The sequence below is a fragment of the Cyclopterus lumpus genome, chromosome 8 (assembly GCF_009769545.1).
Source record: "Cyclopterus lumpus isolate fCycLum1 chromosome 8, fCycLum1.pri, whole genome shotgun sequence".
NCBI classification, from domain to species: Eukaryota; Metazoa; Chordata; class Actinopteri; order Perciformes; family Cyclopteridae; genus Cyclopterus; species Cyclopterus lumpus.
Genome location: NC_046973.1, coordinates 17,930,454 through 18,001,224, shown reverse-complemented (window position 1 = coordinate 18,001,224; position 70,771 = coordinate 17,930,454). Strand labels below are relative to the sequence as shown.

General features: G+C 44.0%; 4 protein-coding genes across 6 annotated transcripts; 1 reads left to right on the top strand and 3 right to left on the bottom strand.

Annotated features, from left to right (window-relative positions):
- Positions 1–1,552: 1,552 nt before the first annotated feature.
- Positions 1,553–22,962, top strand: camsap3 (calmodulin regulated spectrin-associated protein family, member 3). 3 transcript variants are annotated; one of them, XM_034539570.1, is made up of 17 exons: positions 1,553–1,818; positions 7,074–7,336; positions 13,770–13,910; positions 14,160–14,246; positions 15,433–15,571; positions 15,659–15,798; positions 15,882–15,966; positions 16,071–16,113; positions 16,213–16,268; positions 16,470–16,506; positions 16,590–18,630; positions 18,756–18,880; positions 19,244–19,524; positions 19,621–19,705; positions 20,051–20,169; positions 20,272–20,390; positions 20,509–22,962. In XM_034539570.1, exons 1-17 carry the CDS (start codon positions 1,686–1,688, stop codon positions 20,806–20,808), a joined length of 4,194 nt encoding a protein of 1,397 aa, XP_034395461.1. In that variant the 5' UTR covers positions 1,553–1,685; the 3' UTR covers positions 20,809–22,962. The 3 variants fall into 3 exon arrangements, with proteins under 3 accessions (XP_034395461.1, XP_034395460.1, XP_034395462.1); XM_034539569.1 differs by having other exon boundaries at positions 16,434–16,506; XM_034539571.1 differs by lacking the exons at positions 1,553–1,818; positions 7,074–7,336 and adding an exon at positions 8,285–10,345 and having other exon boundaries at positions 16,434–16,506.
- Positions 22,963–23,584: 622 nt separating this feature from the next.
- On the bottom strand, positions 23,585–26,763 carry nr5a5 (nuclear receptor subfamily 5, group A, member 5). Its single transcript, XM_034539583.1, has 7 exons — positions 26,670–26,763; positions 25,792–25,898; positions 25,488–25,629; positions 24,478–25,232; positions 24,239–24,358; positions 23,955–24,102; positions 23,585–23,832 (listed from the first exon to the last, which is right to left on the bottom strand). The coding sequence occupies exons 1-7, from the start codon at positions 26,761–26,763 to the stop codon at positions 23,585–23,587; spliced, it is 1,614 nt and encodes a 537-aa protein (XP_034395474.1).
- A 7,864-nt stretch (positions 26,764–34,627) lies between these two features.
- soul5 (heme-binding protein soul5) lies at positions 34,628–36,332 on the bottom strand. Its single transcript, XM_034539070.1, has 7 exons — positions 36,328–36,332; positions 36,194–36,253; positions 36,000–36,081; positions 35,792–35,897; positions 35,271–35,410; positions 34,996–35,159; positions 34,628–34,864 (listed from the first exon to the last, which is right to left on the bottom strand). The coding sequence occupies exons 1-7, from the start codon at positions 36,330–36,332 to the stop codon at positions 34,762–34,764; spliced, it is 660 nt and encodes a 219-aa protein (XP_034394961.1). The 3' UTR covers positions 34,628–34,761.
- Positions 36,333–41,917: 5,585 nt separating this feature from the next.
- notch3 (notch receptor 3) lies at positions 41,918–70,428 on the bottom strand. The gene is made up of 32 exons (XM_034539563.1): positions 70,175–70,428; positions 68,862–68,934; positions 58,170–58,312; positions 57,737–58,072; positions 56,928–57,050; positions 56,597–56,830; positions 56,317–56,472; positions 56,012–56,197; positions 54,874–54,987; positions 53,651–53,764; positions 52,358–52,591; positions 52,093–52,203; positions 51,788–51,980; positions 51,472–51,617; positions 50,937–51,170; positions 50,650–50,802; positions 50,309–50,537; positions 49,984–50,185; positions 49,712–49,868; positions 49,433–49,617; positions 49,181–49,313; positions 48,696–49,066; positions 48,067–48,590; positions 47,644–47,970; positions 47,400–47,548; positions 47,087–47,309; positions 46,911–47,001; positions 46,628–46,796; positions 46,205–46,509; positions 45,937–46,084; positions 45,748–45,845; positions 41,918–45,642 (listed from the first exon to the last, which is right to left on the bottom strand). Exons 1-32 carry the CDS (start codon positions 70,233–70,235, stop codon positions 44,134–44,136), a joined length of 7,431 nt encoding a protein of 2,476 aa, XP_034395454.1. The 5' UTR covers positions 70,236–70,428; the 3' UTR covers positions 41,918–44,133.
- Positions 70,429–70,771: the final 343 nt, after the last annotated feature.

Sequence of the window (70,771 nt, the reverse complement as noted above, 5' to 3'; positions counted from 1 at the left end):
TTTACTCTTCCTCTAATTCGGCCTTTCTGTTTATACTGCAGGCTGTTTTTAAATGTGCATCAAGGTATGTAAACAACTCAACCTATCTGCAGGATTTTGACGACATTTACTCATATGCCTAGCTTTTTATTTATTTGTTGAGATCTGGAGAAGAAATAAAGGACCAATTAACATGTTAAATTTACATTGCATGCTGACACATGACCTAATATTGTATTTTTTATTCAGGACAACCTTAAAAGCTGTCACAGTGGTTTCTAAATGTCTGCATCTCAGCAATAACTGGTCCAATTTATTTTATCAGAACACATTGTGATCAATGTCATATTTCTCTGGTTTGCACAAGCAAATCAAAGTCATTAAAATAGCTTTCCAAAGACCACAAATGTTGTGGTTCAGTGATCTTGGGTAAGAGTTTCTCTCTTTGTTTTCTTTCTGCAAGAGGTCAGGGTCATTTACAGCAGCACCCTTGAGGCCGATGGAGTTTGCCCAGGTCACTACAGCAAGGATGATGTGTTATGGTGTTTAACCAGGGCCCCCCATCAGTCATAATCAGAAAGGTAAAGACCTATATTTAAGTGTATGTTGACCCTGATTTTACTGCATTTCAAGTGTGATAAAATAAAACTTGAGATTGTGCTTTTTAAAAGCAAATACAGGCAGTAACGGGGACCACAATGTCGCCTTCAGGGCTGGAAAGTAGCAAAGTATATTCAGTCTAGTGCTGCACATATGTATACTTTTGAGGCACTTGAGTATTTCCAATGTACGCTTCTTTATACTTCAACTGCATTACATTGTACTCAATAACATTCATCTGACTGATATATTGTTGCTTTGGTTCGAAATCAACCTTTTCAAAAGATACATAATTAGATCTATAGAGGCCCTACATACCCGACAGGTGTTAGCAGTTGTGTTTACTCATATTTATTCGGAATCCAGGACTTTACTTGTGGAGTATTTTCACTTTGTCGTATAGATATTTGAACTTTAGAGATATTGTCTTGTGTATACAAATCTATTCAGAGCCGTCACTTACGTTAGTGTCAGTGATATTTGTAGTATTAGGTCACTTGAGGGTGTCCGGTCAGGCGCTCACCTGGTTGTTTGCCAGCATATGAACCTGCACTGCATCCACCTCCACCTGCTGCCTGTGTTCACACAGGGAGATCCCGCCCCTCCATTGCGCGAGCTCATTTCCCATTGGACGGAGAGATGAGTGAGTGATGCCGGTGTGGAGCACCTGGTAGTCAGTCATCGCCCCGGTTTTCAGTGGAGCTGCGCACGGCGAACGGAGTACACAGCAATGCGGACGATGAAGGGCAAAAACGAGGGGAATAGTCCGTTTTTCTCCAACATCCCGGCGGATCGGGGTCTCGCTCGGTCGTGAGGAATAATTTACCGGGGATTACGCCCACGAAACCGCACCGAAAAAAAGGGACATCAACTGGCTTGGAAGCAGCTCCGCGGCGGATATTTTCCCGACAAAAAAACCTTAAACGCACATTTGTATTCCCCCCACACCCCCCCACCCCCCCTCCCCCCCTGGTCGCGTGGAATAGTCAGCACAAAAATAATAATGATTGCGTGAATATTCTTGTATTAGTCGCGTTTTTTTTTTTGGGTGTGTGTGTGTGTTGCCAGCACCGCTTCACGTGTTTTTTTTGTTGCGCAGACTCGCTATGGTGGACTCTCCTACCGTGAGAAAGACTTTTGTGGTCCCAGACATAAAGCCATTGGATTTGTATGACTGCACTAAAGCAAAAATATGCGCAAGTGTCGGATGGCTGTTGGCGAAGTCCTACGGCAGTGCAGGTAGGTTTCAGTTCAGGCTGCGGGCCTGCTGAGTGTCAATACCATTCAGAGAAGTCATTAACGATCCCTATCCTTCTGTTGACTATCAATATTTATATTCTGGGCAGCAGTGTAGCGAAACGCACATGCGTGTAGGGAAACTAGTGTTTGTGTGTGTGTGTGTGTGTGTGTGTATAGATCAGCGTTTTTTCAGCACAAAGAGCAGCATATGAAAGGGGGACCATGCACGCTACACATTCTTGTGACTCTGACACATGTCATTTGTTCTCTCTTAGTGAGTGGTCACATTTTTTTAGTAGGTATAGCTGTGTGTGTGAGTCAGAGGAACGGGCCTCCTCCCTATAGGCCTTATCACGCTAACCCGTTTCTAGCCGCCGGGGCTCCAGTCACACATCGCAGGCTACTGGCTATGTTTTTAATCCGGTTACACTTGGCACATGATGGGTTTTTTTTTTAAAAATTTTTTTTTTTTTATAGTACGCTCGGTGTTGACAGCCCCCGTGTAGCCAATGTGAACACCAGCTTCTCGTGCAATTGGTATTCGGGATCAAATGGCTTATTTGTCACTTGGTGAAATACCGTAGCAGTTTGCCAGGTTTCTTATATTCTCAGTCAACAAACCTAAAAAATTAAAATAAAAAACACCCACTTAAATAATTGCGTTGCGTAGGTCACACGTATCATAAGACACGGATTTGCCTCCGGTTTCTGGAGACGAGCAGCGCCGGCTTTTGACCCTGAGGTGATAAGAAGCCTCTCTCTGTTTTAGAGCACTGTCTGTGTCTCTCAAAGAAGACACCAACACAGTCCTGTTTGGGAAAGGCACGGTGACATGCTCCTTTTTTGTTTAATCTGGAGTACACGCAGTAGTCTAATGAGGGTTTTCCTGAAAGACAGCATAAAAGCACATTGTAATTCCTGGGATGTGCATGTAAATAAATACTCCAGTTGGAGGTTAATAGTCAAGGTTTTCGGCTCGAAGGATGTGTGATGTTTCCCCTCTTTTACTTTGACAACATGACTTGTGTGTTCACACAATCCCAGGCCGGCCTTGTCCAGGACTACAGGCTGCTGCTGCCTCTGTGTGCTCTTGTTTAGCACCTTAACCACGCCCTCTGGTCAAAGTCACTCTCTGTGCTGAGATACAGGAACATGAGGAACATTTCTGCAAAGTCAAGATGACATCATCTAGTCCCCTCCCAAAAAAAAAATAACTCAGCTGGGTAGAACAACAGATCGCACAGCAGGTGCCAGACCGGGTCATCTGGTCCTCAGCTCTTCCAGGTCAATTAACCTCACGATAACAATAGGCGTCATTTTTTAATCTCTGGGTCTTTCACATGGACAGCACACTGTATGCATTGCATATCTTTATTTAGATTTATTTAGAAGGTTGGACAGTAGCTTTTAACAGGAACTTGTAAAGGCCAAATTATGTAATAAACTATTTAATACAAAACATTCTAGTCTTTATATAAGTTACCCTAAAATGAATCCATGTGCAATCACGATAATCTGAAAGCTGCTTATAGGCTTGGCTTTGACTGGAATACCTCTGCTAGCATGACCCCCCCCCCCCCCCACACACACACAGGAAAAATACTGCACAGAAAACCGTTTTTAACAAAGTCACTAGTAGATTGTGAGCCTCATCTCCACCACTATTAAACCCATGGTGTAAAGTTAACCATCTCTAAAGACTGTACAAATATCAATTTACAACAGTGCCCAAGATGAACAGTTTTCCTAAATGCTAAAGAAAAGAGCTGCTGAAATTATTTTCCTGTCTCCTTCAGCGAAGGAAACACAGAAGCATCCTTTAGGAGAGGAAAGGAGATCATCATCATGTTTGGACTTTGATAATAACATTAAGAACCAGCCTAAAATCTCTTTACTTGTAAATAGTTAGTGCTGGATGTTTGTAGATGTCAACCATACTATTTCCCTCTTGCACATAATAGTTTATTGCTTTTTGCATTTTAAGAGTTGCATCTTAGAAATGTGTCTGCTCCGTACACAGAGACAGTGTCTTATTTTTTAATAATGACTTGACAAGTCGTTTATGCATAATGTTTTTCTATCAAGGTGAAGGAAGTTTGGCACGGTTGTAGTTGTGACGGATTAATCATTTGAGGGTGACTCAAACTAGTTCATACCTTTTATACTTCGGAATGAGACCAGACACTCTTGATACACAAGTTTGTAGTCTTGATGTGTTTTTTATCAGGATGACGTATGCAAATTCAGTTTTCCTTCGTAGTCCATGCTTTTTTAAAAATTCAGTTGTTAACTCAATTTCCACTTATGAAACAACTGTTTTTGGTCATCAGTCTCTTTTGTTGTCCCCTGATTTTTCTTTTCTTTGGGGCCAGTGAAACCAAACCACCGTGTACCTGCATGTGTCAAAACGTGTGTTACTTTAAAACATGTTAGCTCCACCTAGATACAAAGCTGCTTGGCTCGCATATGAAGTATTACTCGCCCTCTCACAACCTTTTGTAACTATGGTGAGTCAACAAGGGACAAGGACCTGAGGAGGATGTTACCTTGCCATTAGTGTTTACTCAAGATGTTGGACGTCCTATTGGCTCACATTATAAAACTCTTCCACACTCTGGTTGATACAGTTACTGAATTGCAGTGCGTTTCAGCATAATATGATACTTTATTGAAAAAGAAGTCATTTACCACATCCCACAGGGAATACGCTACAGAACATTATACACAGATTTGGTTGGTAGTTGGTGTCCACCGTGAGGACACTTCCCAAAGGCAGACGCATCCTGCCCACTTTGTCACTCTGCCGCCCTATGTGGTCCTGTTAGTCTCTCAAGCACCCGTAATGTAATCAGGCTCTCCTTCTATAGGATGTGTGTCTGTGTAATCTGGCCCTTTTTTTAATGCAATTTAAAGCGGCTGTTTGTAATGCCGTAATAGAGCACTGCCAGTGATGTGGTACAGGATACACAGGGCGGTTGGGGACGGCCCGTCCGTGGCAAGTTGACCTGTGAATGTGCAGGGAGTCGAGAGACGCCTCGTGTCTAGTGCTTAATCTGTGCTTCTTCCTTCAAAGCACACACTGTCGGACGTTTGTTATTGATTCATTTATTATTCATTGAGTCCATGATTTGCGTGCATGCATATTTGTCCCTTTTCAGCGATTTGACCAAGGGAATGGAACAGCTGATGCATCAGCAATGCCATTAAAGTTTATTGATTATTTTAGATACTGATTTTAGATAGAGCCCAGAAGAGGATCCATAGGGGCGTTGGTATGGCTGATCTTAAAGTTCTTGTCTTTACCTTGCACACTTCTGCATATCTGAGCTCTTATTCATTATTTAATCTGTGTCAGGGTTCCAGTAAGTGGCCATGTTAGATTAGATTGTCAAATCCAGCAGGTTTTGCAAACTGATGCGTCATGTTATTAATAGAGAGGGTTACATAATGTTAACTGTTACTGTTGCAATCCAATGCGGATTGTTCCACTTAAATGTAAAGTGAGAAGGAATGCGTGGGGGAGGGGGGTATTGTCTAACCCTTTTACCCAAAGGATTCTTTTGATGCGTTTATGCTGCTCTGTGACACGACCAGCACACAAGCTCAGCCAGTCAGTAAAGCAGACACATGGCTCCTGTTATCAGCGGGCGATCAATCAATCAATCAATGCCGGTCAGGACAGAGAGGAAACACAGCTGAACTGTTGCTGCCCCCGTGGTCAGCCACAGTACAGAACACCTGCAGGTGGTTTGGATTAAGTCTCTTGGTGAAAAATCGTCTCAGTACGCTTCCTTAAACCTCTCCACGTTATGACTGGTCTCCCTGCTTACCCTCCATGCCAATGTGGTATTAACGTGTTATTAAACTTTGCCCACAATTTACTTCTGCCTCCTTACTTAGAATGGATGATAAGCACTGACCCCCGTGACCTGTGAAAGTGACTTTCACAGAGGCTGTCACAAACACACTTTTAATAGAAATATTTTCCTGGACTTCTATTGATGTCAACATTATGGAGGTATCGCAGTCCTTTTGGGTTGGGCTTGATGACGCTTAAGGCTGCCAACTGGTCAGTCTTTGTGTTACCTTCTATTCCTTTTTAGATGTGCGCTCTCTTATGATTGTTGCTATTATGGATGAGCAGTTTGGAAAAATGGTGTATGGATACACCACCTCACGTTTTGTTTCTGTGACACTAAGTCATTGTTCATGGCCGGACTGTCTCATAGGGAAATCAAGCTCATATTGATCTCTCTCATTTCACTCCAGTTGTGGCATTTGCATCCTGCTTTGCCTTCTGGGGAAGTTTTTGTTCTTTTACATGTATTATCTACATGGGGCCCAAGGCTAAAGGTATGTATTTTGCTGGGCGTGTCACAGTGAATACAGCAGTAAAGTGATCATTGTAGTTCTGGCAACCAGGAGCTTATTTACAACAAAATGGACCATGTGGCATGACTGACAATATTGTCCGACAACAATAGCCATCATTGACTGAGAGGGCGAACGGGGCATTGTCAAATCTTTGAAGCTGGGCGTTTTGTTTTGTTGGCTGATGTCTGGATCCATTACATTACTTATAATGATCTCCCTTGAAATAACCCCTCTGTGTTCGGTTCGGCACAGTCGTAGCCACTCATAAGTTTCTCCTTTCTCTTTTCAGATCAAACCACTTGTCAACTTTCCCTCTGCAGGCCCTTTAACAATTATTCCAGTATGTTTGCATAGCGATATACAGGTTGTTGAGTGTGATGCTCTGGATGCAGAGAAACCAGTTTCACAGAGGGTGCGTCTAGCGTATGTTTTAGACTTGTGTTTGTTATGTACAGAAAGGCCAGTTCGATAAGATTCTTTAAATATCTTCAGCTAGTTCCTAATAGTGAGTGCTACACTGACGCATTCAGTTTCCTTGAGTTGAGACAGAATTTGAGTTTTCTCATTCGCTGTTAGTTTTTGATCCTGTTGCTTATTTCTGCTTCTGAGATCCCTAAACAAGTGGCGGAGCATCTCATAATGTGCAGATGCCAACCTCTGAGCCCGTCATGCCCCACTGACCTTGATGCTTGCTCTGCTCTACTCACTCATATGATTACAGCTCAAGGGTATTTGGTCGTAATCTGCCGGCATCAACAAAAGAACAAAATACAGCTCCCTCCAACATAATGTTTTGTTAAAAAGGTTGCAATCGGTTCTCTACAAGCTCCACTGCTCAATGACCTGATCTAACTGTGTCTGTATGTTTTGTCCCTTGGTAGAGAGTGTCCCTGCAGAGCTGCGTGACCCCTTCTACTGTGACCAGTATGAGCAGGAGCACCTTAAACCGCCAGTCACGCGCCTCCTGCAGTCCTCGGAGCTCTACTGCCGGACGTACAGCCTATTACTGGGGGGCACCGGCGTCGAGGCACAGCCCAAAGACAACGTCGCCCTGCTGCAGCTCCTCACTCAGAGAGGCGTAGTCTCCAAAGACCGGGAGACACCGGTGACCGATGCTGACCTCCGACACAAACCCATCAAAATGGTAACGTTACGGTTTGATCATAGAAACAGTTAAAACACATATATATTTGATGACTCCACACAAGTCTGGCATGCGATGTTGTTGGTAGTGGTCGGAAGGGATTGAGTCAAAGAAATGTCACAACTGTTGTTTGGATAGCTTCATGTTTGTCTATCGCCCGAAGGAGCAAATGTCTCCTCCTGTGTAACCGGATACTCTGCTATCCAGGAGTCTGTAGAGGAGCAGAAGGGGTCGAGTGGGCTTGGTTGTTGATACAGGGGCTAGTTTATGCTTTGATTTGAGGGATTAAAGGACATCAAAAAGACCCCACTCATTCAATTCTGCCCCCATCCCCCCACCCCAATGCTGATCCCAGAGGATGAGTGGATCCAGCTGCTAGGACAAGGGGCAGTCATGGTGACACAAGGGAGGACTACTTTAATTCCAGCATGTGAGAAGGAGGGAGAGTCTAGCTTCAATGGATGTTCCAGATCCGGACAATGGTTAAATCGTTCTTGTGAAACTTAAGATTCTGTGTTGAGAGAGTACTCTGGGCTGGCCCAGTGAGTTAAATCAAGAGAAACTGGTTTGTCCTCATTGGCCTTGACAATGTATCTCTCTCTCTCTCTCTCTCTCTCTCTCTCTCTCTCTCTCTCTCTCTGTCTTTGTGTGTTGTACACATATATAATATAGTACTAGATTCTTTAGCCTGACAATCTAGAGATAGCTTAAGGTTATTTTCAAATGAGGAATCTTAACAGTCTGAAACAAGTGGGATGCTTTTAGATTTGTTCGAACATGTAATGCTGTTTTGCTTCAGCTGACGCAACAATGACTCATTGTAACTCAACCTTGAAGTATTGATACAAAACCTCTGTCTTTACAGATCTTCCTCCAAAGGTTGCATGCGACTGCCTTTCCCCCGGCCGTCTTGGTTCATTCATTTATAGGCCGCTTTATTCAAAATGTTATAGCCAAGGAGGGAGTCTCCAGGGATCTGTGGTTGGATGGTGTTGTTTTTAAGGGGGGAAAGCTGTTTGTGCCACTGCAGCAGGTGTGACACTGATGCTGATTAGCTTAATTATATGCTGGAAAAAGTGTGCATGCAATTGTGACATTTTCTAAACTAAATAACATACATTGTCTGACCATGAGCAGTGGAAGCCTGGTGATGTTAGTTAATGTAATATTGTGGTACCGCTACATCTAGTATGACAAAAAAAATGTATGTAAATACTTGCAAAGTTGTACTTTGGAACCAAGAGATGAAAGACACAGCACAGGAAGTGCGCTGTTCAGGAGTGTAGAAGGTTGCTTTAATGGGGGAGTTCCCTTTCTGTTTATTATTACCTAGTGTCCTATCCTTGCCCTATCCTGTACCTACCTCTATTTCCACAAGTCATTGTCTCACAATGTCTCAGTATCTGTTTCAAGTGTTTGCTATCCATTTCAGAAGTTTTCAGTGCCGCTATTGTACATTGGTTTAGTCTTTTGATATAATCTCATCAATCATTAGCCCAAAGCATGCCACATGTACCCGCCTTATGCTTTGAATATCATATAATCCACCGACTAGAGGTCTGCACAGGACTGCAGGCAGGATCACACACCTACTTGCCCTCTAAGGATTACTGACGATAACCACCTGCACTGACAGATGTGCCTTTTCATACATTTGGCACCAACAAGTCATTCAATGGGAACATTTTTTATTTTATTTTAATACTAGCATGACGATAAAATAAATGGTAGTTTGTAAACTTCATCATCATAAGTGAACCAGCAATAACGGGCTCACGACACAGTAGATCTCTTTCATGCATGATGTTTTTGTACTTTGTGTGTGTCTGTCTGCTTGCGTGCAGTTCTGGGTGATGCTTTCAGGCCGGGCCATGGACCATCTCCTAACCCATAAACTCGTTTTTTTTTTTGGCTGGTGCGATTAATGCTGCATTGTCTATTTGATGCTTTGGTGTATATGAGCCTTCCAGTCGCTGCTTGGCCCTGCGGTCCTCTCTGAGCTAGTCTGTCGCTGACTGGCACTGTAGCTACTGTGTGGCAGGCAAAGAAAGTGGGTCACGCTGCAGCAGCATTAGAAGGATGGCGCCTCAATGTGGGTCTTGGCCAGTACACGGCTTTGGAGCAGCAGCAGCAATCTGCTGCAACACTAATGTATATTACATCTTCAAACATCCATGTCAAAACAGAGGATAAGATATAGTGCATGTACAGAAAAAAAAGAAGAAAAGTTGACACTACTTGCCAGTGATGCCTGAAACGTTGATGACTTTTCACTTTGTTATTGATACATTACATATGTGTTGTTCATTGTCGGTAATTATGAAATTTGGCTCGTGTGTAAATCCAGGGATTGAGGCTTACTCTAACCATAGATGCTGGTACTGGATTGAGTTGCTAGACCAGCATCAGGGCAGAGCGCCAATGACCCACTCTATATAAAAACTACACAGTTGGTGCTCTGATCAAAGTAGGGCAAAAAAATAAAGAAGACATATCCAACTGTACGTTTCTGCAACGTGATTAAGAAGCTTTTTTGCTGTTTGATCCCTCTTCTAGGCCTTGAAATTATTATATACATTTCTGGATTCAGTTCATATTAAGTGGCGGTGTCTTGTAAACCGATGCCCGCTAGACATATCTGAGTGATATACAGTGTGTATATATACATATAATGTGATATATCATTGACATTATATTGTAATGGTAAAACAGCAAGTCAATGGCACTTCTCCTGCAACCCAAGCCAGCGTCAATGTCTTTACAGTTTGGGGTTATCATAACAGTGAAGCTTTGGAGATTGCACACCCTTGAGGCTAAGCAGAGGAAGCCCTGTGTGTGTGTGTGTGTGTGTGTGTGTGTGTGTGTGTGTTTTACTGGTAACTGTCCTTCTGGTGGTGGCCCAGCCCAGATTAGAGATAATCTCCCATGCAGACTGAACGTCATCATCCACGATTGGACGACACGCCAGAGATGACCACCATTGCACCTACCGTGTCTCACAACATCAAAGTAATTTGTTACATTTATTGTTTGTTGAGATGGTGGAATATAATCCTAATTATCCCATTCAAACCTACTGCTATTGATTCCACTCCAGATGGGGTGAAGCATTTGTTCCCACAGTGACGAAGTAAGTCATGTAGCTATAATGCAGCTAACCCTCTTCCCGTCCCCTGTTGGTTTTGGACAGGCACTGACACTTTGTCTTAAATCATACTGCTGTGTTGGCAGGTTTCTGGTCAAGTGAGCATCAGTCAGGCGCTTAGTTGAAAATAGAAGTGGCACACTATCATAAATCTATCTTTTCATCATTTTACACCATTTGTTCTGCTTTGGGCCTTCCCTGATTAGAAGCTAATGTGGAGTCGTAATAAAACGTATCTACCGTATGTTAAACAAGGTTGGTGTAAATCCAATCTAGACTGGTTTCCTTGCTTATGCTAACAGTTCTTTTACACATATAATTGTTCATATAATCATGTGCTTAGAGAACTTCTTGTCTTAAGATCCCCCAGCTGGGCCCCAGACCTGGTTGATCCCCCTTTTAGTCTCCCATCCAGCACCTGGCGGGGAAGGGGGATGGGGCTAAGTCATATTTCAGACACAATCAGATTTAGCTCTTATTATAATCTCACTTAATGATCCACAAGATCCCTTTGCCTGATTTGTACAACTGGTTGCTGACACGATTATGCAAGCGAATGTGCCACATGGAACCTGAAAGATTTTATGTCCATGGGGTTAATTAATGTGGTGTTGCTTTTCCTCTCTCTGATGGGTGCTAACTGTTTGCCGGGTGGATTTTTCAGAGCAGAGGGCCAGTGCTAAACCAGTGGCACGGAGCAATGCTGTGGTCAGGCTTGTGTCGAGATGCATTGTGGGTCAGCTGGTTGGTTGTCATGGTGATCTGGCAGGCTCTATGCTGGGTGTTCATGAGTTTCTCCTCTCTCCCCTCTAATTAGGGAGACTTGTGATGTAGCTTAGCGAGCTCTCCTGGGTCTGCAGCGGGGAATCCACGAGCAACCCCCTGCTTCCCGTTTTCATTCTGCACTTTTTTGTCATGAATTAAACTCCTCTGAAAAACTTTAGTACCGTATGACAACAGAGTTGGCCACTTCCACTAGGTCTGTCATGCTTCCTTGTTCATTTCCTTTTTTTTCTTCTCAGTCTCTTCCTGTCCCCCTTTCACACTGTGACAATAGCTCCAACCTATGATTACACTATGTGGCTCAATCCAAAAATATGTGACTACAAAAACTCAGCTACTGGAACAGTTTAGCAGCAGGCCGTTTCTCTTGTTCCAAGTCCTACCTCCACAGAGAAAATCATATTGAGTTTTGATTGACTGTCATAGTTTAGTAGTTAATCTATATGTTGTATTTTAATGAGGTTGTAGTTTGCAGTTGGGTTGAACTAGAACGCATTTATATTTAGAAGTATAATCTAATGTTTTACCCTTCCTGAAAATTAGAAAGCCATAAACACTGCAGATATTACATTACATTTATCCAGGCGACTTACAATCATAGACCGTAGACACAGCTGGGGAGCCATTCCGGGTTAAGTGTCTTGCTCAGGGACACGTAGACTAGGGCGGGCCGTGAGCAGGGATCGAACCGGCGCCCCTCTGATTTGAAAGACGGACCTGACTCACAATTACAACAGTGTGTTGTCTGTTTGCATCAGAAAGAACTCTCCATACATGCAAAACAGTATCTTACAATTGCTCAGGATTCATGTTTTGGGCTGAGGAGTTAAAAAAAAATTAACATGATAAACGATCTTATTGAATATGTGCCAATCCCCACCATGTTTTATTCATCCGTCAAATTGTGGCTAGCTCTGAAAAGCCCCATTCCCTGGAGCAAGGCATTCATCCCCTTCCGTACTCCAGACATTTCCTCTTTAAGTAGCCGCACAAGGAGCAGCCCTCATTGTGGCAACAGTGTTGTGAGGGCCAGTCAGCCGTGACTGACTGAAGCACATCCAGAGAGCCTGGACCAATGCTATCTGACAAGCCTTTGCTGGCATAGCCTGCCGTGCCTGCACAGTGTCTGCCCAGGTCAGCATGTTACATCAGGGTTGAGCAGGCAGACATGCAGACGGGGCAGAGGTACGCAGCTGGACTGCCACCAACCCCTATCTGGGGCAACGCAAGAGGTTAAAGGAAGAATGTCTGGCCTTTTTATAAGTATAGTAAAAGGGAACAGGCACTGATTTGCACCGATTAGGCTCAAAACTGAAGGTTGGAGATTGAAGGAGTGGTCCCATGACAGGAATGTGTTGTTTTCTGTCCTCTCGGTTGGCCAGAATTTATAATCATATCAAATTTGCTTGTTGCAATTAGCCGAAAGACAAAAATAGAAGTATCATGCATTAAATATGTTTACTTTATACGAAGGAGTTGTTAATAGGAAAAAACTCTAGTCCAGACTTCGTTAATGAGCTATGGTCCTATTGAGGCTTTTCTTAAACTATAAATAACTTTATTTACCAGCTGTTGTGATTACCATAGTAGTTGCACCAAAACAAATGAATAGAAAACTGGTTTAAATCAGATTTCTTTCCATCAATGTGGAGGTCAGACATATGAAGTGCTGTTGGTTGTTGATCCGTGGCTAAAACCCAGCACAACGTCTATAATGAGCTAATCGGTTTATAGAGTTAAGGCGCTCCGTCTAACTGAGCTGACAATGTTGATGGTGCATTTTAATGGGGCTCTAGCCATTAGAAAGGGCTCTTTAATGTTCTTATAATTTGTCCGTTGGATGCAAATGCTTGGCAACGTCATATGTTGGGTGACATTTTTATAGTTTGTATTCTTGTATTTGTGTTTTAAAAACAACAACAATATCTTGATTAGATTTTATTAATTATATATTATATATCATGTTGTCTGACTGCAAAAAAAAGACATTGAACACCTTTTTTTCTTCCCGAGAATGAATTGGTGTGATTCCTGTTAGTCTGGTTGAAGCTCCTCATCCTGTAGTCTGTTGCTCATGACTCGTACCGCAATATTTCACTGCAAAAGAGACGGGTGGTCCACTCAAGAGAAGGCAAATAAAGGTAAAGCTGCTGAGGAATGACACACGTGTTATCATAATACGAGTCTATTGCTTATTTAAGGACTTACTGATTGTACAAACATGGGTCCAAAGTTCACCCACAGCTACTGGTGTGTGCGTTTGCTTGCTGACAACTAGTTAGTGTTTCTGCTGACTCGCAGTTGGTTTCTTGTGACCTCTGGAGGATGCTGCTGGCAAATGATGATCGCGCCACAGCAGTTGGATGTGATCTCTGCTCTGCAATAAGGAGTGTGCCCTGCTGGAGCTGTAAACGTGTCGGGGGGGGGGGGGGGGGGCCCCCCCCCCAGCATTATTGTGTTAGCTGTAATTGATTGTATTTTCCTTCTCCCATGTGATTGGTGCAGAGTGCTCACCTGGCAGTGATGGATGCCTTGATGACCATGGGAGCCATGGAGACGGTGACTGCGGTGAAGACGCGTGGTTCTGTTGAGCTACTGGGTGGAGCCTCCAACTGGAAGGATGCTCTTCTTAATTGGGTTAATGGGGTAAGGAAGCAATGACAAACGATGCTCGTTTCATCTTTTATTGTATCCGGTCAGAAAATGACTTGTTCAGAATTAGAACTTTCCCCAAAAAACGCTGTTGTAGATGATCCAGTGTCTGTTTAGCTACATCAATAAAGACGCTGTGAATCTTTAACCCACTTGTGGCTTACCCGGGGCGACAAGGCACAGTGTACTGTAGATCTGTGACATATGCGCGTTAACCATTTTGTCGTCTTGGCATGCTCCCAGTTAAACCAGAAGTTGAGAGAATGTACTGAAGGAGCCCAGAATGACCCGTCTCAGGCCCTTGCAGAGCCCCAACCTGTTCAACCCTCTGTGAGTATTGCACTACACATTCAGCGTATTTCTGTCTCTTGCCACACATCATTATAACCAGACACGCATTATAATCTGTTGGGGATTATGCACTCGGTTGCTATAGAAAGGCTCCTAAAGTGCTGTGGATTAAGCTCACATTGTTGGTTCTGCATCACTTGAAGGCCTTTGACGATTCTGATTCTACAAGCACAACCTGTATTGGTTGACACCATAAAACTAAGAGTAGCGTCATTGCTTTGTCAACAAGGTTGTCTTGTCATTACAAGAAAGTACCGTCGTCACAACCCTTTTCTCTAGCTTTTCTCGTTCTTCCACTCTAGGGTTAATACCTCTCCTTGTGCTCCTGTTCTCCATTTTCTTGTCCTTCTCTATTTCCTGTCCCTCCTCCTCTCTTGACAGTGTCCTACTCGCTGGTACTGGAAACTTGTTCCTGTAAGTTCCTTCCTTTCCTCTGCTCCTTCCCCATGTCCCTCCATCCCTCCAGTGTCTTCATCAAATTTATCAGCAAATATCTGATGGTCAGGTGTGTTTTTTTTTTTTTTAGTTTTCTTTTCCTCCACATGCTGGTGTGAGAATACTAATGGGCATCACATCCTAATCCGTAATAGAGTGCACGTCACAGCGTAAATGTCAATAGGGCGTGTGGCCCTGTTTGTTGACGCACGAGTGGTGCATGTATCACAATTGGTACTCCAGCAGGCCTTGAAACTGCCATGTACAACTGGTTTCTCTGGTCTTCTGAGTAACGTGTGTGTGTGTGTGTGTGTGTGTGTGTGAATAGAGACCAGCTTCTAGTTAGCTGGTCCCTGCAGACAGTGAGCTGCACCTGAAACATTTCTTCTCCCTCTCTTGCCTTCTGAGATTCTCATTTGTCCCACTTTCTCCTGACGCAACCTTCCTCCTCTCTGCTCTGATTAAGTCACTCGCGTTGCATCCGTCATTTGTTCACAATCGCTCTCTCGTGAACACATTAGCATGCCCTGCATATGATTTCTTTTCTGACATGCATACTACAAATCTGTAACCATTTTCTGTTATGCATCAGTGTGGCTAGACTTCAGGGTATCCAACCATGTCTGGAAAACCCTGACTTTGATGATGGTTTAATATATTTTACATACAGACATTAACAAATGACAATATTTGATTGACTTGTTTGTGTTGTTGTTTTATTTATTTTTAGCTCCGCTACAGGAAGGATAAATTGCAGTCCAAACAAAAGCCCATCTTTCCAGTGGTGAAGGGCGTAAAAGACCTGTCCAGTGGTTGTGCTGTTGCTGCAGTCATACATTACTATTGCCCTGGCCTGCTAAGGCTTGAAGGTACCAACACACAGTGTAACCCTGAACAGCTTCTTTTTTTTTAGATTGCTTATGTCCGTTTCACACTGTTTTCCCCTCCTCTGTAAGATGTTTGCATGAAGGAGGCCATGTCTGTAGCAGACAGCCTGTACAACCTGCAGTTCATCCATGAATTCTGTGACAGCTGTCTGAAGAGCTGCTGTCACTTGGCACTGGAGGACATGCTATACACCCCACCGGAGCTTCAGGTATTTTTAACTCCTGATCATTAATCGACCAAGACACAAATTGTCTTCTGAATGCCTAATTTTATTCTGATTTTTTTATTTAGCTCAATTTGCTGAGCTTCCTAGCAGAACTACTTAGCTGGTTTGAAGTACGAAGGCCAGACTTTGTTCAACCAATAGACACGTTGGGTAAGTGTCTACAAATTGTGTAATAATGTGTAATCATATCAGTAAGATTATTAAAATCAGTATCTGTGACAACATCTTATTGACTGTTTTATTGTTGTTGTTAGATGGATCCACACCAGTAATGCCAAGTAGCTTGAGTGGTAGCAGGTACAGAAGCTGTCTGAATATGATTTTGCTTTTGTAGTAGTCTGGCATATTCTTTGGATGCATTTGTTTGAACTAAAAGATTATTTCTCTCCTTTACAGTACCTCCCCTTCTATCTTCAAGAAGCCTTTCCTACCCATCTCCTCTCCTGCATCAGGTACGATTGAGTGTTTTGTATATGTTTCTCGCATTTTACAATCTTTGTCTTTTAGTTGTTTTTGGTGTTGTATAATCTTGTTTTTATTATTTTTGTATTGCTTGATTTGTGCATCCCTGTGCGGTGTGCATGCCTTTACGTGTCTGTGTCCCCTATTGTACTCAGGATCTTTGATTCAGTCTACCTCAATGTCTCATATAGAAGGAGTTGGAAAGACATGGAGCAAAAAACCTCTCAGGTAGAACACATGTATTCATTACCGTTAAAACAGTCTTGTTTTACTTATTTTTATTGTACCAACATGCTTATTTTTCTTCTTAGCCGCCCCATGTCAGCGGTATCCTTCAGCATTCCTTTTGGCCTGGACAGTGATGTGGACGTCGTGATGGGCAACCCTGTGATAACCCGCTCCGTGAGCTCAGACCAACTCAACCCAGCAGGCCAAAATATGACCCGGGTGCCCTACACCCCTCCTGAAGACCTCAGCCATTTGCTCAGCAAAGCCCCCGGCTCCAACGGCCCACAAAGAGCTTCTTGGGCTACCCAGACTGCTAGTATTCCAAGGTTGGCAGAGGAGAACGGCCTTGTGGCGAGTGAAACGGGAGAGCTGCCTACCATTGAAGAGGCTCTCCAAATTATCCACAACGAAAGCAAGATGGAGCCTCGTTTACACCCCGATGGTGCTCCTGATGGCTTCTACCTCCACTCTCCTGATGACCCTGCTAGTTCCAGATATAGCAACTTAGCCCCCATCAGCTGCTCTGCTCCTACACGCTCAGGAATGATGTACCGGCCCACGGGACAGTCCAAGGAGCCCACTCGCATCAGAAACACCTCTGAATGTTCTCGAGATGATGACTCGGTCTTGAGAGACGGCAGTGTAGACTCTGATGCATCAGAAGACCTTCCCAAAGCCCAGTCCACTCCAACCACACCAGCTGCTGGTTCACACTCTGCCAGAGGCCATGGCAAAGAGGTCTCTGATAGTGGTGTGAAGATGACCAACTTTGCAGAACGCAAAAAGAAACAGATTATTGATTCTCCTAAAGCCAGCGACCCCTCTTCCTCTTCTTCATCCTCTCAGTCGACCACATGGGCGCAAAAGTCTGAGGAAAGCCCCAGCAAGAGCCCTCAACTCAACAATGAGATGTCTGAGCTGGGAACTCGGCTTGAAGAAAAGCGCAAGGCTATTGAAGCCCAGAAGAAACGCATTGAGGCCATTTTTGCAAAGCACCGACAAAGACTGGGGAAGAGTGCCTTTTTGCAGTTAAAGAAGGAGCAACGTGAGGGCGAAGGGGAAGGAGGGGATGGTCAGATAAGCACCTCATCCACAGAAGAAGACCTCTCTCGCTTGACACTTGAAGAACGGCTAACTCGAATGGAAGAGGAAGAGCGCACCTCAGTGGAGGATGACGGTAATGTCAAAGTAGGACAAACAGATAAGCAGGTCAGTCACTCCAAAGAAAAGGCAGGTACACCAGGAGAGAAGGGCTCTGGTACTCATGGTGAGAAAATGGTAGCGCCACTAGGGGACTATAACAATGCCGTGTCCAAGCTGACTGCGGCTCTTAGCTCTCTGCAAAGTGACATGCACCGGCTGACCGAGCAGCAGAACCACTTAGTCAAAAAGAAAGCTGTAAGTTCCAGCCCTAAAACCTCAACCCCGGCTGCTTCACGCCTATCGCGCGAATCCACCCGAGATTTTAATTCGGCCTCCTCCTCGCCATCCCACAGGCTCATAAACCACACCACTCCTCCTAAATCCCCTAAAGTCCACCGTAGAGCCCAATCTGTGCCCCCTAAAAGCCCCAAACACCAACATGGCCGTTCCTTGGACGTTAAGGTTCCAGCCATATCAAGGGTTATGACCGCGCCTCAAAACGTGGACCGAATCCCTCACCTTCGTCGTGTCAGTCCTTGGCAATCCAAAGACCAGACTTTGTCCTCGTTCTCCCTCGGTGACTCTGACGACCCGACTCCTGTCACCACGCCAACACTGACCCCGATACCAACTCCTACCACTACTCCCTGTCCTGATGACACGATGTCAGAGGTCGGCTCCAATGACGATCATAGTATATTTAGCATGGACCTGGAGGCCGGGCCCTCCCATGGCCTTTTGGGAAACAAGGAAAGGCTTGCAGATGGGGGCTGCAGCTCTGGTGCCCCATCAGAGTGCTCTTACGAGAGCGATGCCACTGCAGGGATGTCGAACGGCAAACACAGTAGCCTGATAGAGATCTCGCTGTCTGCTCTGCGAGGAGATGGGGAAGACGACGACCAGGCACCGGACGCTTTCTCCGACTCAATGAGTGAACGGCTGGAGCAAGAGGCGAAAGGAGGGGTCGGTTTCTTTTTCAAGGTAGGGCAATTGTTATTAATGTCTGCACTTAAAAAAAAAAAAAAATGTAATTTAAAAACAAAAGCTCTTTGGGAAGTCAGTGTAGTGTGTTCATGCCCTTTTTTTTTTATTGTCTTAATTGTTAGGATGAAAAGGAGCGACCAGAAGATGAAATGGCCCAGCGAAGAGCAGCTCTGCTGGAAAAACAGCAGAAGAGAGCAGAAGAGATGAAAAGACGTAAACTTGAGCAGGAAAAGGAAAAAGAAGCAAAGTGAGACCCTTTTTTGTTGAAGACTGTAACGTATAATATTTTTTGCTTTACGATTGGTAATGTTTGGTCATTGCTGGAGCTAGATTTCTGAAGCGTATAACTGATTGTTGCCATCATTTGTCTGACGCACCAGTTATGTGTTTATGCCTTCTCGCCAGCAAACGCCATGGCCAAAGGCATTACGTTTTTTGCACTGTCCGTCCATCTGCCTTAATTTAGTGAAGGTTGATGTCTCGCGTGCATTTCTTCAAATTTTCTTCAAAACGTCCACAAACGAGGAAGTAATTGTGGTTATCATTGTTTTAGCGATATCAGTGTTTCACACGGTATCTTCCCGTACTTTTTTACTTTTTTTTTTTTTAGCAAACCTCAGTGGATGATCATCGAAGGCTGGGGCAACAAGAGTGAGGACAGACCCCAGACTCCAGGCACCTCTCCGGCATCAGTCGAGGGCACTCCTCAGCGCAGAGGAGACTTCACTCGGCTGGAGTACGAGAGGAGACATCAGCTGAAAATCATGGAAGACTTGGACAAGGTGCTGAGGCAGAAGCCCACCACGGTTCGCGGCGTCAAGAAGCAGAGAACCAAGGCTGTGTTCAGAGATGACTCCGTCCTCTCTCGTAGCCCTGTGAGGGGTTTCATGGGTAAATAGATCTGATGTTCTTTACCCACCTTGTTCTCAGTTTTTGTTTGCCCGTCTTCCTCCACTCGCTGCTTCTTCTTCTTCTTCTTCCTTCTAGGCACGAAGGTGTACTCCCGCTCGACCATGAACCTGTCCTCCATGGCTAATGACTCTGGAGGCCTGTCTGTCAGGAAGTCTCCCAGGTAACCTGCACAGTGACGGTGGCTTGTGTTTTCTTAATAAATGCTTGTAAAGTTGCTTGTAAATATAGCCTACATTAGTGTTCACTGTGGTTTTACAACAAGATTATGTTTAAGTTTTATAGAAATAAATAAATGTCTTGCACCTTTTTTTTAAATAGATTTTTCACAATACAAAAAGCATGAGCTGGGCAATATATCATTATACAATTTACATTGATAACAATCTGTTTATTGGTGTTATCAGGGGCAAAGGTACATGTAACAAACAACATGTACACACACACAGCCTCAAGGTCTACACTTGATATTTTCTCACAAAAATCTTTTTTTCTTTAATCCCTCTAGCCGTTCACACTCTCCCTCCAGGCTAATGTCACCAAGACGAGCGAGTGCTCACAATGGAGAGAAGGACTGGGAGAACGGCTCCACTATTTCCTCCCCCGCCTCAATCCCAGAATACACAGGTCGGTGAAATGTTTTCGAATTAAACTTGATTTTATGAAAATGAATCCAGCAAAGCATTGTTTTGTTGGCTTAATAACATTACGACATGCTCTGTCCTGCAGGACCAAAGCTGTACAAGGAGCCGAGCTTCAAGTCCAATAAGTTCATCATCCATAATGCTATCACCCGCTGCTGCCTGGCCGGCAAGGTCAATGAACCACAGAAAAACAAGATTGTAGAGGTAAACCATCTGGCTGTGTCAGAGTCCAACAAAAAGGTCCACCGTATCTAGGCTCTAAGTGAATGTGATTTCTACTATACTACTAACTTTTTTTTTTTTCATCTCCGCCTCTTTTTAGGAGATGGAGGCAAGCCAGGGCAACCACTTCCTCATCCTCTTCAGAGATACCAGCTGCCAGTTCAGAGCCGTTTACACCATGAACCCTGAAACCGAGGAGATGGTGCGGCTCACTGGTATCGGCCCTCGGATTATTGCACCTGAGATGGTCGAGTCCATTTACAAGTACAGCTCTGACCGCAAGCAGTTCACTGCCATCCCGTCCAAAACTATGTCCATGAGTGTTGACGCCTTCACCATCCCGGGCCACTTTTGGCAAAAGCGCCCGGGAACTCCCAAGAAGCTTGGCACCCCTAAATAAAGTCCGAGAGCTGGGTGAAGATGGGTAGAGATGTTACCATTCAGGGAACCAGCTCCCAGCTTGACTAGCTCCTTTTGTCCTCTATTTTGGCCAATGAGGCACTTGCAGAATCCAGCGAACTAGCAGTGGACAGCATGACCGATGAGGCTTTTGGCCAGCTCTCGAACTTGGATTCCTGAGAGCAATTCAGTCAACTCTACATGCCATGAGAACGGGCCAATCACTTACTCATTCAGCCAATGTAGTTACAATAGTTTCTCTCTTGAGGGCTTCTGATTGGCTCCGCCTCGTCTACCTAGATTGTAAAATGTAATGCGACTCTGTTGGGATGAAGAATGCTTTCCCTTGCACCCTGCCTCCTCATGCCTTGCCTTACCCAGCCCCTGGAGTAATGTGTGCAACTCTTAGGTAAGAAAGAGGGGACAGCTACACTGCCTTTGCCCATACAGTATTTTGGGCCAGAGTAGTTCCCGTCCCTCTCGATTCTGATTGCTTTTTCTGCCTTTTCTTCTTCTTCTTCTTCTTCTTCCAGAGCTGAGCTTCTCTCTCTCTCTCCAGTCTAGTGAGGCGAGTGGCTTAGCTCTCTGTTCTCATAGGAGATCTTAGCTGAAAAATGACTGGCAGGTAATGCTGCTCTCATAAGATTGTAGGGTCACACACAAACCACTCATTCCATTCATGGGTGTTTTCACTGGATTGTCAGGGCCAGAAAAAAGAAGTGTGGTGGGTGGTTCCTCTGTGGGCTGCACTGGCGGTGGCTACTATGGTTGTCATTGGACTCACACGCATAGAAAACCGCCTGTGGCCCCCCGAGTTTGCGCATTCCGCTCCATTCCAACTCCTTCAGCTGTAGACATCTGGATGTTTTTTTTTTTATACTATTGTGACATGTTTTTGCTGGACAAATTTGCTACAGCCTTTTGAGCGCTGAAAGAATGAAATTCATGTGACTTTTTTTTTTTTCCCCTCTCAAATTGCTTTTCTCATTTTCACCACGTAATGAATTGAAATGTTAACTGAGCTGATCTTTGAAACGCAATACTGGAAACACGAAGGAGGGCTTTACCATGTTTATTATTTCTCGGATACAGCTGTGTGTGAAAAATGATAATCGATGCTGATTTAATATATTCTGAATGCTGATCACTTAGATTTTTTTGACAATGATTTGTAAAAAGTAAGTTGACCTTTTTGTAAGCTATGAATAAGCTAGCCTGCTGCTTAAGCATTAGTGAGATGTATGTTTGAGATGAGTGAGTGTAAGAGAATGAAAATACAAAAAAAATTGCTTAAACCTTTTTGTCTAGGGATTAATAAATCCTTTAGGTTACCAGGAGTCTGTTTCCTATTGTATGACTCCCTGTTTGTGTGCTCCTGCATATTAACAGTTGGTTTCTTATCGAAGGGTCGTTCATCTTCCCCACACAGTCTGGAGAGACTCTTTCATATATAACTGGGGGAATGTAAGACGACCATTTGTAAAACACCTCGTTCGGCAGTGTGTCCGTGCTGTTCGGGGAAAAAAAAACACTTGACCCTGCAGTTGCTTATGATCAGGTAAATATATCGACAAGAAAAAGATTGGGCTTGTTCCCCTGCTTTGCAGTCTCGAGGACGACAGCAGCTACCGCGGTGCAGCTGTCTTCTTTCAAATCACTGATTGCCTCCAAGAAATGTTTTATTTAATTTTTTTTTTTAAATGAAGTTCAAATGTGGAAAACAAATGTTAGGCGCCGCATTCAGGAAATGAGACTATTGATTAGAAGTGAGTGTGGAGGAGTGCATATGGAATTAGTGGATGTTTGTATTTATGCGTTTGTAAAGAGTAATATGTGGTAGTTAAACACTATATTTTGATTCTGTGCAATTCTCCCCTAGAAATCCCCACGTTACCCAGAGGTGTATTTATTTAGTTTGCCTTAGATGGTGCAATTGATGTTTTAGTTTCATGTTCTACCTCCTGTCTTTTTTTTTTAATTTTTTTTTTAGGTTAAGGTGGTAAGTCTCACATTCATTTCATAGAAGTTGTCATAACATTTATGTTGTATCCTTTTTCTCTTCTCGTATCAAACCTGTGCCAGCACATTATGTATGATCGTTCCATAAATTGACTATGGCTAGCAACCAGACGAATAAAATTCCTCTTAAAATCATCGTCATCTATGTTTTTGTCATTCCCATTTAAAAAAAAAAATAATGTTCTCCCCATCTGCCTTCTTTGTTATTAGAATCTTGAGTGGGTACAGTTGATTAGTTTGTGCTGCAGAAAAGAGCTTTACTGGTATATACTGAAAAAGCAACACCGATGTGTTTAATAGTAACATGCTTGAATCAATTCAGTTATGGGTTTTCAAAATGCATTTGTTTCTTTATTCAATTCTTTTGTTTTTACACAGTTGAGCACTTTCTGCCTATTAATAACATGGTAGTGCTTAGATCTCAAATCTGTCCAACAATAATGATGCCAACCGGGATTGACTGGGCTGTTTGGCTGCGGTAATACTGTTAATAATGGGCTCTTGGGCATAAGTACGACACATGTTTACTAAATATTCCCTCTCAAAGCTGATCCTGGATCAAATACTTTTGAAGCGGTAAGGGCTTTTTAAAGGGTGCATGCCCGATACTATTTCAAATAATCGACAACAAAAAGCACTGTTGGGTCTTAAACACCAAAAGAGAGGTACAAAAGTTCACAGCAGCAAACTGCGCCACTGTTGTGCCACCAGGGCTTGAAGCTCCACCTCCTCAGCTGTGCTTGGTGAGCAGCATCTCCTCAGCTGCGCTTGGTGTGCAGCATCTCGGTGAGCAGAGAGTTGCATGGCAAATCTCCCAGAAGATGGCGCTGGTACAAATACTCCTCAACCTGCAAGCTGATGCTGCGTACTTCAGGAAGTCGTAGCAACAGCTGGCCAAACTTGTCTGAGTGTCTTGGATGACTCTGTTGGGTGTGCTCCATCAGGGCCCTGTTCACCCTCTCTTGTGTCTGCTCCACCTGCTTGCGGCTCTGCACTGACTTCACATCTACAGCGGAAAGCAGATTAATGACACACCCTCAACGCCGACAGCAGCTACGTGCATGACTAACATTAACATAAAAGGTACATCTGTTGTATATCTTTAAAGTGTCTAACGAGAACGCCTACCAGGGTTGAAGAGCACTAAGTGTTTGAGACAGACAAACTCATGTCTGTCAAACTGGAAGGCCTTCAGTTTGGACACTAAGTCCTGGGTCCTCGATACCAGGCTGCTCAGTGTCACTCCGGCCTGAGAGATGATGGTCAACATCTCAATCTGCATCAGAATTAGAGAGAGAGTTGGTGAACGTGTAAAGTTTCTGTGCAAACCAAAACGAGACTTGTTCAAATCAAAAGACATCGTTTATGAACATAAGAATTCTGTGTGTTGCGACGTCATTGGTAAACTTTACCTGTTGTCCTGTGACCAGATATATGCAGCCCTCTTTGCTGTAGGTTACCTGTCTACAGAGATGATCCAGGACCAGCAGCTCACTCCAGCAGCTCTGCAGCAGCACCATCTGGTCCTCCACCTGTGGGAAGCATACAAAATAGATCTGATGTAGTTGTAAATTAAAGACCACGACCGTTGAGCTCAAGTAAGTACCAAATACTAAAAAGTTGCGTAACTTTATAATTCATGATTCATCACCTTGAGCTCCTTGAAGAGTGCACTATTCCTAGCCCACTCCACAAGCCCAAACAGCGTCTGGTCTGCCATTTTGCACATGATGCTAAATGTATTGAGGCGGTCGTGCTTGCCCCGGTTGGCCTGCTCTCTCTGCAGACTGGCGAGGACCTTAGCACACAGCTGGCTCTCATCCTGCTCCCCCTCCAGGAGTTGATTGAGGAAGTTGGGTTTAAGAGAGGCAGAGGAGGGGGTGTCTGGGATTTGGGTGGAAGCCTGTGAGAAACGGGTGGAGGAGCTTGGTGTTGAGCAGGGGGACGATGCTAGTGTGCTTCTCGGTGTGAAGGAATTGTCCAAAATGGGGTACACATAGTTTGTTGGTTCCGGGCTGTAGCTATAGGGCATTTCTCCTTTCTCCTGGAGGTATCCGGGGAAGGTGCGGTGGTACAGTCCAGAGTAGGGCAGCGAGAGAGGAGTAAGCCCCCTGTCTGTGTTCATATCGCAGTCCAGAGGCATGGGAGCACCCGGGTGCCCCACGCCAGAGGGATACATGTGGGAATGATGTAGAGCATCGAAAGACAACGGAGCAGTTGCGTGACTTCTCATTAGGTGAGGGTCATGTGGAGCTGTGGGCCGTTGCGTTTGAGTAGTTTCCATCTTTATCCTGTAGGGAGCATTGTGCGGGTGGTGATACACCTTTTGCTGTTTCATCTGCCTGTCACGCCGGTACAGAGGGCCAAATTTATTCCTGCCACCTCTCATACGATCTGCTCTCACTGCTGTTGAAAGATGGAGGAAAGCAAACGATCAGGATTTTACAACAATACTTCAGACATTGCCAGAGATGATTTAATTTACAACGCCGTTGTTCTTATAGGGTTTCAGATAGCACGTCGTCATTTATAATCTGCAGGCGTTGCAGCACTGCATGGTTTATGACTTTCTTGTATTAACGTATCGGGGAGAAGAGAACTCGCATGTCACAATGGAGAAGAATACACGTATACGAAGGTACGAGTGAGTATTTACTGTACCTTCTCTCTTCATGCCCACTGCCAAACACTTTTGGAAGCGGCAGTAAGGACAGCGTTTCCTCTGCGAAAGGTTCATGGGGCAGCTCTGTTGTTCGACACAGGTGTAATACTTGTTATTCTGCACTGAGCGTTTAAAGAAGCCCTAAAGATAGAGAGAGAGAGAGAGAGAGCTTCATGATAGTTCATATATCTCAATTATATAGTAGTTGACTGTGGCTATTTAATCTATACTACGACACCAAAGCACTTTATGGTGTTGTTAGAGAATAAATACTTGTTCTTGGACTCAAACTCTGTCCCTTACCTTGCAGCTTTCACAAGTGAGCAGTCCATAGTGGTATCCTGACACTTTGTCTCCGCAGATGGGACAGCTCTCCTCTGACTCTGGTCGGCCATTTGGTTCTGCCGGAGCTGGAGAGAACGACATATGTTAACAGGTGGCGCGTACATATATATATATATATATATATATATATATATATATATATATATATATATAGGACACAACAAATGTACACACGACACAATCCGCTGACGCTGAAGACCGCTAATGTGGCACAAGGTGAGAAAACAAGCGCTGGTTGTAAAATGGGGATCGTTATGGTGATGTGCCAAGAAAATCCTGCTTCAACCGTCTTTTCTCTTTTTTCTTTTTTTACTTTAAGAAACATACAGAGACGCCAAAGGCATGTGGACTTTTCACTGAGTTGTATCTTTTATTTGGAATGATTTTTTCTTGGTATTCTGGTCGTTCTAGAAACACCATTGCAGCTCCATATTCCAGTTTTATATCAGTGCAGGTAATATTTCAAGTCTGTCACAAAGAAGGTTCAGAGTTGATAATATGTTGAGAGAATAAAGAATAGTGAGGAGTACAGGACGATCTCTCTGTTGCAGACATGACCTTATCATTCAGCTTGAATTGCTTGACTGAACACAGATATGACTCTTATGTAATCTCCAGGCTACCAAAGAAAACTCTGTAGCACAACGGTGGACAACTTTATCCCTTTACTTCTGTAAATGGGGGTTTCAACATGGACATGATCAATATACTTCCCGTACCTCGTCATACTATACATGTCCACACACGGTTATACATTTGAATGATTGATTTAAAAACCGCATACATATTCAAACATTATTTTTTTTCTGAAACCTGTCTAAATGGCGTATACATACATGTTGATGGTCCTTCCAAACTTAACAGATCCTCTGGGTATTTGCCAGGGTTGTGGACAAGTGGCTGCTGTGGGTTATAATCAGGTAGGTCCATTATGGCTGATGGGACATGAGCTTCAAAGTCAGTCCAGCCTGATGGTCATCGTTTCAAAGATCAGGAGACCAGACAGACGCAGGAGAGCCACACAATGGCCCGCTGGCAGGCCCAACAGCCCCGGTGGACTGATGGCTGTTCGAGGCCCACAAATGGACTTAGTGGACTTTGATCTGCAGTCTGTGTCATAAAACCTCTCCTGACTGGCACTCCTACCCATCCAGCCAGCCAGCCCCTGTATTGGGTACAGTCAGATATCCACCTGCTGGAATGTAACTGGCGTGAAATCATTTGAGTATTATTGAGCCATCCTGGAGCTCCGCTGATAAGATAAGGAAGGGTCAACGGAAGAGTTCCGTTAATCAGTCAAAACTCATTCAGCTTTTTCGTTTTTAATTTCTGAATGATTATTTTGTGGAATGGCAATTTAAGCGGCGGAGTGAGAATACACATGGTTGTTTACTTAAGTCAAAGTGCTTGTGAAACAATGTAACAAATAATCTAATGCTTTATTTAGTAAAAGTGCTTCATTAAAAAAAATCTTACTTAGGTTAAAGCACAAAGGCGTTATACGCAAAAGAAAAAAACGTTCCTCTTTGAATGTGACATTATCAGAAAGTTAATTACATCAATGTGTAATTAGCATTTTACTGTTACACACACACACACACACACACACACACAGTATATACAGTCCAATTAGTCCTAGCCTCGGGGTCTGGGCCCTCAAAAGGTTCACGAGAGAGAAACGTGAGGCATTGCGAGACGATTAATGGGCAAAATAAAGTTTAGATACAGATATGTCGTCTTTTTTGTGTGCAAATGTTGATGATTCTTTCTCTTTGGGTAATTTAAATGAAACCATCTAAGAGTGAGATCTTCAGAGAGAAAGTTACTCTTTAGTATTGTTAGGTTGTAGTGGATTTTATATACACTTGCACATGTAGATAAGAGAGGTTATGTTTTAAATTAATACATAAAGAAAGATATGATCATTAATTTGAGGAATATTCTGAGGAATGTATTATGAAGCATAAGAGAGGATCACTGTTTTATTATTCTGTTTGTTAATAACAAATGTAATGATTCATTGTATGATGCATGGGAATGAATGGATGTTTTATTGTTTAGACAGTAGTTAAAGGGATGCCGATTGAAACCTGAGATGTTGCTTTTATTCTGTAGGCAGGATAATAGGGTTTTATTCTGAAGGGGAACTTCCTGTCCTTGACCGGAAGTGTGAGCTTTGACCCCCGCTAGTTTATCGATTTGAGGCATTCTTTGAAGTGGCCAATGGAACTAACCCTCAGGTGTGAACCTTATGTCTTATTCGCTGGTCAGCGTAGCATGCTGTGTCTCTGAAAGGTATTTGCATGAATACCTCCACTAACCAATGGGAGCTTAGCTCAGCGAATGGACTGCGAATAAAACTAATTGTGAGACGTGAATTTGGTCTCTTACGTGGTGACGCCAGACAGAAACTGTTGGCTAAGTCAGGAGACTGTGGAAGCGAAGCCATGTGAGCGCGTCCGGGCCTGGACCATGTATGTATACAGATGACTCTTGTTTGTTATGATTAAATAATGATTATTATATATCTCTGGCTTCGGAGCTTCTTCTTCCAAGCACAAGGTAGCTCGAGACTCTCTGAACTCTTACAATTTGGAGCCCAACGTGGGGCCTCTGAGTGAGCCTTGTGTTTTGAGGAGTGGCTCGAGTCTACAGAGTAGCATGATTTAGAGAAGGCTGAACTTTGTTTGGGCCTCTCGGACGGCCTCTCTGAACTTTCCCACACACAGCGCTGATTAATCACGGTCTGCAGAGCCCGTTTGACCGAAGTCTGTGTAGATTATACAGGAAACATTTAGGTGTGGGGATGTCAGAGCTGGTTGTGCGAGGTTTTAAATTTAGCGTGAAACACGACATAGATTCTAAACTATTACCTAAGAGGTGAAGGGGTCATCAGTATATTTGTTTGTTGAATGGATGAATATATGTTGACTGGAAGTTTTGTGCATGCCGGTTGTCCTCGCTGGGAAGCGAAAATATTCCATATGTTAGATACTGGTTTTCCATACACTTGTGCGTTTTGAGTTCCAACAGAACTGAAGTCTGATATGCCTGTAGGAGCTAAGATGTTAGCGGTCTGCAGTGGGAAACGGTTGGAAGTTCGCTGAGTTATACCGACGGGTGCTCTGTTGTGTCTATATACTAATTCTCAGGTTCTGTTTGGATGCACGGATAAATTATGGTCTGGAAAAGACGACGCATGAATTACTAGGCAAGGAATTCATGGCTAGAAACCGAAATTTAAATTGCTTATGACGACGCCTGCGGTTGAGGGCCCAAAGCTCCGGGCTAGACAACGAAATTTGCGGACAATTAAATATTGGATAACCAGTTGATATAACACAGTAAGAGCCAGATGGAGTCGCTGAACTGCCATTCTGTATTACTGCAAACGCGTTGTAAATAGAGTACAGTGTGCTAATGTCTTGTAAATACTACGTTAAAAATGTTTGTTAAAATAGAGGAAAATGAGTTTTCAGACAAAGGGTGCTGCAGCCATTAAAACTCACTCATTTGAATAGGGGTGGGGAGTGCTGAATAGCCACCAGGTGTGAAAATCCCCCAGCCAGAGTGCTGCAGCCTTTAACCAACTAACTCATTGACCTGCTGGAACATTTGGCCAGAGCATTACTGTTGTTGATGTATTCATTAGTATGTTGATGATAGTAATGACATAACCTTTTTTTTCCAGTTTTATTGTCAATATATTGATTTGTATGATAAATGCCAATGGAACTGCAGTGCAGTTACTGTCTGTGAAGTGTGTAACTTTTTCTGTTTTCCCCTAACTAACAATTTATTCCAATTGCACCACACTTGCACGTCTAGACACTTATTTTACTTTAAGGATTTTTTTCCTACATTTACATTTTCTTATATAGCGCCAGAGTCAGGACCTGATTCCTTTAACAATGTCAGAGCCTTCTCCAACCACGACCCCACTCACATGGGTTGAAGCAGCATGCCATGCCGCCATGGACATGATGAATCCAGAAAGGAGGGAGAAGACACACAGGAAGCTGATGGGAAATATCCAGAAATGGAATGCCGAGGGTTTACTGGATGTAACAACCCTGGAGGGGCCCACAGAAGACCAGAAGTTGCAGCTGATGACAGTGCTCAAGCTGAGGCATGACGTGGCAAGGGAGAAACAGAAGGGGAAAGGATGGTTCACGTCCCGCTCAGCGGACATCACCAGAACTGGTAAAGCCATTGTGTCGGCAAGACTGCTGCTATATGGAATTTCACAGAGTAAAGCCATCGATGCCCGGAAATGCATAGAGGTGAAGACCCTGCTGGAGGAAGAAACACCAACCGAAGAATGGGGGATGGGTGCATATAGACAGAGCCATAGCAGCCCCTCACCCCCACCTCCATCACCATGTGGTGGAGTCACACCACAGACCCAGCATCCTGTGTCACCTCCCGCTTTACCCGTAGCGGAACCCTTCCCCCGCCTTGACCTCACGCCAAGTACACTCAAGAGCCAAGTAAGATCCAACATTAACTACAGGACTACAGGTCCACGTAAACAAATGCTGTCAGTAGGAAGAGCTGCCCAAGATGACAGTGAAGAAGAGGGCTACCAGATTCAGGCCCCTATCATAACCTTGAGCAATGGCTTAACACAATACAAGCCATATAATCCCAGGGATGTGCAGTACCTCGTCGACCAGCTGCCTTCCCTGACGAGTGGAGGATCCCCCTGGATCAAGGCACTCAACACGGCCACCAGTGGGACTCCATTAGCAGTGGGTGACCTAAGAGCCATCCTGGCAAAGTGCTCCTGCCTGAGTGAACTGCAGGAGTTGGAGAGAACTGCTGGCTGTTCAGCCGCCTTGGACAGCCAGGACATAGACACTGTTAGCATTCATCTGTTTGGAGCCATCAGAACCAAGTGGCCCTATACTCCAGATATGGACAATCTGGCCAGCATCAGACTCAAGCCATGTGAAGAAGCCATGGTGTATCTGAAGCGAGCTGCTGACGCCTGGGAATCTGCTACAGGCACCAGACATGACAGGGATCAGACCTACCTGAACATGTGGAAGGCTGCAGTGGTGTCAGGTCTCCCTGCAAAGTTGAAGCGAGAGATGCAACGGACGGTGGGCATAAAAAATGCCACCTATGAGGTGTGGAAGGAACACATCACACACCACATCGCTCTGCACCATGAGGATGAGGAAGAAGACAGAGTGAACAAGGAGAAGTTGTCGCTAAGACTGCTGAAGCTACAGATAGCAAAAGAAGATGCGGAAGCTACTAGGAGAGGACTGAGAACACAGAACCAGATGACTGTTGTGAGTGACATAGCCACCCAGATCCAAGAAGCAGTGGCCAATGCTCTGGAGCAAGAGAAGAAAAGGGAACAAAATCACAGAGACCAGCCTTGTCAAGACGGACGAGGAAACAACAGAGTTGGCACAGATCGGCTAACCTGTCATAATTGTGGGAAGCTTGGACACTGGGTTAGGGACTGCCACAGTCGACCTTATGGAACAAGACGACGTGGAGAGGATGTCCCCAACTAGCATCACATGCCTGCAGGAGCCATGGAGAAATGTGGCACCAGCCAATGACGACGACACCGATCCCTTCCTTCAGATTTCTGAATCAATTGGATTTGCTTCAGAAAAGGAGGGAGGAAGGAGAATTGATACTGAGATATGGTGTTCTAAGGAGAATTAGGTCTGACAATGACACACACACACATTTTTGTGCAAACAAACACCGACAAGAAGTTAAGAAATATATATAGATGGAACACATTCACATAGAGCAGTCTATCACCTAGTCAAGAGAGCTAGTTAAACAATTAATTCTAAAATGGCTAAATATCTTCCAAAAGGAGGGAGAACATTTCTCTCGCCATGAGAGTTGTCAAGGAGACCCATGTGGACTCTACAGAGAGCTAGGAGAAAGTCCTAGCTTCACGAAAGAAGGTGGACAGGGCTGTTTGAAGTCGTTGATAAAACTTCACACGCCCTCCAGGTAAGAGGCCTCATGAAAACAAAATGGCACCATTATAACATATTGTGTATTTGCAGATCCGCAGGCCAAAGAATCACAACGAGCTGCTGAAGAGTTGCAGAATCAGGAGGGTAATTCTGAGTAGAATGGAAGACCCAGAGAGAAGTAGAACTAGGAGAAGATGTGAGGTTACTTCCACATTTCTGCCTAGGCGCAATAGTTTTGGAAATTATATTGGTATTACTTTTTATTTTTGTGGTAGGTGCAGCAGTGAAACATTGGCACAAGAGTTAGGACCGCAACACAGAAAGATGTTCACAAACGACACTGAATCGCACTGCTCACTACACTAGACTTGCCATTAACTGCACCCCCAGGGGCAAGAGTTTTGTTTCCCCCCAGAAATAGATCTAGGTGTTCGAGCAAGAGAGGAGAGCCGAACGAATACCAGCTCGCAATCAGATCCTAGCAGGATTTGAAATAGTTAAAAGAACATAGAGTTGATCAATTACATTTAATATAATCCGCAGAGATGAATAAATTAAGAGAGAAATAAATTTAAGAGAGATGGGATTGGACGAGTAATTAAGACTCCGTTGGACAACAGAAGCGCATTTAATAGTTGATTCCTCCCACGGGTGAGAAGCTGATCCTTGATAATTTAGTTTGAGATTGCTAGTCTGAACCTGGATAATTTAGTTCCTTAAGAAATATTTTTTGAGATTTTGAGAAGATTAAAAGAAAACATAGAATGACTACTTCTCAGACATGTTGGTGAATTGGTTCGGGAAATATGAAAATTATTTCCAAATATATTTCAGATATCCAACTTTAGTTAGAGCCGGCGCAGAAAGCCGCTCTGTGTGTTTTTAATTCTCTTCCACAGCTACACTTGTCTCCATCGTCGACCTTCATCGTGTACCTGACTGCCTGCTGTGATGGACCTCACCAACAGATGAGCTGCCCACAGAGGAGTATCGTGCACCTTTAACACATTGATTCAAATAACAAAACACAGAAGTCTGTTTGATGATCATCATAATAAAATAAATATAGTGTTTGAACTTGCTGTTTTCCTTTTACTCGAGGAAATCGAGGAATGGAGGAATGCAGAGGAGGAGACCATGGAGAAGATGAGCATGCAGAGAAAGGAGACCATGGAGGAGATGAGCATGCAGAGAAAGGAGACCATCAAGGAGATGAGAGTGCAGAGGAAGAAGATGCACATAGACATATGCACAGATAGACACATATCTGATCACAACACTCCTAGACTTTAGTTACTTTGCAGAGCAGGGTCAAAAGGAGGGAGTGATATTGTTTTTTCTTCCACAGGTATTGATGATAGAGATTGTATTACAGTGATGTTTACAGTGCGGTGAAATAAAATCCAATACAAGTTGTTTATACTATGGAATAGTATAAAAGGAGGGACTGTTAGGTTGTAGTGGATTTTATATACACTTGCACATGTAGATAAGAGAGGTTATGTTTTAAATTAATACATAAAGAAAGATATGATCATTAATTTGAGGAATATTCTGAGGAATGTATTATGAAGCATAAGAGAGGATCACTGTTTTATTATTCTGTTTGTTAATAACAAATGTAATGATTCATTGTATGATGCATGGGAATGAATGGATGTTTTATTGTTTAGACAGTAGTTAAAGGGATGCCGATTGAAACCTGAGATGTTGCTTTTATTCTGTAGGCAGGATAATAGGGTTTTATTCTGAAGGGGAACTTCCTGTCCTTGACCGGAAGTGTGAGCTTTGACCCCCGCTAGTTTATCGATTTGAGGCATTCTTTGAAGTGGCCAATGGAACTAACCCTCAGGTGTGAACCTTATGTCTTATTCGCTGGTCAGCGTAGCATGCTGTGTCTCTGAAAGGTATTTGCATGAATACCTCCACTAACCAATGGGAGCTTAGCTCAGCGAATGGACTGCGAATAAAACTAATTGTGAGACGTGAATTTGGTCTCTTACGTGGTGACGCCAGACAGAAACTGTTGGCTAAGTCAGGAGACTGTGGAAGCGAAGCCATGTGAGCGCGTCCGGGCCTGGACCATGTATGTATACAGATGACTCTTGTTTGTTATGATTAAATAATGATTATTATATATCTCTGGCTTCGGAGCTTCTTCTTCCAAGCACAAGGTAGCTCGAGACTCTCTGAACTCTTACAGTATAACTGGTCAAAACTGATCTGAAACATGAGACATGAGCTCCGAGCTCAATTACTTCTTTTTGGTGAGGCGTCACAGACCAAGATGTTTGAAAGTATAGTATAATTCAATATAGCCAATTGCTGAATCCAGTGACTGACTAATTTATTCCCCTTACCCAGCCATTGCTTGATAAGGGGCAGTGGCTGCTTTGATGAAGCTCACAGTGACGTCAAAAGCAAGAAAGCAGTTCAAGGGTAGATGGTTATGACTCCTGCTCATTAGCTTGTAAATGTATTACAACATCCATCAATAAAAATAGACCTCACACTAGTTTTACCAGTCTGGCTTTTGACACCTGACACGGAGTGAATATTCAAAAAATATTCAACAATTCTTGTCATAGGACAACGAAAAGCTTGAAATGTCAGGCAGCATGTGTTATTATATAATAAAGGTATTATTGAGGGTAGCGGTGCCATCTAGTGGTGTTGTACAATAACTTTGCTCTAAAGACATTGTCTTTTGTAGGCATCATCCAAAGAAGAGAACTGTTATTGGTTAAGAACCACCATAATGCAATGAAGTAATTTTATTGAACAAAAAAAGTTCACAAGCATGATGTATTCAATTAATTCAAACACATCATCTATCAGCATTTTTTAAAATCGGTGCTCTTGCTGGCAAGTTATCTATATGACATTTTAGGACTTGAGGCAAAGTCCAGCTAAAACATCTCTTCATATAGCATGTTAACTGTAAGCCGTCATTGCACACTGTTTATAATATTCAAGAGATATGAGACATATCCCTTTCCTCACTGCTGCCACACACCGGCTCATCCTGAACGACGTACCACACCTCATTGTGCCTTTTGAACAATGTCATCGGACTGCAAACAAAACAACAACAATTGCACACAGTGAATTATTGCACAATATAAAATGTATCAAGAAATGTTGAAGTTTCTTCTTTGAGCTCGTCTTTCTGATTATCGCTGAGAAAATAAACATATTTGTTTACCTGTTATATCCAACAGCGTAGTGGAAGCTACCGTTGTACTCTGCACCCACTGAATCTAGGGCAGAGGACAGAGTTTTGGCTTGGCTTCTGTCGGTCCAGCTCATCATCCATCCTCCGTAGCTCCGCACGTACACTTTCATATCTGGGACTTTGTTGATGTACACCTGCACATCAATAAAGTGTCATCATTTGCCAGAGTTGAGGGTAGACCTCACAGAATGAATTCAAACGTGGAGTTACAGAATTAAGATTGATGTGTTGTCAAAGAAGCATACCTTTTCATCAGTAGGTTGGATGGGACTTTGTTGATGTTCAACCGGCAGCAAGAAACTCATTGTGTAGATACCCGTTCGAAAGAAGGACGTTTTGTCAGAGAGTTTCAAAGTAACAGGAGCCGTCATTTTAATGTTATTTCCTGGAGGATTAAAAATAAGAAATGTTCTGGCTTGAATATTCACTAAAAACGCCAAACTATTTCTGCTCTTCTAAAACACAGTAATTATGATGTCAGGTCAAAAGGGCATTTTGATTTTTTTTTGCTGCACAAGGTATTCAAAAAAAAGAAGGCTGGGAAATCTGCTTTTTAAATACTATGTTGAGTAACAAAAAGTTTCAAACTTCATACTGATTTTGAACTGCTAATATGTTTTTATGTAATATTGCACGACTGTATTGTGAATGCAAATGGGGTGCTGTTGTCTCTCTGTGAAAAATACATAGATCTCAAAAAGACTTCAATAATAAACCAAATAAAACATTATTATATATATAAATAACCATATATATTCATTGGTACGTTTGATGTAGCCAAACAGTCGTCTGAATGCTTTTATTGATGCGTAGTCCATGCTCCAGCTTTTTTCGTCAGTTGAAACCCAATTGACTGAGTCGTAGTGACGGACCTGATGGACAAGAACAAACATTTTGGAGAACAGCTTTTACGGCTTTTTTGAAAGTTGCGCCTCAAATGTGAAAAGCGTTCTCTTCTGCGCAGACACACTCACTTCGTAATCATCAGTTTTACAAATCAGATCGAACAGCAGGCATTGTTCTGTCTCGGTGCAGACATTTAACTCCGACGAGTTTCTATATAATTAGAAAGGGCAAACATAAAAAAAAAAATTAAAAAAAATGCCACAAATGCCAATATTGGTAAAAATGCAACGATCTACTTAAAGTGGCCGTTTTCATTTCTCACCCGACTCTGGCCTCAGCTGTGAAGACTAGCAGGAAGCCAACAAGCCCTGAAAGGTAAATCCTGAAACACACATATGGTTCCCATTAAATCATTTTTTTGTGTATACTAAGACAAAAATAGCACCGCTTTCTCACAGCATGTAACCGTATGCTCATACACCAAGAAATCTATATTCATTGAACATCATCCAAGACAATATGAACCATATACAAATTGTACTTACATTGTTGTTACAGAGTTGGTTTCTGTGTTTCCAAAAAAAGTTATCTTTGCAATTCGGTCCAAAGCAACTATTTATTCCAAGTCTGGTTATGAAAGAAAAACTGGCCCCTCCCTGGACACATAACCCAAACCAGACATGAACCAATGGGAACCAAAAGCAGTATATGTACGAATTATATAACACAGAGACACGTGTCCTTTTCATATTTTGGAACTTCTGATATCTCTTTAATGTAGATGATTTAGTTTGGACTGCACAATGTCATGGAAACAAATACGCATAATTCAATGCTCAGTTCTGGTTGAGACAGCCAGAGATGTATTGATATATTTTCATTGACTTTTACCAACATCATCTACAGGCTGGCTGCAGTGTGATGCGTGATGTATTTTTATGTTTAAAATCTGATCTCTCAAGTCACAATAGGAAAATGTAAAAGAGACAATTCTTGTTATTGACAAATGTCATTTGTCTTGAACCTTAAATAATAATAGGACACATAAGGTTGTCAGTATTTTTGACACCTTTCCGACAGTGTCAGCATTATACACTTGTAAAAGTAGAATTTAAGACAAAGCGCATTCATTGAATTCCATTACATTTGACAGATGTACCGGATAAAGTGGCCTCTGAGAGTACGATACCAGATAGAAAAGAGAATCGCCAATCAATAAGCAAAAAATACTCCAAAGGTCCCCCATTTGTTTGACTTTTTGTCCCCCGGAAGTATAATTCCATGTGACCTGATGTATCTTCTATCGTGCCTCTATGATCTTATTATCAGAATAACCAAGTATTCACTCTTTAAAAGTCATATAACCATCAAACCATCGGACCATCTGAGTACAAAGCCATATCAGGTGGTATACATTTGGACAAAACATCATGTGAGGCTCAAGTTTCTTAGAACATAAAACTTATTTAGTTCCCACATGGTATTATTTACCTCGCGTTGTTCAGAAAGTTCTCTCCTAGCTCTGGCATGCAGAAACAAATAAAGTGGCTTGAACAGAAAATATGGCCTTGCAATGTGAGAATCATGTCACAAGAGAAGTTCTTACTTAGTGTCTTTTGTTAGCAAAGATCACATGATACCGGGTTTTGTCCGAGGGGAACAACACATCTGTGGAGATGGGTTCTAATTTCAAAAAAATGTATTCAACCACGAAACATGAGATCCAATTACACCCATATGAGAGCAGATTAGGTGCACAATCAATCAGGCTACGCGGGAAAAGCTTTTACCAGTTCAAATAAAATGTAATATTGAAATGTGACTGCATTTGAATTATACGCCTGAGTATAAATGTTTTTAAAAAAAATGATTGCCATAACTGAAATAAGGTTTAAAAAAAAGAGAAATATTGTCATATTGAAAAGTAAGAAAATACTTTTTTGTTACATTTTCTTGTAAATTATATGATTATTTTTTATCTAGTCAAGATGAGTTACTTTGGAAAAGTCCTTTAATGTATGTGCTTTACCTCTTAAAAAAGCAAATGTTGACCCTGATGATTATTTTAAGGTGTGTAAATTAGTATGAAGACCATTTTTTGTTGTTCTATATTAGATGAAATTCGTAACGGTAGATTCACGCGAATGCCTCAATGTCTAATATTTGACCTCCTGTCGACCGTAACTCACTGAAGAAAGTGTCACTATTAGTTCTGTTAAATTTCATTTGAAAGATAACTTACTTTTATTAATATTTCATGAATATGTTTTAGACGAGAATGAATAGTATGAATATATATATATATAAAGAAACAGAAACCAATAAGTCCCTTATTGTTGTGATGCCATTTTAATGGCATATACTGTCACTTTTAACTTTTTAATAACTTTTCTAACTATTCTATACTATGACCGTTTTATGACACACTATACTATTACTTTTTTGTGGCATAAAATACTATGACTTTTTGATGACATTTAAAATGGAAAACTATCCTAAGACTTTTAATGACTTTTTTATGGCATACTTCTGTGACTTTTCTATGACTTACTAAACTATTAATATTGTACTATACCATGACATTTTATGACATGCTATATACGATGACATATCTTGTGACATACTAAACAATGATCTTTATTAATATGTTGTGACTTACTATACTATAATATTTTTACTATAATAACTTTTAATGTATTTTTTTTCCATATAGTATTCTACTTGTCCATTGACGTTAGATGGAGTTGACGGTTGACAACTAATGAGTGTACTTCACTCCCATCTTGTGGTCACAGTGAGGAACTGCAACACATTCGATTCATCGAGCTACATCCGGTTGCTAATAACACCCGATGAAGTGTCAACGTTGAAACAAGTATTAATGAGAATATTCAAACTTTAAGCACTAATGTTAATGTGTTGAGGTGCTTTTAATGGATTATTACTCAACATTAAACTCACTTTTCTTCCATCTTTAATGTCTGAAGACTAGACTAGATTAGAGCTAATATAATCTTTGAACAAATACCAAAGTAGCTTCATGGGTGGTACATTTCCAAATATAAACATCTGGTTTAAGCATTTGTATTTTATATCATCTTACAAAGGCATCTTAGAAGACTTATTATTTTTGCACCAGCATTCAGTGATCATACAGCGGAATACAGATAATACTTTTTTTTTTAAAGTGATGCCACTAGATCATAATCTAACGCAGCTGCAAGTTTGTTTGCAATTTGCAATGTTATGTTTTTTGTTTTATTTGACTGAACTCTTTGTTGTTACTGTGCTTTTTAAACATTACTCTCAATTATCTTGCACATCTTCTGGGTATTTTGACATAGCATTCAAGGCAAATTAATAAATCAATAACTGCATTAGATACACACACACACACACACACACACACACACACACACACACACACATGGCATATTAGGGGAAAAGGGGTTGACTTTGTTGTCACTGAATCACAAAATAACATCTGTATCGTACAAAATGATGATGACGACATAGTATCACGAGGATTTTCCTTTTTAATTAAATGTCCCCTGACTGGGCAGCCAGGATCCTTTTAAGCTCAGAGGTCAAACGGCCATGGGAACCAGGAGGGTGCTGGTGACCGGGTGCTCGTCTGGCATCGGCTTGGCTGTGGCTGCGCGGAGGGCCAAGGATGAGCTCAGACGGTTTAAAGGTCAGCCATTCACTCTCCTCAACCAGAACAAGAGTGGATGATATATATAACTACATGCTACTTACTGCTTGTCTATTCATTGTTTATCTGAGGCAGCGGTTGCCACAATGAGGGATCTTGGGAAACGGGGGGCCCTGGAAATCAAACAGTTAAGCTGTGTTAAGAGTGTGCCGGACAGACGGGGTGGATGTTCTCGGTATGTAACCTCTCCTTCGCGTCCTCGTAGACACGTTCTAAGTGATTTAGAGAACTCTCCACAAGCATGTAATGACATAGAATAACTCTGCTGCTATAGTGAACAACGCTGGCGTCGGCATGATCCAGGGGGGGGGGGGGGGGTGGGCCTGGAGTGCCAAAGTATGAACGCCACGAGCTCTTTGACACAAAAAGAACGTTTGACAACTTTATGCAGTCACCCAACAACTAAAGTTATGTTTTTACAACTTGTTGAATGGAAAGCAACGGTGTTCCAACATGTATCTTTTAAAAGAATATACATATATATATCACAAGGTTCTGGTAGAACCCGGCCGTGTGGTGACAGCGTCTGAAAGAAAAGTGTATGAGAAGATGGATTTATCGAGGACGGTTTACCTGCCGTAAAGGTCACCTTCTATAAGATGATCTTGAGAGGAGAGCAGGGAAGAAATAAAGATGGCGCTTCTTGTAGTCTTTGAAGTATAGCATCCAACTGTAAAGTGATGCATTGTAGGATGTTGTCTGTAAACTGTACATTAACTCATACTGGAAATTACTTCTGTATCTTATTTAGTTTGACTTTCTTTTGTTTTGTACCAGCAAACACTATAATAACAGTAATGTGAAATGTAAGCACTCGTACTACTGTAACGACATCTGTGCTCGGCGTGTTCTTCGCCACCTGGTGGCTGTATTGATGCATCACACCAACACGTCTTATCGGTTTATTCAATTTGAATTTGGACAAATCAGTGAATATTTTACAATTATTATTTAATTATCTGCCGACACAGCATGGAGCTCTTCAATATTATATATTGATCAATATTGACTGTGTTGTTTTACTATGTCAATGCTATATATGGATATACATTGAGTTTTGAAGTAAAACTCCCACTAAACAGTCAACATGTAAATACTAAATGTTTGTGCAACATTATTCAGACTAGTGGTTTAATAGAATACCATCAAAATAAAAAGAATCTCACTTTTTCAGCCATATGCTGGTCCAAATCCAGTCCTGTACTGGTCCCATTACCCTCCTTTATAGTTTAAATAAACCAAGGTCGTTAGTGCATTAAAACATTTGTTTAACACTATTTTAATTATAAATAGCATTGTAATTAGCCACCATGAGGTTCATCCTCACAGCTCATGTCACAGTAGACCCAGACAGGGGAGACTGGTCCTGCTGGGTGGTCTCCACAGCCCACTATGAGTCAAACCCCTGTTTGTACATGTCTGGAAGAAAAGCTGAGAAACAAAATGGGCTCGGATGCAGAAAAACAATCAAACTTACTCTGAGCTCTATATTTGCTATGTTATTTTAGTTGAAAATATAATGCGTCAGTTTGACCAACTCACCATTATTACTTCAATGAAATAGGACAATTGATAGTCTGGATTTAATATCTTGGGCCAAATTTACAGCACAAACTAAACTTCAAGAAAGTAGAAACTAAATATAAGATGAGAGATCTCAATCTGTCCTTATTCAGAAAGTGGTTTGTGGACATATCATGAGCATCTATATATTCAGTCTAATAAAATAATCCTGCAACTGATACTACGACTGAGAATATTTAATTTATTATTTAATTTAAAACCTTGCTGATCAGAGAGATCAGACAGGTCAGACTCATCATTTTGTTTTTCGGCTGTAGCTTGTGTTAGTGTGCAAAAACAATGGGTCATTTATGATATAATGCAGTCTAATACCACAATCTCTGATTTCGATGTATTATTTAACAGGAGTCCCAAAGACAGCCTTTATTATTTGGTTTATGTAATGAACAGAAAGTGTAACATTTCAGACTATAAAACTGTTGAATAATTATTCTCAGGTAACTGTATTTTCAGTTTTATTTTATGGTTATGATTATGAGGACCTCAATTAATGAATATCCTCCTTTCAAATACGAAATGATCACTGAAAACCAGGACACGCAAATATGTAGTTCCCTACAGTTTTTATTATAAGTAACTTTACAATTTCTGACTGTAGAAAGAAAAACTGTAGAAAGGATTATGTACAGTGATTTTGAACTACTTTTAAACAAGTATAGAAATTAATAATGATAGAAAATATCTATGACTGTTCTAATAACACAAGACCAATAAAATATCAGTCACAGCCTCAGCTTCAAATAATGCTAAATGAAGTACATTTTATTTTTGTCCTTTTTAGTACATAATCATTTCAGAAACAAAAGACTTCTCAAAGCAAAGATCTACCCAGAACAAACATATTTACAAACAGAAGTTGGGAGGTTGAAATGTACAAAACACTTAGTGCGACCTGGTAGGAAAATTGAAAGACCAGTTATATATAAAAAATAAGAAAACAAACAACCACAGTTTTTGTAAGTAAAATGTGAACTGGACTGTGAACAACAACATGTTTCCCCAGGTACCTGGGTCTATAGTGAACAGGATAAAAAAAAAAAAAAAAAAATGAATGAAAGATAAACTCTATGACACAACTAGGGGCAGTGTTAGGTCACCACAAAAACAAGCTAGGAGTGGTGGCCTACTAATTTCGGTTCATGATGTCACAAGATGAAAATGCAATGGTTACTTTCTCAAAAATTCTACTCGTATCAACTGACTTAACGCTGACATGTGTGTCAAGGAGAGGATGACCTCTATCCTAAACACTCGTCACAGGTCATGTGGGGGGTAAAGAGTCGGTCAAACATTACGCGAGGTGTTTGTTAGCTGGACGACTGGCGGAGTCATCTCGGGAATTTTTGTAAAAAGTTTAAAGGGCGCAGCACTACATAGTAGTGTTCCTTCCTTTCAGTCTCTTCTAACAATCATCTTGAGACGCCTCTCCGCTGCCCCTGGACTGGGAGCCACTGTAGATGCAGGGAAACGGTCCCGCTGCATGCCATAAAACACCTCCCTGAGGAGTGACAGGGCATAAGCAGTCACAGCCCAGCGGCCACACCCTCACACCGTGACCAGCGCCCCCCCCCCCACCTCACCAAAGACGAGGCCAAGAGTGTCAAGCGAGACCTCAACTGCCCGCAGATAGTCCGGGAATGTTTCCGTTTTGGTCCAGTGAAGGACGTAGACACATTTTTTTAATTTTTTTTTTTTTTACTTCTACCCGCCTGTCCTATAGTTCTACTCGGTGTCGGATGCTGCTGGATGGTAGCATCCGCATTCAACAAGACAGGCACAAATAGAGGAATGTTTGCAGGGAAGAGTGACATTAAAATAGCAGCTGATGAGCATAGCTTAGTACATCCCAAGTAATGTTAAACAAACGGTATCCGTGGTTTTCAAAAATATACAGGAGTATGAAACAAATTGAACAAAAACAAATCTAAAAAAGGAAAGGCAGTGAGAGGCTGATTTTTTTTTTTTTTAAAAAGGCAAAACAATACATGCATCAGGGCTAACAGTAGAACTGGAGGTAAGATTCCTGTAGAGTCAGCGATAAATTGGGAGCAATTACACCTAAAACCTTTACTCGGCCAATTTATCTTGAAAGTTCATAGGGAAAATTACCATGGATTTAATGCCACACATATATTATAAATATCCATTGCAGTTAAATGTTGTATTTGACCCACACTTGCCCTTTGAGGCTGGTCACTTGAAGTGCTTCAGAGACACTCATCTACATTCTTATTCATAATACTCATATGGAAAGTAATCAATAACCACAATTCAATCAAATCAGAACATACCAACTCTTAATATATATATCTGCTAGAACCAGTTTCTCATCTTTACCAGTTCTTGTTGGCCTAAATAAATATCAGTTAAGAGAGGTGAAAATTCCTCTTTCTGTCTGTTAACTGGTCTGAATGATGAATTATATTCCTTTACCATCACTTGCCGCACTGGCTAAATAGAAATGTTGGTGGTCCGTATAAAATAGGAGGGAGTGGCACATTATGTGAGAAGCTAGGACAGAAAGAGGGTGAAACACCTACAAAAGCAATTCAGAGAGATAAAAACAATAAATAAAAACAAATGAATTCCCTTCAACATTGTACTTTTTTTTCCTCTTATCTACTTTTTAAATGTTTGTTAGTTTCCAGGAGAGCATCCCTAAGTCTTTGAAATTAAAGACTTGGTTTTCTTCATATACTTTTTTTTTTTTTATAATAAAAAACAAGTCCATCTGTGACAGAATTACTTCATTAATTTGTCTGCTGTTTTTCAGACAACACACATTTCCCTTTACTTTTTTTTCCTGCAAAATCACTAGCAGACGGTCCTCGTGAGAATCATAGTCAATCCAAATCCAATGAAAATCTTGGAAACAGGCTGACACATATAAACAGACGGGCCAAAGAGCCAGTCCACCAACTATTTTACCCCAGGTCCCTTTTCAAGCAGGGGCCATGAGATCTTCATGCAAACACTTGCATCTTGCCATTGGCCTCTGGGATTTGAGTAATTTGGGTCTGGGCAGGGCCAGCAACTGCTGGGCTAGGTGTGGAATCTGACCAATCAGAGACACAGTGAGGAGAGGGGCTAGACCAGGGCTCTGGGGACTCTGGGGAGGGGGTCAGGTAGGGGTGCTCACTAGGCAAATGGAGGTAATGCTTGGGCGTGGCATCTAGTGCGGATGAGTAGCTGTGCTGAGAGGGAGGGGTTGGGTAATCCTCCGTTCCTGCCGTGCTGCCACTAGGCTGGGAGGACACAGCCTGAGTGGGCTGAGCTGCTGGTGTGGCAGCCTGTGGAGGCTGAGCAGGAGGCTGGGGCTGAGAAGGTTGCTGAGGCATCTGCTGCTGCTGGAAGAAGGATGGCGGGGGCTGGGAGGTCTGGGGTGTCGGCGGGGTGGAGGTGCCCATGCGGGCCATGCTCTGCTGGTTGTTGATGCTGTGGTTGAGGAGCTGCTGCTGCTGCTGCTGCTGTTGCTGCTGCTGCTGCTGCTGCTGCTCAGCAATGGAGGGCAGCTTGACTGGGCTGATCGTAGGTGTGGAGGTAACAGGTGTGGGCTGCAGCATGGCATTACGGTAGAGCTGCTGTTGGTGCATCAGCATGCTCTGCTGCTGCATGGCAGGGCTCTGTGGGTGCATGCCTGCCTGGCTATTCTGCACAAGATTGACCACCTGCTGACCACACTGGGAGGCGGACATCCGGCTGTGCCAGTCAAATGGTACACTGACAGGACTGACCAAGCCCATGTTGAGCCCCATCTGGCCTGCACTCAGCACATAGCCGTGGTTGACATCTGAAGCCATGGAGACGCGTCCCTGCAAGGACATTCCTCCCACTCCCAGGTCATTGAGCTGTGCTAGAGACACAGCAAAGGGGCCACCTCCCTCCAACATGCTACTGTGTACCATTGGGGTGTTTGGGACAGACATGGAGTGGAAGAGCCCCGGTGACTGCATGGCCACAGGGGAAGTGGGGTTGGTTATGTAGCCAGCATTGCTAGCTCCCCCGTGGGGTGAGTCCAGTGAGTCAACTGGGGACAGGGTAACTGAGCTCTCCAGTAAGGCACTCTGCATGTCCAAGGTCAGCTTCTTATTACGGGCCTTGACTGACTCCTTCAGACTGGCAGCATGTTGGCCTCCCAGACTTGAACCTTTGGCCCCAGGCCGACGGTTCTTCTTGCCCTGTGGGGTGTTCTTCAGACTAGGCAGGAAGGCGCTGGGAGGGCACATGAGTGGAGACAGAGTGTGTACTCCACTGAGGTGGTGTCCACCATGTCCTCCATGGCCCTGGGGACTCCTCACTGTGTTGTACTCATCAAGAAGCTGTACAATGTCATGGTGCATACGCTCCTGAGCAATGTCCCTTGGCAACCGGTCCATGTGGTCTGTGATCTCTCGGTTTGCAAAGTGAGCCAGCAGCACCTTCACAGCCTCACAGCTGCCCTCACGGGCTGCGAGGAACAGAGGGGTCTCCTCCTGAAAATAAAAACGGCAACAAAACAAAACAGAGGTTGAGTTAGATACAAACAGTCTCTCTGTATTTAAGCCACGCCGCTGCAAAAGTCTCAGTGGATGTCATACCTTCAGATCTTGCATGTCTTTGTTTGCGCTATTCTTCAGCAGGGCAACAGTGGCCTCCACATTGTTCACAGCAGCAGCCCAGTGCAAGGAAGATTTGCCTTAAATGAACAAACAAACAATGAGATTATACATCTGTAGTGTCAGTGAATATGGTCACAAAACAAAGAGAACACATTTGCACACACTTACCCAATTCATCTACTGCATTGACATCAGCATGACAAGTGATGAGCTCCTCTACCATACCCTCTACTGCCAGCCGCGCTGCCAGGATCAGTGCAGTTGAGCCGTCATACATACGGGAGTCGAGATCTGTAGCGCGATTTCTGATCAGAATCTAGATGGAGAAAGTTGGAGTCGACGTTACGATTCATACAAAAACATGTGCTACGATCCGTTATCGGCATTTCTACAACCGCCGTGGCCAATAAACAGTACGTGTTGACGTTTTGTTTACCTGGAAGACACCCTGTGCGTCTGCAGCCACTGCAGCATGCAGCGGTGAACGTCCCGTGTTATCCTGAGCGTTGGCATCGGCCCCGGCATCCAGCAGCCTCTTAGCAGCATCGGCACGGGCGTAGCGAGCAGCCAGGTGGAGCGCTGTCTCACCAGTGCGGTCCGTTTGGGCAGCAAGGGAGGCTCCCTGGTAGATTAGGTCAGAGATGATGTTGGCTGAACACTCTTCACTCTCCTCCTCCTCAGCTATCTCGGGCTCTAAGCCACCTCCACAGAATGATGCCAGCATCAGAGGAGTAAAACCATCTGGTAGGAGATGAGAAAACAGGCACGGATGAGTTTATGTCTGTTCAAGCGCTAAACACAACAGATAATACAAAAGGCAGTTTACAAACTGAAAGCGTAAGATCTTCGTACTACCAACCTGGGCCTCGGACATTAACATCCATGCAGTCGCTTTCAAACTCTCCCTGAGGCGGTGTGAGGGCCATGGTGGGAGGCACACGGATGTCTGCAGCTGCAAGGTGATGCTGTGTCCACTGCCTGCTGTCCACTGCATCTTCGCTGTCTGAGAGCATACTCGGCTCCTCGACCTGGATTCAGAGAAGGAGAACAAAAACTCTATGCTGTTACTCACTGCAGGCTTGAATACCGGCTGAGATCCACACTCGTGCTTTTATGTAAGTTGACGATGGTGTGGAACTGACCTTGAGCCTTTTTGGCTCGGGGCAGTCTGAGTCCATCCAATGGTCACTGTGATCTCCAAGGAGAGATTCCTCCACGGTTTTTGGCATGTGTCTGTGTACAGGTTAATGTGTTAAACAACATAAGCACAAATCGCATTGCTAAAGCAACTCAATCCCAATAACATCATCCGTCTTACTTCATTCCCAGAGCATCCTGGCCCACGGGTTCCCTCCGGTTCTTGTTGCTGCTGGGTTCCTTCTTGAGGAAGAAGCCCTCCGGGAACCAAAGGGTACTGTGTTCTCTCTTTCGACGAGCAATCAACATGCCTATCACGAGGATGACCAAAAGGAAAAGAGAAGCTATCCCCACCAGCATCAGCTTGCCCCATTTAGGTATGTCAGTATCAGGAATGTGTTCACCTGTGGTGAGAAGACAAAGTAGTAATCATACATGGGTGCCTAAACTAGTCTCGCAAGTTTATTTTGTGTTCTTTGAGTATCGCTACTCACCACGAGCTGATTTGAGGGGGTAAGGAAAGCGGAGCATTTCTACAGCTGACAGGGCTCCCAGGTAGTCTGCAGCGCTGACAGCTGTGGGAAAGCAGTCCTCAAAGCCCTGAGAGCACAGACGGTTGTCTATTTCCAGGTACACTATCGAGCTGCAGGAACAGCAGAGAGACGGACGTTTAGTGTCGTGAACAATTTACAGGAAAAGACTTCAGCTTTTATGTACACTTTGTAGGATCTGACTTACCCGATGACTTCCTGATGAGGCTGCAACTCCCGCTTGAGCCGCACATCTTTGCGGGTGTAGGGGCGGATCATGGCTTCTCCATTGTGGTCCAGGCGGAAGCGGAGTGTGGTGTGTAGGATTGCACTCAATTTCTGCAGAAAAGCGGTGCTACTGCGGAGAAGCTCCTCTGGAGGCAGTAGGACCACCAAAACCAAGACCCCATCAGCAAGTTCTTCTGGAACATTTCCTGCGCAGTCCAAGCCATCCCAGCCACACTCCTCTGTGTTGCAGCCCTGGTCACACTTTCCGTCCGCATAGTGGTCTATACAGTAGGCTTCATATATTGGACTGGAGATGATACAAACAGAAGGATCAGCTCAAGTTGTTCACAGATCAGCACAGAAAGAATGAGTGGAATCCAGTTTCCAGTCAAAGTTAACTCACTTGCAAACTTTCTCCTTCTTTTTGCAGTCAAAGTTGTCGAACAGACATTCAACGTTGTTGCAGGACTGATCACACTGGCTGTTGTTGAAGACCTGCCAGCAGTCTGCACAATGAGCCCAGGGGTCCACAGCGAGAGAACAATCACCGCCGTCCCAGCTGCAAAAGAACGTGTTGCATCCCTTGTCGCAAACACCGTCATTGGCTTTGCCATGACAGTCTGCTAGAGGGCATGAGGGTGACGGATCCTCAATGGCTCGGGTGCTCTGCTCGCACCGTTTACCTATCCAGCCACTGGGACACTGGCAGTGGAAGAAAGGGAAGCTGGTCTCTTCAGTGCACAGCCCTCCATTCCGGCAGGGCTGTGAAGAGCAGCCTTCGTTGCTGCGATGCTGACACTGGGGCCCACCATAACCTGGCAGGCAGGTGCAACGCGCGCCCCTCGTGGTGAGTGCACAGCTACCTCCATTGTAGCAGGGAAGCTCCCGACAGGACATGCTTCTTTCACAATTGAGCCCAGCATAACCCTAAGGATAGACATCATTCATGCACTTAGAGATAACAAAAGCACTAATGCACAAACGACAAAATCCAATTAGGTGTTTGAATCCGTAATGTGAATGTGTACTTACAAGCTGACACGTGCAGGTGTATCCCAGTGCAGAGCTGCCGGATACAGAACAGACTCCTCCGCTCTGACAAGGCTGAGACTCGCACACACTGAACCTGCTCTGACACTTTCGGCCCGTGAATCCAGGCTTGCAGACACATTGGTAGTCATTGGGCAACTGGATGCAGTCGAGACTGTTGGAAGGACTGCAGGGGTTAGAGAGACACTCATTTATGTCTCCCTCACACCTTTCTCCCGTGAATCCAGGGGGACAATTGCAGCGGTATCCGCCCACTCTGTCCACACAGGTGCCGTTGTTCAGGCACTTAGGGGGAGCACTGCGCAGCCTCAGAGGTGGGGCACAGTCATCCTCATTGATCTCACAGAGAACACCTTTAAAAAGAGAGAATTATGAAATACTACTACACATGTATTCTATTTCAGTCCCATGTCATGCAATCTCTAGTAATACACATAGGTTTCAGTTGAATATATGTGCTTGCATACCCAGAGTGCCAGGGGGGCAGGAGCAGATGTAATGTCCCACCAGGTCAATGCAAGTGCCTCCATTCTGGCAAGGATGAGACTGGCACTCATTGATCTCTATCTCGCAGTTCTGTCCAGTGAAGCCTGGCATACACTGGGATGACACGCAGAGGACAATTATATTATCTCCATAACTGTGACAAACACTGTGTGAATGCTGACTTTGCGCAAATCTGACAGAAGCGCACAGTATTGTCAAAGACGTGTACTCACGTCACACTGGTACCCTCCCACGTAGCCCCTGCAGGTGGCGCCATTGCGGCAGGGTTTGTCTTCACAGTGGTCCACTTGGCTTTCGCAATAGCTCCCGGTGTAGTCGGACGGACATTTACAATAGTGGGCATTCCCAGTGTTGACACAGTGACCACCGTGGTGGCATAGCTCATCTGCCTGGAGCCCTAATTAGAAAGATTTGGAAGAAGAATTTTTATTACTCAAGTTACAACACAAACACATTTAACCGAGAGGTGAAATGACATAATGCCCGCATACCTCTATGGCGAGCAGCTGTCTCACAAGAGACCCTGGAGATGTCGCAGTAACGTCCAGACCAGCCGTTAGTACAGTCACAGATGAAGGAGGCGTCCTTTTGGCGACAGCGTCCTCCATTTTGGCAGGAAGAGGAGCGTCTGCACCAGTCGACTTGTGTCTGGGTAGGCGAGAGGCAAATGGAACACATTCTAAGGATTTATTGGTCTAAAAACAAATTTGTGAAGACACGAGGCCCTTACAAGACCTTTCAAGTCGAGTCTGAGTGTGGTTACCTGGCAGCGGTTTCCAGTGTAACCCTTAGGGCAGGAGCAACGGAAGGACTCCAGGGCATCTTGACAGATGCCTCCGTTGAGGCAGGGCTGGGAGTCACACTCATTGACCTCGTATTGGCAGTGGGAGCCAGTGAAGCCTGAGCGGCAGGTACAAGAATAGCCGTTGATCTTATCTGTGCACGTCCCTCCGTTGAAGCAAGAGCTGCGGACATGAGTGAACATAAGGACGTTAAGGTTTATTATCATATTCAGTAGTTCTATACGTGTGTATATGAGCGGGTTGATGAAGTACAATGTGTGACGTCTCCATGACTCAAACGCTCACCTTTCAGTGCAATCAGGGATGTTGGTTTCACAGTGGATGCCTGTAAAGCCAGGCCTACAGGTGCACGTGTAGGAGTTAACATAGTCCGTGCACGTGCCTCCGTTTTTGCAAGGGGAGCTCTGGCATTCATTGATCTCTAAAGCACAGCGGGGCCCAGTGAAGCCTGCCAGGCAGCTACAGTAGAAGGAGTTCACACCATCTGTGCAGGACCCTCCACTTAGGCACGGATCTGATGGCACAAAAGGATAAAATGACTTTGTTGCTATCCAACACAATACCAAGTGTATGCTGTTCTTAACAATTATAGTAAATCAGCATGCAAGGTTTACGTGGCCACTCACTTGGAGAACAGTCATTGATGTCTGCTTCACACGTCAGCCCAGTAAATCCCGCTCTGCAGGAGCACACAAACCCTCCGAGTGTGTTGGTGCAGGTCCCACGGTTCTTGCAGGGGTTTGAGATGCATTCATTTACATCCACGTTGCACAACTGACCTGAAAGATGCAAAAGAAGTGTCCGGCAAGGTTTAGGGGTCAAGGTCAAGATCATAAGCGGTTTTTTTTCTTTCTGTAAGATTCAAGGCCGATTATTTCAGAATAGATGAGGAGGCGGTGAGACATTAGCTTACCTTGCCAACCTGAGTGGCAGTTACATTGATAGCCCAAGTAGTCTGGTGTGTGTGTGCACATGGCATGGTTGGCACATGGGTTAGGGGAACAAGGGGTGAGGACCTCAGCACACGTGGGTCCATTGTAAGGAAGCTCACACATACAGGTGAAACTTGCCATACCATCCACACAAGTGCCCTTGTTCAGACAGGGACTTGATGCACATTCATTGATGTTCATCTGGCAGAGGTTACCTGTCGGAGGGGCACAGGAGACATTAACATATATTTCAGAACTGAAGATGAACTGATGAGTCTTGGTCAAACTCTGGTGAATGAATTTGGCATATTTGTAATACACCAGTAGGGGGAGGTAAACGATTGGCATTCAGGGAGGAGGAAAACGGTATGAATCATTGAGACAAATAACTGTCTATTCAGTCTATAAGCTTTTCAGTTACAAATTTACTGCATCTGCTGGACGTGTATATTACGCTCTTTATGCAGTACGTTTTGATGTTGATGACTCCAGCGGTTACTGTGTGTTAACACTTACCTCTGAAGCCTTGGCGACACTTGCAGGTGAAGCCATTGAGCTGGTCGATGCACGTTCCAGCATTCTGGCAGGGACTCGGCAAGCAATCGTTCCGGTCCAGGTCACAGTTCTTCCCCACCCATCCTGGCTCACAGTCACAGCGATAACTAGAAATACAGGAGTAGAGTGAATAATACAAAAAAAATAAATTCTACACGTACAAGTTGTGACTTGTAGGATTGGCAACAAGCTTTTCAAGGTGTTGATGCCAAGTTTCTCCTTGATATCACATAAGATGCCACTTAAAAGCCGCGACAAAGTGTGAAACAAATCATACCCGTTGATGTCATCCCTGCATGATCCGTGGACACATGGGCTGCTACCACACTCGTCCACCTGGGAGTAACAGTAAGGGGGCTTAAAGCCCTCCGGACACTGGCAGTGAAATCCATTCTCTTCATCCACACATGTCCCCCCATTTCTACAGGGGCTGGATGCGCACTCATCGATCTCCACGTTACACTTGGGACCTGGCGGGAGAGATGTTAGACACAATGAGATTTCCAATGAGGACTGATTTTTTTAAAAACTTTAAAAAAATGTTTTTATTCGTTTTAAAATCATTGACAAAAAGGGCCTTACCAGTGAAGCCAGGTTTGCAAACACAGTCATAGCGGTTTATGCCATCTTTGCAGATGCCGTAGTCACATGGGTTGATGGCACAATCATCAAAATTGATTTCACAATTTGTGCCTGTGTTGACAAAGAGTAACTTAAAGTTAGAACATTGATGTATGAGCGCGCACACACACACACACACACACACACACACACACACACACCATAATTTAGCCTACAGTTGCAGTACATTCGCTGTAAATGCCATTTTTGGAGTTGTTCCTCTTACCTGAGGTTCCATGTTGGCACTGGCAGATGTACTTGTTCACCAGGTCCACACACTTGCCCCCATTCTGACACGGGTTGCTGTGGCACTCGTTGAGCTGGTTCTCACAGCGATAGCCTGTGTAGCCGGCGTCACAGTTACAGCTGTAGCTGGCAATGCCATCGATGCAAGTGCCGTGGTGGCATGGGTCGGGCTGACAGTTGTTGATATTACTCTCGCAGAGTGTCCCCTCATAACCTAAAGATGGAAATAAAGTATTTATGTTAAGATGTTCATCTGGTCATTTGATGCAGCGATAGTTGTTTTGTTTTTTTTCCCCTCCAGAATTAAAGCGGTTTTAATTCTAATGTTTCCTTGAACACACATTTTCATCCAATGTTCCTCCTTTTTCTCAATTGATTAGTTTTTTCTTCTCCGTTGAACTTCCTCTGTCCGTTTGCCACCTTTTCTTCATAAAAGCTTCGACAGTTTCGGGTCGTGATCACCGTGGTTTCCATGTCGACAATGTCTGTGTGTTGGTTCGTGTGGTATGTGTGCAGTGCAGTGCTGAGTTGGGCAAAGCAGTAAAGAAGGGCCCTACACAGGCCTCCCGGTCCTGCTTTTGTTCTCAGTGGCGGAGGGAACAATAGACTGCGCCACGTCAAACAGGGCCACTTCACTCAACAGAAGGGGCCCACAAACAGAGGGAGTACCAAGCAGCTGGCCACTGAAACAATGAAGCAGGCTCCTCAGTAGGCTTCGGTCCAAACAAACATGTTAAAAAATATCAGTGTGTATACACACACACACACGCACACACACGCACACACACACACACACACACACAGTCAGCTCATACGTGCTGTCTTTGTGACACTTTTTTTTTTACGTCGCTCACTGTATTTGGGCTCATTTTCAAACTTGGACATGACATGAATGTGAAGGAATGAAAGATAAGATGCAGCATGAGGTGGTGTGTGTGTGTGTGTGTGTGGGGGGCGGGGGGTTTAATAGATGAACAGATGTCGGGGTGATGACCAAGGCTCCCTTTCTTGGCAACTGCTGGTCCTCAGTGACCCCATGATCCTGAGAGCCGTCGAGGGAAAGAGGGGGGATTAGGGGCCTCAAGTCAGTCTGCTTGGCCAGCAGACATCCAGGGAAATAGCTGACCCCCCAAAACATTGGACTCTTAACAAAGACCAAACACAGCCCAACAAGTGGTTAAGGCTCATCTGCTCTTCTGCCTGTAAAGACATCGTGAGCGGTGTACATCGTCACAATTATTCACCGACAACCATTTGGTACAGAAGCCCTTACCTTCAGCACAGCGGCACTCGAACCCATTGGGCCGGTCGTAGCACTTCGCTCCATTCTGGCAGGGCGTGCTCGCGCACTCATCGATGTCGATCTGACACATGGTGCCAGTAAACCCTGGGACATGCAAACACAGAGGTGAAGGGTCAGAAAGAGGGTCCAGTGGAAGGGTCCATGCTCAGGTCAGAGGGCAGTTCTGTCTCTTCTTAGGAGGGCAGAGGTCTTTAGCTAGGTTAGTGACGTCTGGCTCAGGTGGGGGTTTGAGAGCGCCTCGACTGGTTAAGGACATGTCATCTGTGCACTTGGACCAGTGATAAGATGACCACTACATAATGCATTGGAAAACCTGTAACCTTGATAATGTTTATGAGAAGGGACTGGCAATATAGTGCATACAAGGCGGATATCAGATAGTTGAATATATCTGGGCAGCGAAATCCAATTTATGCTTTAATATCACTTACATTTGTGTGCATTTGTTCAATGTCTTATCTACACTGGCATTTTTAGACTCTGGTTTATGAAATTAAATCAAATGTGTGGAGAAACAGCTCCTTTTAATAATCAACCTCAATAACAAAAACAAGAATGTGAACAATAAATAAATGACAGTAATAATATCTCAAATCTATTGGCTTGAAAAGCTTGAGAAACTGAGTAGGCTTGAAATCAGTGGGCAAAATGCCCAGACAGGGGTGAATTGGTGCATTGGTAGCACACTGCTCAGTTGATTAACAGTGTCACGACGGTCTGTGTGTTGGTGCATGGGCTGCTAAAGGAGGGGGGAAGAGGAGGGGGGTTTAGAGGAGACGGTGGGATTGTTTTCTCTTTTAGGGAACCCCCCCCCCCCCCATCCCCTTCCTGCATCAGCTCCACCGGCTCAATAGCTAGATGGGGGGTGGAGAGGGGACGTCTGTCCCAGATGTAAATTGAGGACCTGGAAAAGAATCTCATTAGCAGGACTGCTGTTCCCCACCACCACCAGGGCAGGATGAGGGAGACTGCTGTCCCTTCCACATTCCACAGAGGAGGGGAGCGGGGGTCACAATAGTGTCTTTGTTCGGGGCAGGAGGAGAGGATAGGCTGCCTTGTGGGCTCCGAACACCAGCAGGCAGAAGGGGAGCACGGCTGACCCTCCCCTCCTCCTGGGGACATTTAAACTTTGGCTCTCTGGGTTGGAGTTGTTAACGGGGAATCGAAATCATGGCCCGGCAGAAAAGTCTTACCTGGCTGGCAGGTGCATGTGAAGCCATTGACCATGTCCCGACAGATGCCGTCATTCACACACGGGTTGCTCTCACAGTCATCTACGTCAACCTCACAGTAAGTCCCCATGTAACCTGGAAGAGAGAAGTTCAAACTGAATGACATACGTTCTTGCATTCGAAGCAGATTCACTACGTTCCGTTCTTATGTGCGGTTGTGTCAGCGGGTACTCTTTGTGATGGGGAACGGATCTGTGGGAAACTTTCCCCCTCGTGTGAGGCCTCAGAGATTTTGACAATCGTCTCTGCTGAACCACAGGAAGGGGTACAAGATCCCTCGAGCATCCCCAGAGTTCCCACTCTACTGATCTGAAATCACCACAGAACATTTTCTCTCCCTGGGTCAGTGTCCCATTCAACAGATGCGTGTTGTACATTCTGCGTTAGCAAACTATGGAGGGTTCTTTCATTGAGGTGAAACAGAGTGTGGATCAGAGTGCTGGGGGGGAGAGGCTAGCGTGGAATCAGAAATAATCAGCAGCTCCACATGAGCTTTGCCAGGCTGGCTGATGATGAGGAGGGTTTGAGGAAGGGCCTGTCTCTGGAAAAGAAGGGGGAGGGGGAGAGGCTCTGGGAAAAGGCCTCTTTCCCTCTCTGTGTATGAGGGGTGCAAAGTGGAGCACAGAGGGGCCCTATTGTTCCGCTCCATTCCCACCACTCTACCACTCATTAGTATTCACAGCACACTCCTCCCCCTAACTGCTCGCCCTCTCTCACATACAGTCCTATAGACCCGACTCCCAGCTCTAATTTGTATAGTTCCCAAAACCCCAGGATGCATGTAGGACTGTGCGTGAGAGTTTCACTGTGTTTTTGTCACTGAATGTCCAAACCATCACTTAGTCCAAACTAATACCCTGTCTGGCTGTATAGTGCACTGCACCCCCCCCAATGTCAATGGGAATGCATTACATAACAGTCTACACTTGCAGTCAGTTTGGCAGAATTATAGATGATGCTTTAGCAAGTTCAAATAATAAAAAGTTGTTCCACTCTGCTGTCGGTTTGTGGCCGTCTTAAGTGGAGGATCTGGATGAACTGAGGTGTTCTGTATTGCTTTATTGGCAGCGCTGAAATACAACTTAACAGGCCTGTGTACCTGGCATACAGATGCAGGTGAACTCTCCAATGCGGTCCAAGCACGTGGCGTCGTTCTGGCAGGGCATGGACAGGCATTCGTTGATGTCGATCTCACATCGCGGGCCGGCATATCCCCGGCCGCACTGACACTGGAAGGAGCCCTCCGTGTTCACACATTTACCAAAATGCTCACATGGGTTGGCACCTGCGGGCAGAAGGCTGAGGTTTAGTACATGAAACGCATTAAGGAGGACAAGACCAAGCGGAGAGGCTATGACCACAGTATCGAGAAATGCAACAAAAACAAACAAATTGCAGACGCACCGATCGAACACTCATCCATGTCCTGGTTGCAGGCACCTCCTACAAAGCCGGCGGGACATGTGCAAATGGCGCGGCCGTTAAGGGGGTTGGTGTCGCACACCGCCCCCTCGTTGCAAGGGTTACTCACACATGCATCATCGAGGTGGCACAGCAAACCTGTGGGGACGGCACAGAAAGACACACACACGAACACATGAAATAAACTGTTAGCAGCCGGGACTAAGAAGCATATGAGGGGAAAGGGGGGGGGGGGGCGAGGCCATTTGAAGAACCCACTTACCCGTCTTTCCAACCGGGCACTCGCAGAAGAAGGATGCTACACGGTCATGGCAGGTGGCACCATTGAAGCAAACGGCTATGGCACAGTCGTCGATGTTCTCACTGCAGTCGTCTCCAGTCCAACCGTTAACGCAGACGCAGGTGTGACCACCGATGGTGTTGAAGCAAGTACCCCCATTATGGCAGGCATTTGGTTGCATGAGACACTCGTTGACATCCTCAGCACAGTATTGCCCTGGTGTGATTAGATGACATATTGGCTTGTACATACTCACCATGAGATATATACATTTAAAAGTTGATTTAAAAATATGATGTTAATAGATCTGTACCTGTCCATTCTGGTGGGCACTGGCAATTGTAGGTGTTGACTCCATCCACACATATTCCTCCATTCATACACTTGTGACCTGGACAGTCATCCACGTTATTCTCACAGTTGTGTCCCTCAAACCCTGAGACAGTTGGGGAGAAAACAAGAGTTACGATACACAGACACAGTAACATACACCAACTGACAGTTTACTAAACGTTCAGCGCTTCCTGTTCCAGACACCAAGCATCTCCACTCATGACGTCGAGTTATATTTCCCACACTAGAGAGTGCGAGGTAGTGTGGGCAGTATAAAGGTTCAGAGGGTGTCTGAGTGTTTACATCTTCTCATGATGGTTCCCACACGATGCCAGCAACAGCCGTGACTCCTGCCTGCTTCAGCGGTCCGCGCTCCCCGCAGTGTTTGCTTGTTTTATAATCTCTCACAGTTTCAATGACTTCCTCTCTGGCAAGAGCCATTTCCTGTCAGCTCCCCAGTGGGAAACCAGAAGGCCCATAAAGTAAATTCCTTCTGTTGTGAAACGAGCAGAGTGGAGTAGAGTGACGGCGGGCTGCCTCTTCAACTCTCCCACCATCCCATCTCCCAACATTAGCTATTAATAGCAGACAGGAAGCTGACCTGGGAGAAAGAAGTTAATCCCAGAAACGGCACTAACAGCTACGTCATCGGGCTGGGAACATCTGTTTGCATGTAGCACTAGGCTGAGGGCCTGGGAAAAAAAACGGGTGCTGCACACTAAATCAGATTTTGTGTGCGTGTGTGTGTGTGTGTGGGTGGTCTATTACACTGATAAAAAGCTATTCTACCTGGTAGGCAAGCACATTCGTAGGAATGGTCGCTGGTCTGACGACAGGTGCCCCCATTAAGGCACTGAGATGGGGCACAGGGAAGGGTGGACACCTCACATGTGCGCCCGCTGTATCCAGGTTGGCACTGACAGCGGAAGGACCCATGGGTGTTAATGCAGAGCCCGGCGTTGAGGCACACGCCAGGCTTGCGGCACTCGTCAATGTCATTGCGGCAATTCTTTCCCTGGAAGCCAGGTGGGCAGGAACAGTTGTAGTGGTTATTCCAATTGGCACACCGGGCCCCATTGGCACAGGGACTTGTGGCACAGGCATCAATAAGGGAGCAGTCTTGGCCTGGAGATTAAATAGTGAATTGTATCAAGTTAAAATAGGAACTTTCAATCTCCCTTTCTCAGATCCGATGTCTGAAGACAAACTCTGATAGATGTACCTCTGAACCCTCTCTGGCACACACAGGTGTATTGTGGGATACCATTGACCATCTGGCTCTTGCAGGCTGCTCCATTCAGACATGGCGATCGATGACAGGGATCCGGGTGATGACAGAGAGGACCAATGAATCCCAGACGACATCTGGACAAACAAATTCACAAACACATTAGGATGTCTTTGGCCTTGAGGTCAAAACAGATCACAAGAAGACAAACTACGGTATTCAAGACCGTTGTACTCCAGTGTAGCACAAATCCCATCAAGTTCTGGGTTTGGCAATCAGGGCCACTGAAACCTTGGCAAGGCCTGCTGCCTGACTCATTCATTGGCTTTAGTAATGCTTCTGCACCCTGGAACAAATGTGTAATAACATGGCTTACCCCAATTGTACTTACCATGCAGTACATACACAGTGAGACACACAAACAAGCAAACATACAGATGAAATATTTGTCTTATGGGCTTCACAAGGCACATTCTGTTAGGTACAGCCCAGTTTCTCTATGTCAGCTAACATTCTTCTTACACTTACAGTTTTTCCGCACTTCAGCTATTACTCTGTTCTCATATATGAAAAAGAACACACCCAGAAACAGCAGTCTGGAAACATATCAAATGCCAACAACTACTGACATGAGAAAAACGAGGACTACACACAGCACACATGAACTGAATAAGAGAAGCAGCTGTGGTAGATGAGTGGAACTACATTTCCAGTAATCCATCTCACGTGCAACATGTGGAACAAAAAGGCTTCCATCTTAAAATCAATACGGCTACTTACAAACGGTGGCAAAACACAGGTGACCTACACTAAATAATGTGCCTGAACGCATCATATGTAGACAGAAAATGAAGCTTCTCCTGATGCTCTGCTAACGCACTGCTCTCGCTATGTTGGCTGTGAGGACATTGTGTACGCCTGATCTAAACCTGCTCCCCTAGGAACTTGAGATAAACATATAAACATTGCTTCCTATAGCTCTCTGCAGAGGTCCTATGGAAGTCTAGATAAGGTTTGGACTTACTAAGGAGTACAGTATGAGCTGGTAACTCTATACCCACAATGGAGCCCCTGGCTGGGGACAAGCCCCCTCTTCAAACAGGCTGTTTGACGCTGATGACAGGGCAGTGACGGCTGGGTTTTTGCCCGCCCTTGGGCTCGGTCTTCTCTTTCATTGGAGAAGAACCCCTGGGCAGGATCAACAATGGGTTTTTATCTATTCTCTTTTACAGGAGCATCGCCACTACACTAATGTTAGTTCATCGTTTACAACAAACAATTGTGTGACTCTTTCCCCTGACTAGGGGTCTGAAGTTGCTCCGAGGTGAAAGCTAAGAAGGATGAATTGATCAGGATCTAGATTTTCCAGGAAATTACTTTCTTTCTTCTTGGCTGTTCTGCTCGGTTTTAGAACAAATATGGGATACTTTACCAGCTTTAAAAAGACAAAAGAGAAAATTGGAGGAGCCACAGGGCTAAGCATGAGAAAGCCAGGCCCATAGGCTTCTCCACAAGAATGTGCATATGCACAGAAACAGTGCAGCACAAGTGAAATGTCTCCAAAGTAATAGTTTGCCTTATAATTAAAATAATCAATTATCTGAACAACTATGAATGCTGTTGGCAATTAAGATTGTTCCCATGATGAGCACTAAGGCACCGAAACTGGAGCACCGATGTTGAGCGAGTTACTCACATAGATATTACAGCTTCTCTTCCATCTCCTAAAGCCCCCCTGAACGCCAGCTTGCTTGCCCCCCCCCCCCCCCCCCCCTCAACAACCCCCTCTCTCACGCGCTGAGGGGTCAAATGTCAGAGGTCCCCCGTCTAATTGTGATGATAATGTCACTCAGGCTGCAGGGAGTGGGTTGGGGCTTCTCTGCAGGAGAGAATGTCTTTAGAAGGTGGAATTGGTGGAGAGGGCGACGAAGAGGAGGAGAGAGTGGTCTGGTCCAGCAAGAATGTCATGTCATATTTCCTGTAATCCCTCGTCTCTTGCTATGAAAACACTGGACTCACTCCGTATGCACAATCCCCGTTGCCCCGGCAACCTCACAGACGAACAAGCAAGCCTGACACCCGACTCAACACCCTTCCCCACACCCCCCACTTTTGGTCCCCATGGCTATTTGTCATGGCTTGGCTGGGTTTATTTAGAGGCAAATTAACTATGTCTGGAATCTTGGGTGTCACTAAAAAATGAAACACAAATGTGGCACAAAGGGGGCTTTGAAAGGGCCAAGCAAGAACGTTGCTTATAGAGCTGAAAAGTACAACACAGACAGATTCTTGTGGAGCCAATCTGTACTGCAGGCGTTTGACTGCTCATGAAAGCCAAAGAGTTACAGTCTTAACAGGCCGTTGTTCTAGAGAGACTCTTTGGACAGAGAATAACTTAAAAACTCATTTAAGGATGTATTGTGTGTTCAAGTGCATGTTGACGTTGCACCGCAGAGACTGAAACACTAGGTATTTGGAATAAAGTGTGTGAAGTTCATTTGTGTGTATTAGTGTAGATATGTGTGTGGGAGTGTGTATAAGAATGACGATAGTAGTTGTGCCTGATAAATAATTTGTCCTCCCTTACAAATGCACACTGAACTGAGCAGCCAAAACACACAGTCTTTTGTCTAGAGCTGACTCATAGCCAACATGCTACTCCCATAACACACAAATCAGAGTGCTATCAGTGTGAAGACTGTGAGAGACATGCAACTTTGTCCTATTGCACCTGAGAGTCTCCTTATCAGGCTCTTTACAACCTTGCGGATTCTATTACCTCTGGGAACAACAAGGCAGGAAATGTGCCTTCGTCTAGGCACATCCTCATGAGTGGCGGATGTGGACGGCAGGTGCAGGCTGTTGTTGCGCAATGGGCCCTGAGTCATATTTAGTGTCGACTTCTGACCTTTGAGGAAGTGAGTGGAGCAGATGAGGAGGAGGTCTTAGAGTACACTGGAGGCATGGCCAGAATGGGTAATCTCCCCGTGTCAAGACATATGACGACTTTTGCCAGCTGCAGACCCCGGGACCGTGCATCTGTCCACATCTGTCAGTGCACCTCTGGGTGTCTGGCATCTACAGCTCCTGGCAGACTTCAAGCCAAAACAACTGTGCCGTTTTACTCATGGGAAATTCCCAGTAACCAGAACACACGCACACGCACACGCACACACACGGGAGATGGAGTCATTGTCATCACAAACACATGCATTAACAATTCCTCTTGACAGACTTTAAAGCCTGTGACACAAAGGCATCACTGCAACAATGCAAACACATGCAACAATCACTACACACCCAAACACAAAGAAAAGAAACTTACAACCAGCCTCAGCCTCTGAGGAAGGGTAGTATCGTGAACCCATAAAAGAGAAGAGTAATAAAAGAAAGAAGACAATGGCAAGTGTTAAAACATTTATTGAAAACCAGTTTAAATGGAAAATTACCTTCCAAAACATATGCTTCGATATGAAATTAGAGGTTGCAGCAGCGCACTGGGATTTCTCAGTTCTTCTACATCAAGTATGAAGATCATCCGACTAAAACAGTTTGATTTATGCGAGTGAGTGCTGTCACCTTCATGTGTGTAACACAATGCCAGTTTTCCTGCCTTCTGGGTCACTGAAGCAGGGTAACCTGAGCTCATCCTCTCCTATACAATAGCAGCTACTCTGCCAGAGGTCAGAAGGTGACTCACCTGTGAACAAAGAGGCTGTAATCTCTGACACGGTGCATACACAGAGTCATGCTCCACAAAGCAACAAGTATAAAGGAGTCTTCCTATCTCAGAGGGCAATTCCTAGAACTAATAGAGGAAGAGCAACAACAACAGAACCACTATCTTTTGACTTTGGGCAAGATGTCCACATATATATATATATTGCATTATAATTCATTTGAGTCTAAGGCTGCGAGAACAAAATATCAGGATCTTTGGGAAACAGTGTCTCCTTCCTTCTCTCAACACAGGCGTCATTCCCTCACCCCCCTCCTTTCTACAAGCAAGCAGGAACCAGATCTACTCCTTAATGCCAGTCCTTACTGACACCACACTGCCAACAGGATCCCATCCACATCCCCCCTCCCCCCTCCTTCCAACAGCCTCCTCTGCTCCGCTCTCCCCAGCTTGGCTCTCCCTTTCTCAGCAAAGAGCCAGATTGGGGGTTGGGGAGTGTTTTGTGGCCCAAATAAAAGAGCTAAAGTAGTCAGAACTCCTTTGTATAAAAGTGCTGGGGGGGAGCAGTGACCCAAACAGCTAGTCTTTCAGGCCTGGGCTTACATGGACCAACAGGCCTGGGCTGTAGCCTGGCAACAGTAACCCATGGTGAGAGAGACCAGAGTGAGAAAAAGGGGGTGTTGGGAGACAGGGTTTTGTAAGGACAGTTGGGGCACTTCAGAGGACTGATCCCCTTCATATGCAGGTAGCACTGAACGCCATGTGGCACCAATTCAGTCTGGTAATTAAGTATGATCATGTCTAAAAGGATGCGTGTTTCACAGTTTAAAGTTTGTTCCAACAATTGTGCTTTGACACACAATGGAGGTATTGAAATCTCCAGAAGGAGGTTTCCAGAGCACCCCCAGAGCATGAATATTAAACATGTGAATATAAGGACATTTAACTTTTTCTTGAGAAAAAGCAGTCATGAATCTGACTAGAAAGCTCGAAAAGGCTGCCAGTGCGTTCTTCTCACCTCACCTCTGATGCACATGTATAAGAACATAAATCTAGAATGCCAAGGAAATGTCTGGCATTTGTCTGGCAGTGTGGACTGCACAGATCTTCTGCACCAAGTTAATAAAAAAAAAATTGTACGTTTGTTGCTAAGTGCTCTTTAATGCTGCTATGAAAAAGGACCCGATGGTCGTTTTTTTCACTTTTTGTCTGTACACTATCCAAACAAATTTGCCTCAAGTGTCAACAGATTTTTGGAAGAGTCCTCCTTGACATTTTCCAAATAGCAACGCGTTTGCCCATAACCACATTGCATGAATCCCAGGGTTGAGGTCTTTCAAAGCATTCTCCACTGAACTCAACCACAAAAACCCCACCCAACCACCTAAACTGAACCAGATTCCATGAAACTGAAATTTAAAAGGACACCATCCCCAACCGAACATGAAACATCAACTTCAATACCGTGTCCAATGCGTCTCATATTAGCATTAACAGTAAAAACATGACGTGACAAAAATGATCTCAGGCCTTCTAATGGCCTGTATTGCTATTAATTTTACAGCAAACTTTTGTTGCGCAATTAAAGAGGATTGAACAGAACTACAACTGATCAACCACACACACTCGCTGCACAGATTGACCAACACACGCTTATAGTCTTTAAAGGATGAGATTGTTTGCACTGGCAAATGCTCTTAATGATAAGCAAAAGAGAACAGCCAGAAAATCTCTATTATCTTAACTGCTGTCAACCAAAGACATAGTAGTTAAAGAACATTGTGGGAAAGTCATACACAATACATTTTATTTTAAAAGAACAACAACAATGTAGGAAGTTTGTCTTATATCCATGTGGCATGTTATTTAAGTACCGAACCCTTAAATATGGAGAAGGTAAACATTGAAATCAAGATGTCTGTGGAAAATGTGCTTAGTGGAAAAGTGAATGCCTTTTCCTGAATCATTTAATGATGGACCCATCCCTTCCTCTTCTAAAGGGGAGGGAGAGACTGGGTAAATGTTGCTGGCGGGCCTCAGTTATTCCAATCACGACTGCCCGAATGTCTCTTCAGAAGTCATCTTCTCACGGATAAGAACAAACAACCAGGGGATGAGACTTCAGAGGCAGGCTTATCCCTACAAAAGCATGTGGTTCGGACGTACATTGAGTCCAAAAAGAAAAATAATACACAAATGTCAACTGGATGTTCCTGTGCCGACTCACAATAATGTAAAGATATGAAATTAGTTAGCACCGTGGGTTTGTTTTCTGCATGTGCGTATGCCTTTTTCCACATACTCATATCCAAGTTCCAAGTGACAAAAAAGGAGTACAGCATATGTGGGGAGAATGAAATAAAAGGACCACAAAGATGAGAAAATTGAGGAGCATGGAGACCTGGGTAAGCTGCTTAAGCTTCTCTGATAAGACAGGATGTGCGTAGCATGGAGGTCAGAAGGCACAACTTCCTGTGACGGGGGCCTGGGAACCAACGCTAAGTCTCAAGTCATGACCCAGAGGGAAGAAAGGACAACAAACCCAAATCTTCCTCCCTATGATAGTGTAAACCTTTGGTCAGACTGTACTCATCTCCCCACAGATATGACAACTGCTCCCCTTAAGTCATCTCAAACCACTGGGTCTATAATGCATTAGCTTTCCTGGATAATGACATTACAATGGCTCCATCTGCCTGTCAGGACAGCATGAGTGATATCGGCTATATGTTGCCTCACAAAATTGCAAAGTAATTGCAAATCAAACAAGTCATTCCAAACATCCCATTTCCAATGAGACTAGGCTGACAGTATTGTTAAAGGCATTCCTGAAGGGGCTACCAGGGTGAATGGATGGGAGGTACGGACAATAACCTGAAAGCACCAGAGGGACAGGAGGAATCTTACTAAGCATTCCTTTCTAATCCAACATAAAGATGCCAAAGAAAACACTAGCCCCGAGGTGCTCTGATTTAAGCAAACAATATAAGCTGTCTCTTTTCTACGGTCCGTCGGTAAATATGTGCCTTGGCATGTGTGTATATTTCCTCTTCTTAGTAAATTGCATTTATTTTGTAAATTAAACTTGTATTTGCCCCATTTCACATTTGGAAAGGTTGTACCCTTCCCCTTGCGAAAATTACATTTGTCCATATTGAAAAAAAACTAAAAGAATGCGTGTCCTTTCTCTTCAAACAAATGAACGGTTCTTGGTATTTTTAAGAGAAATATAATAGCCATATGGAAACTTTTTACGAGAGAAACAGCAGTCCACCCTCACTGGACAGCCTGCTCCCTATCAAATTCAAAGATGTCCTCTCCATCACGTTCTAAGAGGCTGGGAGTTGTCGGGTCATAACAAAACACTCACAATTTATCTGCTAACTCTGCTACTGAGGCCAAGGGCAAAGCATTAATAACATAAAGGGGACCACTGTATCCATCCATGGGCCTCACGCAGCGAAGAAGCCACACATTTATTTCCATTCAGCTCAGAGGAAAGAGTTGGAAGTAATCTGCGATCTGCCACTGTGTTGAGACACAGAGGCGGAGGATGAGCCGCCAGAGCTGGGACGACACGCAGAGAGAGAAAGAGTGGACCCGGTTGCCGTTGCACTGTGAGAGAGGCAACATGTGCTCGAGGGACTGTGAGCTACCGGCTTCATTCCTCCACGAGCTTGTCTCTCACAGTATGGGGGCGGCTGACTGCTCAATGGCAGCACCTGGCCCTATGCTTCCCCTTTGTCAAGATCTGACTTCACTGGATTACCATCACAACATCCACCAGCTGTCCTCTACGCGCGCCCCCCCTCTACCCACTCCCTGCCCCCAGTCCGATCCCTCCAGCTGGATCCTCTCTGAATGACACCCTCTCAATCTGCCTAATTATCTCTCCTCTGGCCACACCGACGTGGCCCTCGCAAGGCAGCACATTCTGCTCAAAGGGCGGAGCCGAGGGGGCCAAAGGCTCTTCAACTGGACTTCCTGATTGCTCACATAGAAGGCCGCACTCTCTGTGACACTATCCACCCTTCACTGTCAAGTTCAAAACTCTGGGGCACAGTAAGAACACAGAAAGGAGACTCATTGGGTACTACTTAAAATGTATTGTTTTGGAGAACAATGTGACAGAAAATTTAGAAATATGTAATCCATGTTGAGAAGTGCTATTTAGAACCTAGCAAAGGCTGGATTGCAGAGCTGACTATACAGAGCATCTTTACCTGCAAAACCTAACCGACATGCTGTGCTTATGCGCAGCCCTCAAACAAAGCCAACTGGTTGAACATTTAATAGTAAATAAACTATGCAACAGTTTATAACCAAAATAATTCTAAATCGGTTCATGTTTTGGAGGTACGGTGCTATGGTTTTTACTATAACACTGGTTTGGTAAAAGCCACACTCCCACCAGTGCCTGTGTCAATACAAACATGTCTGCAGACACAGAGTGCATCCATGTCAATGGTAATCATTTACATCAAGCGCATTCTACCTGATTTAATTATAGTTAGTTATGATTAAGTGGACTCATATCGGATTGCTGGTCATAGGTAAATACTTGATTTCCCCCGATTCACAGGTTTGCAATTATAGTTGCATTTCTAAGTCACTGCCGGTGTTTGTACACTGGAGTTTCAGCTAGGCACATGCATGTGCAAATTATTTTTTTGGTACCAGTAACCCTTCTTTAAATTGTGATCACTTTAGGAATAGTGATTGCAACCAGTCATGCGACATCATGTTCAACCATCGTTGCAAATCGCAAAGAAAGGAATTTATGGGCGACAAGCAGTTTCAGTCAATCTATGAAGGAAGTTACTGGGTAACTGAAAGAGGTGAAATGGAAATCACTACGTTCACTTGAACAGTTTACTACTGTAATCTCCCATAAGCATCTCTGGCCTGCATCCTCTACTAAGCCAACTGAGCAGTAGCCGGCGCACTCAGAGGCACATAAATGACGAAGAGGATGGAGAACCTTTTCTTTCATGTTCGAGCTATACTGTGCTCCTGTTTGCCAACAAGAGAGAGGATACATTGGTATCTGGGACAGTAACAATGGTAGCTGCCATACACTCAGTGTTACTGTCACTTGAGAAGATACCCGCCATAAGAAAAATGAAATAAGCAAGTTTCTGGACGACAAGCAGGAACAGATGAACATTCTCTATACAAAGAACAGTGTGTGTGGTTTCTGTAGAACTGGGACCATTTCAAGCAAAGTTATTTCGTACTGGTTCTCTGAATTATTTTCAAATGCCAAAACATGGAAGCCTCTCTGCCTGTATCCGCATTTTGGTTTCCGTCTCTCTACTCTGTATCGGCTTCACTTTGCTGTGGCCTTTCTTCTCTCCCTCTCGATGCCCTGTTCCGATGGTGCCCGGTTACAGGCAGGTATCTGGTAGAAGAAAGGATCTTTTCTGCTGTTTTCAACCTCCTGTTTCTGTGGGATCCCATGGGGAAGGGGTGGGGTGGGGTGGCTTCACCACTCACCTCTGTCTAGGACTGGTCTGACCACTCTGATGTGGGCACGCTCCGCTCCACTGCTCTGCCCTGCCATGGGACTCTCTACGCTGTGTGGTAGGGCATCTGATGTCCCCTTCCACTAGAAATCCTTTCCCTTTGCACTTTAAGTGCTCCATCTTGTTGGCACTGTACCAGCATAGTGATTACACATGCCCAACTTTTACACCCCTAACCCATGTGCAGAGCACAAAAGGGATTAAAGGAGCACAAAAGGATGAATGAATGGTCTCTTCCATAAGAAGACATTTGGAAACTAATGTTGAAACTAAGTAAAACATTGAGAGTGTGTTACTTTCACTCGTGGTAGGGAAGTGCTATGTCTGTGTGGCGTTGGCACACATGATTTGCTCGGAAAAACAATGATGGATATGCTGAAAAAGAAAAGATACGGTTGCATATAATTATACATTGACTCACTTAACGACACTCACCCATCTTGGCTCCAGCTAATGATTGAAAACATGTGGGAGGTGCATGCAGTCGAGTTACACATTGTCTAGTGTGCAATGGCAACTACTGGCAGAATAATCACTTCATATAACCAAGCTGTTACTTTCATGTCTAGAAAAACAAATATATATGTATATATATATATATATGTATATATATATATATATATATATATATATATATATATATATATATATATATATATATATACATATAAAAAGGATTGCCTCATGTTTGCTTGTGAAAAGTGCATTATTGGTGATGGCTCAACTTTGAACCCTGCAGTATTCTAAAGTCCATGCCAATAAAATAATAAATGTACTGTTTTGGAGGGAAGCAGCTGGCACGTTTTTGTTCTATCAATGAAAGTATCTCCTCCATCTGAAACACTCAGGCATGTTTCCTAAGCTAAAGGGTTCTTAAAAAAGGACAGATGACCCCCCGGGCAAGACACTGTAGGCCATTTAACTTGACTATTGTAATAGATTCCCACACAACCCCCCCCCCCCCCCCCCCCTTTGCAATTTGAAAAACAAAAGCCTTATCATTGTCCAAAGATGTGAGAGCTCAGAAATACCCAAAGCAGGCAGAAATCCAAGAACATGTATCAAAAACTGTTTCAAAGCCTTGAAATGTACTCACATAACACCCAATAAAATACAGAGATTGAAAACGTGACTTGTTATGTGCAGCATAATGCTGATAAAACTCTTCAACAGGTGCACAAGCTGAGTGGAGCAGTCCAACATGTTGAGGCTTCACGGTGATCATCTTTGTAGGCCTAACAATGTGTCCAATCTTTACCAATTATGTAAATGCTGTACATTAAAAAGAATCCATTAACTTAATTCCTTTGTTGTTAATTAAAGTTAAGTATTAGACTGGATTTAATCTTTCCCCTGAACCTTTGAAGAGCCGGTCAGTTTACACACAAGGAGACAAATGGTTCGAACGCATTCCAAAATCTGAGTTTATGAAGTATTAATGCAGGAGAAAAAAAGGCAGATCTTTGCATATGTTCCACTTACATGCACCGAGATGGTGAATCTAAGCATGTCCCTCCATTTTCACAAGGTCTGTATTTATCCGCGCAACGGGACCCTGTGGAAATTAGAGAAATTTGTTAGAGAACCACACAACTGACACATCTTTTTTTTTTTTTTTTGTCATCCTCTAAGGGAGGACAATGTAATCCTACAAGTAATTAATCTCAGCAATACCATCACTAATGTTCCTATGGGGTAGCAGGTGATCTTTATGAACTCTATATCATGAAGATAGTCAAATTGATGTAACCTTAAGCCTTAAGACTCATGTCTTTAAGCAGGCATTTTGCCACTTGTGGCACACACACACACACACACACACACACACACACACACACACACACACACACACACACACACACACACACACACACACACACACACACACACACACACACACACACACACACACACACACACACACACACACACACACACACACACACACACACACTTGTTGTTTACTTTGTCAAAAGCAGATATACTTTCGTGATCTCTTGATAGAAATGGATGCTGACATGAGGAAACAAGTTGGTCTAAGAGACGTTATTTTTATCCTATCTGACAGTCATTGCTCAACCGCTTCGAGGGAGGGGAAACCAACAAAAAAAAATCAGTTGTTTAAAAAGGTCTTTGTTTAGGGAGGGAGGGGGGTGACTTCGGCTCATCAGCCCCTTGATCTAGCTTAAACTAATTTGCACCCTGCCCCCTCCTCCGCATACAATAAATATTTTTTTTTTTTGTAAAGTGGGCTATCGCGTTAGGCATAATTTCACAAGCCCACGCTCCTCAGACACACATTTAAAGTGCTGCTGATGTTGGGAGCAGCTTCTCCTCTCCGGGTTTCGTTAAGCAGCGCTCGTTGCATCGGACCTCTCACAGACCAAACTAACCTTTGTAGGGACATTAGTTAATGAACACAAAAATTAACACACACACACACACACACACACACACACACACACGCACACACACACACACATTCACAACTTTCCCCATACAGAAGTGTGAGATGTATACACGCACAAAAAAAAAACCCAATTGTGTGCGTGTATGATATTTAGACAAAAACGTCGGTCCCAATTATCTTTTGTGGCTCAACTCAAACTACTAATACGATACAAATAAAAAGAAGAAAAAGTGCAACATCGGTTTTTTTTTGCACACGCACGTGCACACACAGCGATATAGGCTCCCGATTTTTATTTGGATTATATATTTTCAATTGGTTTGTCCGGACATGTCCAGCCTACCTTTCGGATGAATAGCTACGACGTGTAATTAATTCGACTTACCTTCACAAAGATGCATAAACAATAAAAATGACAAAATAATCCATGGAATATTCCCTTCCATTTCGGTGGAAAAAAAAAAAAAAAACTTCCAACGTTTCAAGTTGGGCTTTTAGTAGAAATACATCCTTTATAAAGTTCACATAAAAATAAAGGCTCCAAAATTGAGAGGGACTTTTTCATAAAGTCAGCCGGAAAGTGTATAGCGGTAGGTCCCAATCCCGTATTATCGTCCGCAGCTCGGCCAAGGCTGCTGTGATTCTCGGTTAACCTCCTGAAACTTTTGAAAAACTTTTGCTTCCCGATCTATCCCAGCGTCTGGTATTACTCCGCCTCCTTTCTCTCTAGCCCTAGCTCTCTCTCTCTTTCTCTGTCTCTCTCTTTCTCTGTGTCTCTCTCTCTCTCTCTCTGTGTCTCTCTCTCTGTCTCTCTCTCTCTCTCGCTCGCTCCTGTCCGTGTGCAGAGCTTCCAAACGTTCAGACTTCTACGCTAAGACACCACTACCACACGCACACGCACGCACACGCACACGCACACGCACACTCACTCACGCACACTCACTCACACACACACAAATGAAAATAGTTTGAATGATTTCGC

Coding starts and splice junctions, on each gene's coding strand:
- camsap3 (XM_034539569.1), top strand. CDS start 1,686: ATGGTGGACTCTCCTACCGTGAGAAAGACTTTTGTGGTCCCAGACATA. Junction 16,114..16,212: donor AGTAGCTTGAGTGGTAGCAG/GTACAGAAGCTG, acceptor TCTCCTTTACAG/TACCTCCCCTTCTATCTTCA. Junction 20,391..20,508: donor AGAAAAACAAGATTGTAGAG/GTAAACCATCTG, acceptor GCCTCTTTTTAG/GAGATGGAGGCAAGCCAGGG.
- nr5a5 (XM_034539583.1), bottom strand. CDS start 26,763: ATGGACCTACCTGATTATAACCCACAGCAGCCACTTGTCCACAACCCT. Junction 25,899..26,669: donor TTTGGAAGGACCATCAACAT/GTATGTATACGC, acceptor CGTTCTCTCCAG/CTCCGGCAGAACCAAATGGC. Junction 25,233..25,487: donor AGTGGGCATGAAGAGAGAAG/GTACAGTAAATA, acceptor ATCTTTCAACAG/CAGTGAGAGCAGATCGTATG.
- soul5 (XM_034539070.1), bottom strand. Junction 36,082..36,193: donor ACAGCTGAGGCCAGAGTCGG/GTGAGAAATGAA, acceptor CTAATTATATAG/AAACTCGTCGGAGTTAAATG. Junction 35,898..35,999: donor GTAAAACTGATGATTACGAA/GTGAGTGTGTCT, acceptor CTTGTCCATCAG/GTCCGTCACTACGACTCAGT.
- notch3 (XM_034539563.1), bottom strand. CDS start 70,235: ATGGAAGGGAATATTCCATGGATTATTTTGTCATTTTTATTGTTTATG. Junction 58,313..68,861: donor GATTCACCATCTCGGTGCAT/GTAAGTGGAACA, acceptor TTGTTTGTCCAG/ATGTCGTCTGGGATTCATTG. Junction 45,643..45,747: donor AAGACATGCAAGATCTGAAG/GTATGACATCCA, acceptor TTTTATTTTCAG/GAGGAGACCCCTCTGTTCCT.